The following is a 72,089-nucleotide window of genomic DNA, read 5'->3' as shown; positions in this document are numbered from 1 at the left end:
TAGCAAATAATCAACCAAACCATGTGTGGCACTTTCGTGCCTGCTCTAATTTCAACTTCATTATAATGCTATTTTGCCTAATAGGCAAAAGCAAGTATATTTCTAAATAAACGTCATTTACCGTAAGAGGCATTCTACCTAGATAGTTCACTTATCCTTCAGCACCAAAAAAATAATAAGATTTCAATAGTCCTTATTAAAAAAAAAAAAAAAACAAAGAAAGAGTACAATAGAAAAAAAATGCCTTGTTGCTTTGTTTCTTCTAAGAATTTTCCAGAAATTTCTTTAGCAACGATAAAAATGGTAGTGGCAAGCATATTTAAGGTCATAGTTTCCCTCTCTTCCTCTATGAAAAAAAATAATAAAAGTCATAATACTAAAGGCTGCTTTCTCCCCAAGGAGGAGATATTTGGCTACATTTAGATAGGCAAATATTTCAGAATGTCTTTAAAGTATAAAATAAACAAAACAATTTTCTTTCTCAGGAGAGGTTATTTGATACGGTTCTGTTTCCCCTCTATGCATATCCTCTTTAATGAAGTAATACTGTCTGTTCATTTCCTGTCTGGGGACCTTTTGCAGAGATAGATATATTCCAAGCATGTTTATTTACCAGCTACCATTACTTTCTTCAATTCCCAACAGGATTTTTTTTCTCCCCAAAGATTAGAATGAGGAGAGAAATTGTTAAAAATACAACTTGTCTCTTATAATCTTAAGTGAATTACTTGCTTATGTGCTTGGTTTTGGCTAACTCTTCATTTTTATCAATTGATTTTTTTTTATTTTGTCTTCTTTTAGCTATCAGTAAAGCCATTTCCATTTTCCTATCACCTCTTCCAACAATATAACATTTTACTACCAAAGTCCACAGGACACACACACAAAAAAAACCCTTTTCTTTGTAAGGAGGGTGGTTTTTGTACGTTCCCCTTCTCTGCCATGAATCCTTTGCATTTTTTTTTTCTTTACCCTTCCCCAACTTTCTCTGTTCTAGTTTCCACACAATCCCAGAAAGCCTTTTGTTCCCTCTCAGGTCAACAAGAAGCCAAATTAAAAACTAACAACTTTTGAATTTCAACAGCCAGACAAAGTGACTGTAGACTAAGAAGGAAAAAAAAAAAAAGCAAAGAGGGGGAAAGACCCTGAGGAAAGAAAAGCCCAGCTGAGGGATTTGGAGGGCGGCAGCCCTGGCCGGGTGAGGCTGCCTCGTTTGATGTGGGAGGTCTGAGCGCAACCTGCTGGGACGCTCTCGGGGACATCTCATTAACCGTGTCATCAAAGCCCCCTCAGGTCCAGCGAATCATAACATTATCTCTGACATTACCACACAGACACAAGCTTCCCGGGGCAGTCTATAAACATGCCTGTACTAACCAATTCATCGTGCCTTGACACCCCGGCAAGGGCTCGATGCCCTTTAGTGAGCGCCGTGAATCGCCCCAGTCATTCATCAAAGTTTCTCGGAGTGCATTTCACACAGCATTAAATTTAATTAAAGCAACATTGACTGCATTGTAATCCTCGGGAGGCTCTTTGTCGGAGGGATCGGGGACACTTTCAGCTTAAAATATCTATTGTTTTCTTGGAGTTTCTCTTGGTTGTTGGGTTTGGGGTTTGAACTTTTTTTTTTTTTTTTTTTTTTAAAGGTTGGATATCCGGATCAAATTGAAGTGGTGGCGACTTCCCTTCCATTATTCTTTTCTTTTCTTTCTTGTTTCTTCTTCTTTTCCTGCTGCTTCTCCCTTTTTTTTTTATTTTTTTTTAATTTCCATAATCAAAAGATCTATATGTTTGTGATGGAAGTAGTTTTTTCCAGAAAGTGGGTTGGCATAAGTTAAGTAGCTTTGATAAGTACAAATAAAAATAGTCCTGGTAAATTTGCAAAGATAGGATTTGCGAATCCTTTGTAAGGGAGAATCTCAAAGAAATGCCGTTTGAACATCTCTGATACTTGTCCAATGTCACCGTCTAATTCCGCTGGCCATGCCATCTGGAGCATTAGGGATATTTCATTCAAGACCAGTACGGCCAGTGACTGCTTCTGTCAAAGCCACAGAGACAGAGAGAGAGAGAGATTATGCAACTGCTCTAAATCTCTTACAGCCCTGGCATTTGGGTAATTCCTTCAAATCCCCTTATGTCCAATTTTCAGATCTTACAAATCCTCACTCTTCCCATATATTAATACTTCGCTCCTTTCCAGAGCTCGAACTGACCGCCCAGCTCTTACCAAACCAATTTCGTCTCAGCGTGACAGCTCTAGGCTTTCAGGAAACGCCAGCCAATAAAACCGAAATAAACACTTGCTTTTCCTTTCAGCTCGAGACGAACGCTAGCGTGTCAAAAGAAAGGCTGAACCTCAGATGAATCAATAGGCCTCATCTAGACGTCTGTACCCTTCATCCATTCCAGCCATCGGTTATTCCTCGAGACGAAGGTTCGCCTTCTCTTTCCCAGAGTACACGGGTGGCATCTGCTACCCAAAATATCACTGCCTGGCCGGGGGGACCACTGAGGAAAGAACGGGTGTGGGGCACGTTTGCTGCAGCAGGTGTGCTTGTTTCTGCCTCAGCTCAGCTTCCTTTTTCTAGCTCATTCTTCCTTCTTTAGCCAGATCAGCTTCATCTTTATAAATGGCAATGAGGCTTTGTTAAGAAGTTTTTTGGGAGGTGGGAGACAGATTTGATTGTGAAGTAAAGAATGGCCACACACGTTTGTCGTGTTGGGCTGGGCTGACCAGCTCTTGTCCCTTTGGACCCCCTGAAATGTCCACATGCCCCCCCGCCCAGGTCCACCCTGCCCTCACCCTATTCTCTTTCCTACCAGGTTGTGGTCTGGCGGGTCTTAGGCGAGGCCCTGAAATTAATATGTTCATGAGTTCCCCTAAGTCTAGAAAAGTCTGGAAGCCATTGATCTATATGTATGCCCCATTCCTTCAACCTGCTTTTGTTTCTTTGTATTACATGCTCTTAAAGAGATTTTTCGGAAACTTCTACCATCAGGGTTGTGGATTTCCATCACATCTTTATTGTCATATAGTCATTCTCCTGTCGCTTCTCTCAGATCAGTTTCTTTTGAAGAAAGTACATCGTTCCAATAACATGATATGCCATTACTTCAAAACTTGGAGAAAGATGCCGCTCAGGCCAGAGCTAGCTCATCTGCACATGGAAGGAGAAAAGAACATTCTTGGCTTTTGACCTACACATTACTGAGGACCCAGTAATCTGGGGTCTTGTGGGGATGGAAAACCCACCTGCACGTGTGTCGTAAATGGACTGGGGAGCCGTGGCTGTCTAAGTGCAGACAGGGCTCGCCCTAACAGTTTTCAAGCGTCTTCCAATAATTGTTCTCTGCAAGACAACGGGAACTAGCTCAGAGGCAAATTTCAGTGCAAAGAGGTTGTCTTCAGATGGCTGCGAGGGAGCCACTACTTCGGGGAGAGAAATGGCATCACAACACAAGGTAAAAGCCAAGAGCTTTTGTAATTAAAAACCGTATCAAGACCAGATATTTGGATAGGGTGAGCCGCACATGGAGCAGATTGGGCACAAACCGACCAGAAGCCTACCAAGTTTCTGGGGATAATATGGCCAAAGAAACCACAAGTCAGTCCGCAAAAGCCCGGCCAGCCCCTAAGGTAATCCCTGGGCTCCGAAACCCGTGCCAGCAGGAAACAGGATATAAAAACTGTGAAACCCCCCAAAACGGCACTGCTCCAGTACCCTCCTCAGATGTGGTCACGGAGGAAATGGAGAGAGGAGGAAGACCCAGAGCATGGAACTGGGGACGGCAGAGGACAAATGTCCAAGGAGACCTTCCTGCAGCCCGGTGGGAAGGCAGCCAGGGGGGACAACCGGAGCTTTTTCTTTACAGTCCTTGCCCAGAGGGACTTCACTGTTCTTTCAGACTAGCGACTGCTGTGTTTTCCAGTCTTTTTTTTCTAAGTGGACTTTTCTTTACTGCTGTGATTCTGTTTCTACTTCCTAATTACATATTGGGTATGAGGGCAGGGAGAGAAGAGAGATGAAAAAAACAAAAAAACAACTAGCAGAGGTATGAATATATTGAATTCTTGTTTTAAATTTTTGATATCTTTTCAAGAAATTTACCAGGTCAAACATGCCTACCGTTCTGCCATAGAATACCGGGACAATCTCTGGATTTTTTTTTCTCCTTCTAGGGATGGCAAGTTAATTGTGTACGATAGAGTGACCTTACTACTGTCAACGCAACACCAAAACAGCAAAGAAAGCAAAAAAGGTTCATGAAGTTAAAAGTTGCGCATCACATTATGCTTGAGATGCCGTCCTGCTGCTTGGGAAGGAAAACATCCAAGTTTCTACTCTCTTCTCCCTTGGTATTAGCTTCGATTTTCTTTTCAAGTTTCTCAGACACACAATAAGCTTTTGATGATCAAGATTTCAAGTGCTCCACTAGACGCCCATGTGTATTTATGAATGGAATTACTAAAAAAGCAACTTGACCCTATCCAGGGAATGGTGTCAGGGAAGCCTAAGTGATTCTCCGTCACTGCACCGGCAACTGGAAAGAAGAACTCTTTGGCCTTATTTTCACAATTGTTTCGCCCCCTCCAGGGAAATGCCCGCATGTGTTGCTGAGAAGCACATATCATCCATGTCTCGTTTGTTTATTTATGCCCCGCCTTAGTCCGGAAAGGACTGAAGAAGGTGCCTTATGAAGACGTATATGGTAACACAAATAAATTCACAAGGGCTGAGAAAGTTGAGGCAAAATAAAAAGTAAAATAAAGTAACATCTTATTTTCTTGGTAAGTTTAGTACATAAAAAGTACGGCATGAAATCCTATACATTTGCCATAATTAGACGTCTTAAAGAAGAAAGTACTATTAATTATCCTTTTTATAGTGTTTATAAGATAAAAAACAACCAGTAGCTCTAAAGAAGCGTGACTATTTGGGAGAAACTTGTTTCCCCTGGGTCCTTATAGAATGGATACTTTATAGCAAATACTTTTTTGATAAGGTTTCCTCTTAGAACATCCCCTGTTATATGATGAAGTCATTCAAAGGCACATGGAAGCTGACATAATTACAAGGGGGGTGGGGGTGAGGGGCAATGATTGGGGAGCACGAATACGTATCTCTTGTTAATTGACTTTCCACAGGGACAGATTCTGAAATCTGGAAGAATGGAAGAACTGCCTGTCTTCACGGCAATTATTTTCTCCTTTCACGTTTACTGAGTATCTATTATATGCAAAGCCCAATGCTAAGCTCAGGAAATAGCTTTTAAAGTACAGTCTTAGTACTAGGTGTGCCACACACAGAATGACAGCTAACACCCATGCGGCAGTGATATTTGGGGCACTGTTCTAAGAGTCTGATGTAGCTTCAAAACCAACTTATTTTACAGACAAGAAAACCGAGGCCCAGGGAAGCTGTGCAGTCCCCGAGAGAGGACTGAACCAGGCGCCGTTCCCCGGTATCTGTGCTCTTCAGCACTGTCCTGTGTCCCCCGGGCGGATGTGTTCAAGGAACTGTCACTCAGTTTACATGGCAGTGTGAACTAGCATCTCTTGTTTGGTTTTTTTCTCTCTCTTATTTTTTTCACCCTGGGAATATCAATGCTCCCATCTTTTCGGCAGAAGGAAATTCAGTGAGGCTCTGTGGGCTTCGCAGCTCTGAGCACACACAGAGCTTTCAGGCCGCAGCTCACTCCGAGTAGAGCCAAAAAGCCAAGGAAGGCAGGGGCTGGGACACGCCATGTTCTTTGCTCCGGCGTCTCTCCTGCCATGAAATTTGCTGAAATCTACTATGACAGCACGTTGGCAGGGAGCTCAGTGATGTTTCTCATCGATTTCCAAATTATTTTTATTTAAATACCAAAGCAAACCACTCAGACACTGTCCTGGGGAACTAACTGCTCTCACTTGCTTGTGTGTTAAGCAACTACAGACCTTCCACCAGGCTGTAAGGAAAGAGAGGGTCAACGTCTGTGCTCGATGGATTTCTTTTCAAAGACAGGAACGGGCATACTCAGGGCGGCTCCTTAAGGTGCCCCCAGAAAGGTCAGCTTGTGCTTAGAGGTCAGTTGTTGGGTGGCCTTGACCTACATCCTATTTCCCAGGGAAAAGGGGGACCGTGAGGCAGATACTGTCTCAGCTTCCTTTCTCCAGGGCGTGGATCCCCCTGCACCCTCTGCCCTTCCTGTCCCTCCTGTCTCAGGGAGGGCTCAGGGTGGGCCCCCAGAACACAGGCCGAGGGAGGAGGACCGCTCGTGTGGGAATAAACAGACCAAGAGGGCAAGAAAAGTGACCACAAGCACACCTTCAAGTATAAAAGAAATAGTTTGCCATAAAGGTGGGATTTCAAAAGAGTAGGACAAATATATATATATATATATATATATATTAAAATAAATGTTGTGACGTCTACTGGTTAACGATCTGTAATACTTGAGTAAATTAAATATACAGACGTATATATGGCTGTACAGCTAAATCAACACTATACCACTCTAGGCTCTTGGATGCTAGTACTGAAAACTGACTCTGGATAATTTAAGCTGAAAAGAAATGTATTGGAAAGATTCTAGGTGTGTCACATATTTGACGAGAAACCCACAGAGCTGTTTTGAGAAATAGAGCCATCCATTATGCTTAAGGAGTTTCTTCGCTACCCAAAGGTATTTGGTTAAGAGAGTATTGAGGGGTCAACATTAAGGGCCAGCCCACCTTCTGCTCACCAAGCCCCGTGTCCTGGTGTGGGCCAGGTCAACCCGGAGAAGAAGATGCCTGGTGTTGTCACACACAAGCTCTGTCTCTCTGCCAAGCTGTGCATGCAGGGCCTGCTGCCTTCTCTAACTTGCAAAGGGCTCTCTTGGCCAGTCATGGCCTCGTCACAGAGCTAACCTGGCTGGCCTGTGGCCCCTGACTGTAAATGCAAAATGCCACGGCTGACACCTCTGAACCCAAGACAGATCCACAACACTGCAGTGAATTTGAAACTGTTCCTGTTTTTTTTCTTTTTTTTTTTTTCCACTAACTTCACTGGACGGGAGGAGGTGATTGGCCAAGCTGAATTTAGAACCTAATAATCTGGGATAAGGGAAAGCCAGGGTCTGGCTTTTTGACTTCCCCAAACACACGGTAGCATATTCCACACAGATCCAAAATAATTCACACTAGAAAGCAGAAACGTAATAGCAGTTGGTTAACTGTCCTATGGTGGTTTTTTTTTTTTAAAGGAGAAAAGTTAGCTATGTTTAGATCTCAGGGTGATGAAGGACATTGGAACATGAACAGAAGAAGAAACTACAACAGGCAGAGATTGAATTTAATTCTGTGCAGCACAGAATTAAAAATTTTGCATCAAAGAACCCAAGTATAAGGTAAATAAGCCAACAGGGGGAGGGGTACACATAGGACAAATAAAGCTCCAAAGTGCTTATGGTCTAAAATTTTTTCAAAAATCAATATGAAAAAGACCCCGTGAAAGAAATGGGTGAAGGATGTAGGTGGACAATTCGCAAGAGAAGTAAAGAAGGAACGTGAGTGATGTCCGGCCTTCCAGAATTTGAACCTACTGGTGCTCACGGTTTGTCGCCGTTTCAGTTTTCAATTTGCCCGAAATCGTTATGATATTTACACTGCCGTGGGCCCAACAGAACTGTGACTTATGACTCGCGACCATCACAGCAGATTCCATGTACTGTCACGTCTCAGACAATTGTCACTTCATCTCCCCTCCTGGAACTTGCCAGAATGATGTCGTGGCGTGGGCGGGGCTCTCAGAACCCTGGGGTGGGTGCGTGGGTGGGTGGCAGGATTTACTGCACCTTGTTGGGTCCCCCGGCTTCTGCCCTGCCAACCTCACACTCGGCTCAACCCTTTTTTTCCTAAGGAACAACGGTGTAGACAAAAAAAACTCCTCCCTGGGCAGAAGCGCCTCCATAGAGACGCTAAGCCCATTCTCTGAGCCGTCCCCTCCCGCCAGCCCTGCCTTTCAGGCCACCCGCCCCTCTTCCTCACCCTCTGCAGCTGCAGAGTCACCGCGACATCTCTGCTCATTGTTGGGGACCAGACTGCGCAAATAGGAAGGCGAAGGGTTAGTCAGGGAAGTTTGGGCCGCCGGGGTGGGAAAGGTGCAGAGGAAGACATTACGGCCTGAGTCCCTTTGAAACAAGCTGACAGTTGACGGATGAGCACCCATAAAATGACAAAGGCCTCCCTGTGCAGAGCCCTCTGCCACCAGCGCTTCTCCCTGGGAAACCAACTGCCCTCAACTGTCAGTGAAAATAATATTATTATTTTTTTTTCCTGGTGCTTATTCTCGTCCCTGTTTCTGTAGCCACAGAACGGCCTGCATTTTGCATTTGGGGGTGTTCCCCGTCCTGGTGACCGCTGCACCCCCAAACCCCCCGCCCGCCTGTCCTCTGCATTGGAAGTGAGGAGTGATCCTGGCCATCCGATCATTGCAACCAGCGCGGTCAACTGGAGCGCGCAACTCTGGGAAACCGATTCGTGGTGACCAGGAACACACGCTGGGAGAATCCTAACATTTTTTTTTTAAGTGACCTTAGTGATTCGGGAAACAGATCTTCACCCACTCACACGCCTCGAGTCTGCAGCGAACAACGGGCAGGAGAAATGATACCGTCTGTGCTCTCAAAGAAGCCTTGATGATGTGACAGTGCACTTTCCTGTCCCTTTTGTTCTGCCTGTTGCGTTGCTTTCTGCAATAAAGACTATTAAAAAGGAAAGGGAGGAGGGAAGACAGAGGGAACCCAAGGGGTCGTAGGTTGTGACTCAATGTGGCGACTCTAGAGAGATCCTCTTTTCCGCTGGACTCTTTATCCTGGGCTCCTCCCAGGAAGCAGCAGGAGGCATTTTCCCACCCAGATGAAAACCTTGAATTCAGGTTTTCTCTCTTGACCGTTTCTCTCTAGAGCGGCACTACCCAATGGGATTTTCTACGATGACAGACATGTCCTATATACGTGCTGTCCAACGGGTGGTCTCACGTGGCCGTGGAACACTTGAAACGTGGCCAGAGTGACCAGACGTCTAACTTTAAGTCATTTCAGTTTGAATTTACATGGGTGCACGGGACCCCAGTGCTGCCACGGTGCCCAGCTCAGGGCGGCCTGTGGAGCTGTCAGCTGCTGCGGTCGTAGCCTCGGAGGGGAGACTAAAATTAGACACACATCTCAGATACGGACTCTTCTGGAACTCAGGCCATGGAACATAGGGTGAAGTAGACATGCAGCCCTTCCAGGAGTTGCCTAAAGTTACTCTTCCTCTTGGCCGCAGGTCTTTCCTACGTGCCTAATCTTGGCATTTTCTACTTGCTCCGAGTAGATTCTGGGCTGGATTCGGTTTCCTGCCTGTGCTGTGGAAAGAGCAGACCCTCTGCTCACCGGGACTGCAAGCCCCTCTCCATTGGCATCAAATGAGAATTTCCTCCCTCTGAGCCTCTGGGTCCACCGTCCTGGACAGTGTCTCTGGGCCCTGAGCCCAGAAAGGCCAGACCAGCCTTTCCCCAGCCTCCCATCTGGGCCTCCATCTTCACCATGACACCTGCTGGCTCTGGCCCCCTCCGCTCTGAGCTTTTGGTTATCCGTGCACAACTCTGCTTCCTCCGTACTGACTGGATCAGAGGTGGGGACCTGACCCGTGCTGGACAAATGTCACTCTCCCTCCTGGGAGTGTGGTTCGGGATTGAGGACAGGTGGTCAGTGTGAGCTCATGCACTGGAGGAAATGTATCAATCAATGTAGGAGCTTTATTGGGAAAATCTTCTACCTTCCAAGTGGACTGAAAATGCAAAAAAGTAACCAAAGAGCTCAAACTAAAACAAGCACAATGCTGAGACACGGAACATCCTGGGCACAATCTAGCTGGCTCCGTGCTGTCCTTGGTCTGCTCAGCCATTGTCGGAAACCATGCTTGTCACCACAAGGATACAGTGTGTCGGAGGATCAATCCAAATCAATCGTGGCCCCCGGAAACACATCACACGGTGTGTCAGCTGATGGTTCAAGGGTTGTAACCAGCAAGAAGAACACAAGTTCCCAGTAGCCATGGCCTTGTGAGGCACTTGTGCAGTCGCCTGTTTTGTAATGTCAGGGCCCAGGGAACCCTGCGGGGCACCCCATGGAACCCAGTGATGGATCTCCTTCTGTTAGCCACTGTTACTGTCACACATGACAAACCGCTACACGAACTCCAATCAAGCCACAGTCAGCAAACGTTTGTTTGGGACGTAAGTCTGTAGCTCCTACATCATCTACCTCCATTTTTTATCACGCCAGTAGGCAGCCCTCACCCAACGCACACAACGTGCGTGCCTGGGAGTGAGTGTGCAAGGTGTACACAGAGTGAGGGGGGCAGGGATGAATCCCAGAGGCTTAGAAGCCAGAGTGCTGGTGATGACACAGTTCTAGCTTCCTCAGCCAGTGTGACCACGCCTTTGATGTTTCTGGCTCGAAGTGACAGCTCACAATATTCGCAATAATAAGAATGATCTCCAGGCTGGGCGCGGTGGCTCACGCCTGTAATCCTAGCACTCTGGGAGGCCGAGGCGGGTGGATCGCTCAAGGTCAGGAGTTCGAGACCAGCCTGAGCAAGAGTGAGACCCCGTCTCTACTAAAAATAGAAAGAAATGATTTGGACAGCTAAAGATATATATAGAAAAAATTAGCCAGGCGTGGTGGCGCATGCCTGTAGTCCCAGCTACTCGGGAGGCTGAGGCAGGAGGATCACTTGAGCCCAGGAGTTTGAGGTTGCTGTGAGCTAGGCTGATGCCACGGCACTCTAGCCTGGGCAACAGAGCGAGACTCTGTATCAAAAAAAAAAAAAGAATGATCTCCTGATTATTGTTGTCATATTTAAGCCAGAAAATATTATGTTCTCTAATATATATTTTCACGTGGTCTATTAAGACCAAGGTTTCTGCTTCTTTGTCTAATTCAGGCTATGCCATGTATACCAAGGTGGTTTTTCCAACGTCACTATTCATGAAAAAGACTTATTTCCTCTTCGAGGGCCTAAGGAGGAGAAAGGAAAGGACAGGAATAGACATTGGTCCTTTTCTAATGCAAATCATGCTGCGAAGCCCAGTTCGCCTCATGTAAGGGACATCGCTGGTGCTTTAGAGAAGGGGCCAGAGAGGGCTGCCTGTCTTTGAAAGGACAACTGTCACTCAGACACATTGGATGCCATGGACAGAGCTGCAGAGAGGCACCATAGAACCTGGGTCCAGTCCAGATTCAACTACCCACCCGTCCTTCTAATCATAGCGCATGAAGCCTCTTTGCTCATTTATTAAGAAATGGAAACAATAATACCCATCTTACATTTCTCACCGGGTTGGCGTGTAGAGCAAATAAGATAAGGTATGAAAGTACTTAGAAATAATAAAGCATGACAACAATGTAAGACAAGCATGGTTTTGTACGGTGGTAAATCAGACCAAATTTATTTATGTGTGTTAAGTTTTCTTTGAGTCCATTCAATGGGTTTTTTGACCTCACTTTTCAATATTGCCCTCACATCTCCTTTTATAAAATCCATTTTCAGTCATTTTATCTTTCCTCAAAGAGAATATTTCATCACAAATTCAAGACAAAAAGGAAATTTGCAGCTAAAGGTCTATAGGGGGAGAAATCTAAATGAGTCCATTAACGATAACTAAAAAGTCAGTCCATCACAAATGAAAAAGGCAAGTAAACAGTCACATTTAATGAAATCCAGTTAACGAAATAAATTGCTCTCTATTTCTCTTTTCCCCAGTGCCCATGTTTCATGACTACCTTTTTGAAACCCAGTGTTTGGAGATAAAGTTAATTCTAAATGTAGTTTCTCAACTATTTAAATAGCAAGTCTTGCTCACGTGTTTACTTAAATGCACACCCAGAGCTGCACGAAGTCCAAACACCGAACACTTGATATACTGAGACTGGGTAGTTATCAGTGCAAATGAGAATCTACGTGATAAGAAACATCATGCTCAGATCCCAGCCTTTCTGTTCCAAATGGAATTTCTAGAGATGGAATCCTCGAAGTGAATAATTCACAAAGTTAAATTTTTATCAACTTCATGAAAAGCACAGTTGTCAAATACCCTCATACACAACATTCCTTTTTAGGGCATCAAGTAGTCACTTCTTTAAAAAAAAAAAAAGTTCCACAAACATTTATGGAAGGCTTATTATATACCTGACATTCTAGGCACCTAGACTACATCTATAAACGAAAGAAAATATATTAAAAATTAGAAGGTAACCTTAGAAGATAATCTTAGAATGTAATAGGTTAGTTTTTCAATGAAATACAGATTGAATATAGTTTTTGGCTTATCTGTTAATAAGTAGTTAAAATGGATAATAATTTCTCTGCTCCTTAATCCATAAAAGTAGTAGTTAACATTCATAAACCAGTAGTTATCATTCATAAACCAATATCCTCTTTCAACATATCAGCAGGAAGAATCTTTCCTTCTAAATTCCTTTGACCTTGCAAAGCACATGCAGTAACACTGCTACAATTAACAAAAGGCTTTTCATTCAATTGCATCTACTCCTTTCATCCTTCCTTGCACATGGTAAGCTGTAGTGTTAGTAGTTGGAGGTGAAAAATTAATATGAGTAATTTTATTTTTGTACTGTATTTTGTTTTCTCTTTCAAGAAAATTGAGAATGTAAATCAAATTGGAGACCACAGTAGTCATGGCACAAATTACCATTCTTGTGAGCACTTCTCCAGGTGTAGAGTAGAAAGAGCACTGGATTAGGAGATGGAGTCATGGGTTCTACCTCTTGCCTTGATGAAAATTTATATTAAACATACATCTCTGAGTGTATTCAATTCCCAACATTTAAGTTTCTGCCTCTGCAAAATGCAAGTTACATCAGAGGACTTAAAAGATCACTACGATATATAAAATCTCTAATTCTCACTGGTAGATATAATACAAGACATGGGTCCATATGCAGTTCTGGACGTGAAGAAAAAGTGTTTGAACAAATGTGTTATTAAATACTAACTGGATAAACTAACAAAGCAAAAGGCAATTTTTAAACTATAAATAGATGAAAATTGTAAAAACAATGAGTTACATTTAATTCCTAAGACCACGGTAGCCTATGGATGGAAATAATGTGTGAACACTAATACAAAGTTAAGCAAATGGCAGTCTTTGCATTCCTACCTACAAGAACTACTGAGATGTCTTCATGCTCCAATTGTCCTCTCCAGTCCTGCCAGAGCCCTTGTCTAATCACGCTTGCCAAATGCTTATTCCAGGCCCAACACCAACACCAATTTCACCACCTTGGTGGTCTCCAGTGATGTCCTCACGGAGGTGGGAGAGGCCTCTTCAAAGGCTTTTATTCTCTGACTTGCTTCTTTCATTTCCTTATAGTTTTTTCTTTCAATTAAGTAATCCCTTCATTCAATAAAATTTTAATTAATTATATATTATATGGAAAACACTGTCTAGAAACCAGGAACACAAAGGTATTCATGGTAGACAATGTGGTAGGAAAGACAGGCGTAGAGCACAGAATTAGAGGCGTTGTCTCTTAAAACAGAGTCTCTAGGACTCTTCACGAGGGATGGCACATTTCACCCAGGCTAGTTTGGAAGCCATGTTTAAGTGGCACCATCTAATTATGGAATCGCAAGTATCTTCCCAGGAGCAACCAACCCGTGTCTCAAGATGGCGCGCATATATGCCAACCCTGTTCCAAATTCCATAAAACCTTCTTTCCAGTCCAGGAACTATTTTTGTATGCTTTGTTCAAAAGTCTTAATATTAAAGAATTCCGTGGCCAGACTGTCCGTCACAAAGTTGTCTTTATCATGCCAAGGTCCTTCTATACCAGGGTTCATGACACAGGCATGCTATAGAGTGGTGAGGACATGGGCTGCTGGGTTCATGTCTCAGTCCCAACACTCTCTGGCTGTGTGATCTCAGGTAAGTTATTCAAGCTCCCTGAGCCTCAGTTTCTTCATCTGTACAAGGAACTGATAAGACTCTTATAAGACTTAAATTGTGATACCCATGCTTCATACACACCTTGTTCATGATAGGTCTTCAAAAGTGTTAGCTCTTGGAACACTGTGTTAATACGTATGCATCTTGACAAGGATTGAAAGGAAATGGGAAAAAACTGAATAGTGGACCATGGTGATAGAGCTGTGAGTGATCTTTAATGACATCTCAATATCTACTGTTATACTTTTATATATTGAAGCTTTTTCTCTTTATACAGGTAGCACCTGTTTATGGTAGAAAATCAGGTAAATAAAAACAAGAAAAAATTGTCACATAACCTCACTACTTATAGATATCTACTGCCAAGTAAATGCATTAAATGCTGCGTTAAAAAAAATCAGAATCTATAAAGAACACAAGCAAATCAGCAAGGAAAAATAAAAAACAAACAAGCCCATCAAAAATTGGGCAAAAGACATAAACAGAAGTTTTTCAAAACATGATAGACAAATGGCGATAAACATGAAAAAATGCTCAATGTCACTAATCATCAGAAAATGCAGATTAAAACCATAATGAGATATCACCTGACCCCTGTTAGAATGGCTTTTATTACAAAGTCCAAAAACAATAGGTTCTGGCATGGATGCAGAGAGAAAGGAATGCTTATACACTGTTGGTGGGACTACAAATTAGTACAATCTCTATGGAAAACAGTATGGAGATTCCTCAAAGAACTAAAAGTAGACATAACATTAGATCCAGCAATCCCACTACTGGGTATCTACTCAAAGGAAAAGAAGTCTTTCTATCAAAAAGACACCTGCATTCGAATGTTTATTGTAGCACAATTCATAACTGCAAAGATGTGGAATCAACCCAAGTGCCCATCAATTCATGAGTGGATTAATAAAATGTGGTATATGTGTACTATGGAATACTACCCAGCTATAAAAAAGGATGGATTAATGCCTTTTCCAACAATTTGGATGGAACTGGAGACCATTCTCCTAAGTGAAATATCTCAAGATTGGAAAAATAAATACCACATATACTCATTGTTAAACTGGAACTAACCGATGAGCACACATGTGCACAGAGGGATGCAAAACTCAGTGGAAATCAAGCAGGGATGAGGGGGGAGGAGAGGAGGGGCACATACCTACCTAATGGGTACAATGAACACTATTCGGGTGATGGGCACACCTATAGCCATGACTCAAGCATTACAAAAGGGATCTATGAAATCATAAATATTTGTGCCCCATTAATATTTCGGAAAAAAGTGGTAAACCTGTCAGAAAACATCAATTGCATATTTAGAAAATAAAGGACAGAAATTGACAAAGGGCTGACTTAAAAGAAGGTGTGAAGAAACTCACATGCTCAGGTAGGTTTTGGGCTGGAAGGTCTTGAAGACTCTACCTCTATCCATGTAGCTAACGAGGCTGAGGGAGCCCAGGTCCAGAAAATCAGCAGAACCAAGAAACTCCAGTTGATTCAGTGCCAACAATGGGGCACTATGAGCCTTGGTAGCCCTGGCCTCTAGCCCACCTCCCCAGGAATACGGGGATCCTCTTGGAAGACTCTACTCCCCTCTACCATGTTATCCTATAAAACCCTTGATCAGACTCATCTTCAGGGCCAGCTTTGTAATGGACCTACAAAATAAAAAGTATGAGTAAGGCCAGGGTATTGGCCTGCTAGGGCTGCCGTAATAAAATAATACATACCAGGTGGCTTAAACAGCAGAAATTTATTCTCTCTCACATGGCCTGGAAACTGGAAGTCCAAGATCAAGGTGTTGGCAGGTTGGGGATCCTCTGAGACATCTCTGCAAGAGGCTCCCAGTGGTGTCCTCCTGCTTCCTGTTCACATCGCCTTTTCTATGTGCATGCTCCTCCCTGGTCTCTTTCTGTATTTTCTAATCTCCTCTTTTTATGGGAACATCAGTCAAATTAGATTAAAGGCTGACCCGAAAAACCAACCCTTATTTTAACTTAACTTTTTTAAAGGCTCTGACTTTTAAAGGAAGATAAAGCCACATTCTGAGGTATTGGGGTTTTGGGCTTTAACATATAAATTTTGGTCCATAACATACAGTTGTCCGATTTTTTGCAAAAGCACTGTGCCTCACACAAATATAAAGTTATTGCAGTGAGCTTTTTCAACCTCAGAGAGAGTTGTATAATTTTGTTCCCAGAAGTCTCTTTCACAGAGGAATAAAATTGTTGGGTGTTCACTGATTTGTGGTGAGACATGATGTTACTAAATAAGACATAAGTCAAGGAGTGTAAATTTCTCCCAATTTCTTACAAAGCCAATTCAGAACATTCTGGTAAAGATGCAATGGTATCTAAGATGTTACAAACCCTTGGTTACTACAGGAATATAAGACTATTCGGTCATGTATAGCTAGATTGTCCTGAAAGTTTTTGGGACATAGTCATATAAAAAGATTTCATATGAAGATGAATAGAGGTATCTCTACTAGATCCAATTCCATTTCTTCAAAAATAGAAATTAGAAATAAAGTAAGAGTATTTAATACAAATAAATGACAGTGTAAAACTCTCAAAGATAAGATAACAGTTACACGGGTTTTGCAACCAAGGAAGACAAGTAGAATAATGTTACATGTGCAGGCTAGAAGGAAATTAAACATTATTTAGTCATTTATTTTGTGTATGGGGAAATTAATGCCTCAAAAGTCAAATTGTCTTCTTCATGTGACAGAATATAAATAGTATCCAAACCTACCCATCCTCCTCATCCAGTGCTCTGGCTCCCACTGTATACTCACCTGGGAAGTGTGTATGAAACTGAAGGTGAATGTCTTGGCCTACCTTAAGTCCTGCCTAACCTTGGTAAAAGGAAGTTTACAAGGTATTGCAAGGAATAAGTTCCACCAACAAAATCCAGATAGGAAATAAGGGAGCCTAATGGGAAAAATAAAATCCAGATTCAAAAGACACAGGAAAACCACTTACCGTCTGTGTGACCTTAGGCAAGACACTCTACTTCATTAAACCTAATTGTGTCATCTGCCACACTGGGAAGAACAATAATTCTTGCCCTATAAGCTTCTCTGGGCTATTGATGAACAACAAAGATAAAGAACTTGCAAACTCTTAGTAAATATTAAAGTAGTATTCAAACACGATGTGATCATCATTGTTACATGCCAAGAATTAGTGTGCCAACGAGATCACTTTTTAGGCAGGGAGTTAATTTGGAAATGTAATCTGGGCTAGATATACTAAGAATGAAAATGTCAGTTTTATTTACTTTCCTTTAAAAAAATAGTGTCAGCTGCATAAACCACCTCAGAGTTCAAGTTTAAAGAACGCCATCTCCATTTTAATTAAAGCGTATAAATGGTGGCCTATAATGACAGCTTCAGCTAAGAGGCGATGATATTAAAACCAGTGATTTCCTGGCATCATTCCAATGGAACTAGTCAGTTTAATAAAGGATGGGTACAGAGGTTTAGGATGGAGCACTCTTCTTAAAAAGGAACTCCCTACTGGCAGGTCTCTGAAAATCCAATTAGCAACAACCATCAGTAATTAGTTATTGAAGATCACATCTATGTCAAACCCGAATGCTCCTGTTCCCACCAGTCTTCGCATGCCCTATAAGTGCATACTTACTTTCCCCTGGAGTCTCTACTTGCCCCATCCCCAGAAAGTACCCCCATTCAACATAGCCCCTTGCTATTTCTACATTTCCCAGAAGGCTGTTCTCGGGAACCAGCCTCATATACTCTTCCCTTCCTGTCTTCCACACCATGCATGGCTGCTCTGCTGTTGGTGGGTACCATGACAGCACCACTCTCTTGGTGCACTGGCCTCTGTTGGTGATAGTCATTGACATCCATGGGATAATCTTCTTCCTGGCCCTTGGTCTTCCCCCATATGGAGAACCCAACTCACTTGCAGGGCAGAGCATGCACCAAGCTTCCTCCAGCCTCAGAGTCCACCCTCTTCAAAGTCCCCATCTTCTCAAGCCCAGAGAGAGGAAAAAGCCCTTCCACAGTCCTTCTCCCAACAAGCTCAAGCCACAGCCTATGCCCAATATGGCTGACAATTTTCAAATACATTCCTTTTAGAAAAAACCTCTAGTCACAGGCTAGGGACTGGACTTAGAGCCACATAATTAAAATAGAATAATGTTTCCAAAGCCCAGCTTGTGGGTCTGAACAATTTGACACTGGCAATATGCAAAGTCTAGTATAATTTGCATCGCTTTTTAGCTCTGTTTCTTTTTGCATGATTTCTTCTATCATGAAGTAAAGAACTCAGAACTGTGCAATTTCCTTGCTGGTTTGGTCTTTGCTTCCAGGCTTTGTAAAGAAAGAAATAAACACATAAGAAAACACCTCAGAGAGGGAGTTGATTGACTCGTGTAACTTGGAAGTCCTGGATGGAGCTCCCTCCGGATACCACACGCTCACACCTTGTCATATCGTATTCCCTCTTCCTCTAGCTCTAAGTTCTGCTGCTCTCTTACTTTAGAAAGCAATCGTCCAAGTAGTGGGTAGAGGGTTCAATGTTTAATGGCTACAGACAACTCTAGGCCAGCTGTCACCTCATCCTAGTTTAGCAATCCAACTGGGGGGAGAGTGGAAAGAACTCCGATCCGCTGTGGGTCACTTGCCCATCCACGGCCGGTCACCATGGTGCAGGGGACACAAGCAGTTCCACCAGATGGAGTGAAAGAGGAGGCCACAGGGAGGGAGTTGCTATTCCAAGAAGAAGGAAGTAGGCACAGCGGCAAATGGAAACAAGGGAGTGGGGCTGTCTAAGTACAAATGTAGGGACATGAAAATAAATTTTCCACTTCCTCAAAAATGGTTTACTAAAACCTCCAGTTTACAATACTAAACAGAACTCTTCATACCTTAGTCTGATGAACTGCATTTAGGTAACTTCACTGAATTAAAGACCATCCTGGTAGGTATTTGCCTCCTATTTTAAGTTCTGAAGGCCCCACCAGAGTGTTGCCTCTTAAAGAAAGAGTTTGCTCCAAGCTAAATGCTAGTCTCCTTATAAGGCAGAAATTACTTGCAACTCTCTAAATTGGAGGCTTTCTGGGTTTGAAATCATCGGTCCCACTGGAAACCCTGTTACATATGGTGTTACTTAGTCATTAAAGCATGGATTTTAAACTGAGACAGATCTGAATCCCCTCTCTACCACCTTCTACACGCGTGACTTTGAGCACATTCTCACACTCTCAGTTTCCTTGTGAATAAAACAGATACCAATTCCTTCTCCAATAGATTGTTATTAAATTAGATAATGCTTTTGAGATGATGTTCCTAGGTTTAGCATGGCATAAGTGCTCTCTGTACAGTAGCTATTAATAGCAGTAGTAGCACAGTAGTTTTGGAATCAATTCATTCAACTTCTACTTTCATTAAAACTGATTCTATATACTTTAGCAGGAAGTGAAAGCTCTAAGTAAGTGGATCGTCTATACTAATCATTCGACTGGCTTAAAAAAAGAAAACTGATAGTGACATCAGTTTTTAGACACATTCCATCATTTATGAAGACAGGGTGTTCACGATGGGATTTTGGAATACGTAAATAAGGAGCCACAGAAGAAAAGAGAGTGCAAAGACTGAGAAGGAGTGCATAGACTCAGGGACGAGAAAGTACCTGCTGTGGACTCCTAATTCTAAAGGCAGGGCGTTCTCAGACTAATTCCTAATTTATAAACTCAGACTACAGACCTCACAGTATGTGGAAATATCAGTTCCGCAGTCTAGAAGATTTGGAACTCAGATAACATTCATTATGCAGTTGACCCTAAACATAGGCGTGGATTTGGGTCAAACCCAGGATAAGCAGAAACCTACCCCGGGAAAACTCCACAGAGATGGATTCCTCCTAACTAAAACAAAGCCACTGAAAATGCAAGACTTTTTAGGAAGTTTAATATCCCTGAAAAGGAACGACTTAAATTGAGCATATAAGAAATAGCTCCATGGGTCTCAGTCCTAGAAAACTTTCAGGTTTCAAACAATTAGTTTGGAGAATCAAGAGTCTACTGCACTAGGAATATTGAGAGGATATATTAAAATCCAAGAGTTGGAAGAAAATTCGAAGAAACTTCAATAATAAAATCACTGAGGTCCAGTAGATTCTTTCCATGAAAGAATGACGTTCCACACTGAGGTATGAGTAGGGCAGTTAAGAGAAGGGGCAGATGGGGAGAGGAGGGAGGAAGAGGAGAGGGAGAATGGAGAGAAAGAGAGGAAGAAGAGAATGAACAGATGAGAACTGAGAACATTCTATCTTAGAAAGGACAAAGAAGAGAGAGGCTGCAGAAATTATTCTAAACCACTAGCAAATTAAAGTATTTTTTAGTATTTCAGAGGAAAGACTAAAGTATTTTTTTATTTTTTTGTATAAAATATTACAAGGGTTGCCAGATAAAATGGAGCATGCCTGGTTAAATTGGAATTTCAGATAAACAGCCAATAAATTCTTTAATTAAATTGTATTAAATATTAAGTTATAATTTTATAGATTGATAGGGTACAAAGTGATGCTATGATATATATACACAAAGTGGAATGATTGAATCAAGCTAATTAACATATCCATCATCTCAAATACTTATCATTTATTCCTCCTGTCTAACTGAAACATTGTACCCTTTGACCAACACTCTGGCCTCTGGTCACCACTATTCTGCTCTCTGCTTCTATGTGTTCAATATTTTTTGCATTCACATATGAGAGTATATATGGTATCACAACTTTTTAGTGTAGTATTCCCAAACATTGCCTGGGACATACTTATACTAAAAAATTATTCATCGTTGATCTGAAATTCAAATTTAACTGAACATTTTTTTTTTTTTGCTAAACTTTGCAATTCTATACGTTCCAAAATCATTAGTGTATGAAAAGATGATCAACGATTATGTAGCCAGAAAAATGCAGGAAAGAAAGCATTAGAGAGGTTTGTTTTGGCAATTAATGAACAAAAAAAAAACCCTTATTATTTTTCTGGGGTTTGTGATATTTATATTATTATAATAGTATTTGTCAGTTTTGTCCTATAATAAATACTCATACTGATACTTAACTTATAACTTTTTCTTTAAGGAGGCTGACAAAACAGGATCCGTTCCTACCCCTCCCTCTGCCTCCAAAGGATACAATAATGTAGCAGGACTCCCAGGAATGGAATGGGAAGGACAGCCAAAAAGCAGTAATGAGCTAATGCTGGCCAAATACATTAAGGGGAGTGAGAAGGTGTTTTACAACTGTACCAGGGAAAAGAAATATTTGAGCATATGTAGAGCCATTAACAAATAAGGAAAGGAGTGAAATTAATAATGACTCTAAAACAGCTGAGATAATGAACTCCTTTTTCAACTCTGTCTTTGGCAAGATAAATAAGGAAATGGAATTTGCAGAATTAGGAAGTAATGAAGACCTTGTGAAAATAGCTATTAATATACGCTCGGTGAAACATGCTTAGAAAATCTGAATAAATCAGGGTGACTGGGAAATATTCCTCCTGGGGTCCAGAGGTGAGCACATAATGAAGTTGCTAAACTACAGACCATTGTTTTCAAGAATTGGTAAAGATAAAAGAGGAAATTGAGGAACAGAGGGAAATGGGAGAAAGTAAATATAAATGGATTCAAGAAAAGAATGTGAAAAGCATAAAAAAATCATTTTAGCAATGATCGTGGACATTTGAATTATTTAGTGACTCAAAAGAACAGAACACTTATTAAGGAAATGCTATAAAAATATTTATTAAATGTCGCATAATTCCAAGATTGGACAAGATCCAATTACTTGTGTGTACAATAAGGAGGCTGTCAGATAAAGGACATATAACTATAAAATAGACATGCATAATATTCTAAATCGTGAACATTTTTACTCTAAATTATTTTTAATTGTCTAGATAAGGAGTATAGTTATTTAATTAAAATGGCCTGAAGTCATACATAACAATACTCAATTATAATGCCGAACAAAAAATAATATAATACCATAGAAGCCAATTGTGTAGGAGCTACTGTAATTGCTAGACACAGTCTTCAACTTTCTTACAGACATTCTCAAAAGGAGGATAAAAATGATCTAAAATTGATTACTGCTTCTCACTAGGAAGATACTTAAACACAGACCTCATGAAAACAAGGGGTCACAGAACTGGAAGGTACCTCATGTAAGACAGACAAAATAATTGTTCATAAGGCAGCTAATAAAAATTGCAAAATGACCAATCAATGAAGACCAGGTATATAGTCCAGTTCATTCATTTCATAGAAGGGAGAGTTGAGGCCCAGAGAGACAAAACAACTTGCTCAGGGTAGTGAGAGGCAAAGTCAGGGCTGGAAACTAGATCCCTTTGGTTTTGTTTTTAATGATCATTCCTTTATGTTTTGTCACAAGCTTCATGAGGACAGAAACTGAGCTTGTTTTAAACCACTCTTCCCTCGGTGCCAGGTAATCATGCCTCCACACAGACACCAAATTCAACAGCTATTCATGCAAGAAAACACCTTCAGAAGAACTAAAATTCGGATGAGCAACCACAGCACCTGGTTTTAATATTAATCGAGGAAAGAAGCGCTACAGATGGCAGAAAAGACCATCTTGCATGGCCTACGCCAGCCCTGCCCATCTCCTGGCAGGGCTGCCCCAGAGCTCTCAGGGGAGAGAGAATCTGCGTGTCCCAGGGAGGGAGAGGGTGAAGTGATTGTGGGACTTTGCACTGGAACTCAAGGCAGCCCTGTCACGGGGGAACACAGCACAGGACAGAATTCTGCCAGCACCCACAGACGGAGGGGACATTGAGACCAGCCCGGCCAGAAGAAAGTCCATCCCCCCTACGCCCACAAAACCTGAGTTCTGACTGGCCCCAGCACCAGCTGACAAAAAGTGGTCTGGAGCCTGGAATAAATGTTTAAGTCCACCGGGTCACAAACGCTGCAGGCCCTGGGCAATTCCAGAGGCTGCGGTGGCTTGGAGCAAGTGGATTTGGGGTGCACATCACCCAGTGAGACATTAGTGGCATCAGCCAAGCCAGGGCCTGTGTCACTCTTCTCCCAAGTCCAGGCAGGGCGGCTCGAGGAGAATCTTCTTCCACTTGGGGAAAGGAAAGGGAAGAGTTCAAAGGACTGTAAGGCTGTTCCTCAAAAAGCCAAAAATAGAGCTACCATATGACCCAGCAATCCCACTGCTAGGCATGTATCAAAAGAAAGGGGGGGGTTCAATGTATCAAAAAGATATCTACACTCCCATGTGTATCGCAGCACTATTCACAGTAGCTAAGATTTAGAATCAACCAAAGTGTCCATCCACAGATGAATGGATAAAGAAATGGTGGTGCACATACACAATGAAATATTATAATACATGGCCATAATATATGGCCATAAAAGAATGAAATCCTGCCATTTGCAACAACATGTACAGAACTGGAGAATATTATGTTAAGTGAAATAAGCCAAGCACAGAAAGACAAATCTTGCATGTTCTCACTCATATGTGTGAGATAAATATTAAAACAAACTGATCTCATGGAGACTGAGAGTAGAATGACGGTTACCAGAGGCTGGGACGGGTATCAGGGAGCAGGGCATAAAGTGAGGATGGTTAATGGGTGCAAAAATATAGTTAGATAGTTAGATAGAATGAAAAGTATTTGACAGCACAACACAGTGACTATAATCAAAAACACATTAGGGTATACAGTAAAATAGCTAAAAGAGTGGAATTGAAATGTTCCTAACACCAAGAAATGATGAATGCCTGAGGTGACAGATACCCCAGTTACCCTGATTCGATTAATACACATTGTATACTGGTATCAAAACATCACATGTACCCTATAAATATATACAACTGTTATGTGCCCATAATAATTAAAAATTAAAAAAATAATAAAGGGGTTAATCTTGGGCACCTTGATGTGATGTACGGAGGCCCTAATTATACGAGCCTGCAAAAGATTTCTCTTCACTGTGAATAACAGATCACTGGTTTCTGGGAAAGGCTACACATAAAGAACGACAGCAGAAGAAACGGGAATGACTCACTACTGCACCACCAGGCTGGGATGGAGGCTCAAAGATGATCTTAAATCTAGAATGGTGAAGCAGGAATCGCAACTCCAGAAGTAGGAGAGACCAAAAACTACACTTGCCTGATGCAGTTCTAATTGCTACCAGTTCTCGAGATTCTGTGCTTCTTGACTGTAGATAGATACAAGGCCATATTCCTCCTCTGTCGTTTGGATGCATGCAAATAGCAAAATTCATGTTTCGATACTCATAACTAACTCAGATATGTGTCTTTACTTGGCTGTTTTTCCCCAAAATCATTATGGCATGTGTGTCCCTCTTCAATACGCAATCTCTTCACTCTTGGAAAACCAGAACCAGGTCACTTCGCATTAATTCTCAGTATTGTATTAAGAAAGAGTCTTGCTTGCTGACTTAGAAACTAATGATAGGAAAATGCAGAGACAGGGTTCTTAGAGACCCAAAGAGATCAAAGGTGTGTTCAGACGTGTTTCTGAAAAAAGCAGATGCATAAATTTCATTTTGTCATGGAGGAAATTCAGTCTTCTTTTCTTCCAGTGTTTTTAACTCAAATTTAAGGTTCATCTTTCTTTAGTAGAACTGTTTCAATAAATCCTTTTTTGATAATAACTCAAGCAGGCAAAAAGGTTTCATTACTCAATAAAAGAGACAAAAGTGTATAATTGTTTTGGCTGTGACTTTTTAAGGAAACACAGTGTAGAAAATCACCCCAAGCAGTGTCAATTAGAAGGTTCAGCATTTATTAAGCTCTGACTACATGCGAGTGTTATGCTGAGCAAAGTAATTACAGAGATATATAATACATGCTTTTAGATAAATTTTGAGACTTAGAAGAAGGCAGGGGCACATTCACAAATACCACAGTCCAAATGAACTAAATTCAATATAAGTCCATAAATAAGGATCATGAGAATACCTATAAAATTTTAGGCCTAAAGTTGTGAAAATATTCAGGGCAATGAAGGGTGTTGTTCTGCTCTGATGTGTAATCGTATCTGTATTACTGAGTTGAGCTCTGATATCACATTTTAAGAGGGCTGTAGACAAGCTAGAGTACCTTGAAATGAAAGTAAAAGGACGGTGAGAAACCAACAAATCATGTCCTGAAATGCAGCTATAGGAACTGAGGACGGTCAGCCAGGGGAAGGGGGGATGAAGAGGTCCAAGACAGCTGTCTGGGAGGGACTGGAGGGCTGTCATGTACAGAGGGGGTGTGAGAAGTGCGAACTGTTTGCTTGCAGAATGGTTAAAGGACAGGCTGCAAGATCACGCGTGGATATTGTTGAAGAGGCGCTTCATGCAACAGTGAGGCTTGGGCTAAATGGCTCTTCGAGGGCTCTGAGACTCTAAGTGCTGTGCTAGGGGGGTAAAAATGTGCAGTGGAAGCACGGGGGCAGGATGGCTGGGGGCAAGAGGGTTAGGGGCTGGAGGGTTGGGGGCAGGAGGGATGGGGGCAGGGGGGATAGGGGCAGGGTGGATGGGGGTAGGGGGGACGGGGGCAGGATGGGAGGCTCTGACGCAGCGATGAAGAGAAAGTGCATCACAAGTGGAAGAAACAGCACGCACGGCTGTAAACAGACGCTATCCTTGTGAGATGGCAATGTGGGTCGTAGAAAGAGTGTGAGCTTTGGAGTTAGATCAACCTGCATAACCGTCTTCAGTAACTACATCTTCATCCATGACTGCAGCTAAGAAATTCGACTCTCCCTGGTGCCATGTCCTTCTCCCAGCTCCAAACCAGTTCAGCAAAGTGCTTAGCACAATACTCGGTGGACCCCATGTGCACACTCATGCACACACACACAGAGATCTAGTCAGAATTTTCCAAAAACATCTTTTCTACACATGCTGTTTCTGCTTAACTTTATAAGATCAACATGTAGGTGTATCTGTTTTCAGCCACACAGGAAGATTGAAAACTCACCACAGAACTCTATGAACTTTCCCCGGAATGATGAGCAAGCTTTTCCTGAAATTCCCACATTTTTCCATGCTGAGTTCATGCAGCCATTATCACGATAGCCTAAGAGAACATGAAAACCAACCCCCCCCACCAAAAAGTGAAATGCAAAGAGAGACCAAGTTTGATGATAACCCCATGAGGTTCACTGCCTTGAAACCCTCACGCGGAGCCCTGGCGGGCCAGGGCGTGTTTTCCTACCAATGGTGGCAAAGTCAGTCCCCGGGCTGGGGGGAGTATTTCAGGAGGACGTGTGATTCTAACCTCTGAATGCCAGGCTGACTCTCACAAGGCACAGGCTAGCTCTGGACAGAACAGCCTTTGATCATCTCGGCTGGGGGGACGTTATTAGGACTGTGCACACGCTGTCATTCTTGCCCACCCACGGTCCGCCCAAGATGAGGCAGGGGCACATGGTCTCCTCGGACTCACGGGAATCGTGCCTGAGGTTTATTTCTTTTTAAAGCCCTGCACCCTCCATAATGACCTGTCAGGGGGCCAGTCTCCATCACTTAATTATCAAAGGAGCACCACACCAAGATCAAAGCAGCTGAGAAGATAGAAGGAAAATATTAGGATAACAAGAAAGAAAAAAAAAAGAAGAAGAAGAGAAAAGAAAGAAGAAAAAGAAAAGAAGGAACAAAGGAGGGAAGAGTGTGGAGTGGGGCGGGATTATAGCACGACTCCTGGACATCCCATGCTGCTGGTTAATGTCTATTAAACCTTCCCAGCCAAGCACCATGTCTACCCAAGATGCACGGGCAACGTGGGCGTTCTGGGCAGACTACCCCATTTGTCCCCAAAGAGAGGCCAGTGAAGTTTGCAGGGGCCCAGCCAGGGCTGCTGTGTCTGGACTCTGAATACACATTTCCCACTGGGCTCTGCTGGCCTCGCAGCTGTGCCGATTGCCCGGTGGGGAACGCCACGTCTGTTCTCCAAAGGAATTCGACAAATTAACTAGGAACAAAGTCGCCTGGACAGGACATAGCCTCGCACACGCTGTGTCGTGCCAAGGCGACGCTTGTCAGCTTGCTGCTTTCGCAGATATGAAAAGAAAATTCCCAGGACCCACCAACGAGATGGAAGGACGGCGATGTTTAGAAAAGCAGGCAGGAGACAAGGTGAGGGGCGAGGGCAGCCCCGCAGGCCACCATGAAAACCCCTGCATGTACCCACGTGAATAGGTGACAAAAGTAGTTTATTAGTGACGGGAAGGAAAGCTTATGTTGAGTAAATCCTACAGATTAGCATAACATCTATACACCTACAACGGTATGTGCACTGATTTAAACCCAAACAGTGAGAGAGGAGCTATTTGACAGACTGCACTACTCCAGGGTTTGTGTTTAGTATTTTCTGCACATGATCTCGTCGTAATTCATACGATGGTCCAATAAAGTATTATACACGTTAAGGTGGGAAGACAGTGGGGGAAACTGACACTCCAAAAGAAGTTGGAGAAGTTAAATAGGCATAAAAGATCACATATTGTATGATTCCATTTACACGAAATATCCAGAATAGCTGAATGCACACAAATGGAGAGCAGACTCATGGTTTGCAGGGGTGGGGGGGGGAGGCAGTGGGGAGCAACTGCTTAATTGGCACAGGTTTCCTTTGGGGATGATGAAAATGTTTTGGAACCACATGAAGACAGCGATTGCACAACACTGTCAATGTACCAAATGTCACCGAACTACACACTTTCAAATGGTTACTTTTATGTTGTATGAACTTTATCCGAGCTTTTTAAAAAAATAATTTCAATACATCTGTCTAAAAGTATCCAGCTACTGAGTGGTCGAGCCTACGTTGGAACCCAGATTTTTTGCACGTCAGGGACAGCCGGCGGCAGCATTGTGTCCTCCGTATCGCTGATGGGGAAACCAAGGTCAGGGGGCCTGAATGATCGTTGCCAAGTTTAGCTCTCACTCCTTCAGAAGTGCTGATTTCCCAATCACAAATTTACAACGTAGCCAATGTGGGGAAGGGGTGTTTATTTTCCAGCAGAACTGAAGCATCTCCCACACACACATATATGAGAAGCCGAGTCCCCTGCAACTGTTAATGATCTGCCACTTTCCAGGCATCATGTTACAGTGGGCAGAGTCAACTTCACGGATGCTGCACAACACTCCTCTCCTGCAGGCCAGGAGTGGTTTTCCACGTAGCGACTCCAGCAGCAAGTACAGATACACCGGCTAGAGATCACAGAAGGCATCGGATTGTTCTCGGAGCAACTGCACAGTCACACTTAATACTCTGCATAAATTCCTGGATTCGGCACAGATAAAATTTTGATTTATGACATTAAACTCTTAAATGAAAAAGCAGTATGTTTTTGTTTGACTTAATCTGAGGCCTACTAAAATGGTACTCTATTTCTACAAGGAGTGGCTATCAAGAATGTTCCAGGGGACTCAGCCTATTTTTTAAGCTGTCATTAGAAATGATTAATATTTAAGAGGAATCAATAAAAATTGAATTTGAAAAAAAATCAATATTTAAGCAAAAGCATTACAAATCACATGACTAACATTGACACCCTTCATATATTAAAAAGGTTTGTTTTTCTGGGGCCTGTGGGTAAAGCTACGGCGGTATGAAGCAAAATTTTAAAGTGGTGATGTATTAGTATGAGCCACAGGGATAAATCATTCTGGAAATCAACCTCAGTCTCTTAAGAGAAAGAAAAACATTGAAATAAATGCCAGCAAATATTAAATCTCACTGTCGAATATATATTAAACGTAAGTACCTATGGGATTTGTATATATATCTATTTCTAGCCATCTTTCTTTCACCCTTTCCTGCTCACAGAGTAGCTGTGTCCAAAAGCAGACATGGTTATTTACAATGGTAAATATAGTTGTATTTCATTTTAGTTGTGAGAGACAAAAAGAAAGACAGTATTACTAAATTCAGAAATCATGCTATACTCACAACCTCAAAGGATTCTCCAAACAAATATATGCTCTTTATAATTTTATCCTCAATTCACTACAGGATTTTCGATGCTGGTGGTTTAGACCAGATCACGCATGCAGGTGACAGTCTCATCTGGTCCCTTCTAGCATTAGTGTCCCCCACACTGGGCCCCTCTCTGGTTCTCTCCCACCTGGCTTTTCAAGAGCAGCCGGGTCCCATCCGAGGAGGGACGCTACCTGAGAAATGTCTTACTGTCCTCGCTACATGTGACCCAAGAGAAACAATGGAAAAGAACAGTTGGAGAAGTCTTCTATTTGTAATTCTTCTACTATCCCCCCACGTAAAGATCACTTCTCTCCTGTCACCCAGGTACCTTTTCACTCTCACGTCATTCCACACTCCTCCACGTTCACTCTGTTGTAGCCAAACTGGCCTTGACAGACCAAGTTACAGCAGCTTTCTTAAGAGTTGATCCGCCTGCCTCCTCTGTGACACACAGTTCCAGCATGAGGTCTGCTAAGAGCATTCAAAACTCAGATTCCTCAAGCGTCAGTGATACAGGTTTCACTGTCTCCGTACACGGGTATTTCTGCTGACTATGTGTTATCTCTATTAATAAACGGGCTAGGTCTTGACCAAGAACAGTGCTGAAATATACACACAATTTAAAGAAAATAAAATGATGCTTCTAATATGATAGAGATTTTACCATTACTGAATAGCTTGTACAGAAAGAATAAAAAGGGATTGGAGCAAATTACAGTATTATGAATAGAAAATTATAAAAATGTTTAAAATTTTCTTTAAGGTGCTTTCTAGAAGGGGGCATTATATTTGTATGCTTTTTTTTATTTTATTTATTTATTTTGAAGCTAGTTAACTTCCTGCCAACTTTTACACACAGCTGAGTCAATCCAATTTCCCCTTAGTCAGAAATTTATCTTTGGGCCATTCAAATGGCTCATTCAGACGGACTAGTTTCCTAAGAATTTGTACAACTTGTGTAACATATAATGTAAAAAAACATAAAATCACAATTTGTTTATTCAATTGATTAATGTACATTTAAGTTTTTTCCAGTACTTTACTATTATGGCTAAGGATGCTATAAACACTATGCAAGTATAAACAGACATAAATTTTTTATTTTCCATGGTAAATATTTAGGATAGATTTGCTGGATTATAGAGGAAGCATATGTTTAACTTTATAAGAAACTGTCACATGGTTTCTAAAGTATTTGTACCGTTTTACACTCTTACCAGCAATGTATGAGAATTTTGTGTCTTTTTTTATTCAATTGCTTTTAAGATTTTCTCTTTATTTTTGGTTTTTAATAATTTGATTATAATATGGTCTTAATATGGTTTTCTTGATAATTGTCCTGCATAAGTTTTGTTGAGTTATTGGATTTATTTCCTTTCATCAGAGTTGGGAAATTTTCAGCCATTATTTCTTTAAGTAATGTTTTTCCCATTCTCTCTTTCTTTTCTGGGACTCACAGCTTATAACATCCCTGAAGATTGATTGGCCTATGTTTATTTTCAATTTTTTCTCTCCATTGCAGTTAAATACTTTTTATTGATATATCCTGAAGTTCACTGATTTTTTTTCCCTCTCCTATTTAATTCAGTGTTAATTCCATCCAATGAAGTATTGATTTAGGATATTTTATTTTTTGTTTTCAGTTTTTCCATTTATTCATTTTTGAAAAGTTTCCATTTCTTTCCTGAAATATCTCATATCTTTGCCATTACATTTCTCTTTTTCTATAAACACTGTAACATTTTTATAATTGTTGTTTTAAGGTCTTGTCTGCTAATTCAAATAACTGAGACATCTGTAGGTCTTCTTCTATTGACCATATTTGCTTTTGATTATGTATCACTTTTTTTTTTTGCTTCTCACATATAGAGAATCTCATGTAGTTTTTAGAGCACAGAACAATGGAAATTGAGATATAATTATATTTTATTTTGCTTATTTTACAGCGATTATAAGCCACTTTGTCTATAGCTAGAATGTGGTTGATCTGGGACTGGACTTCAGGTTTCATTAAACAAATTCATCTGTCATTGGGCCACCTTCTAAACTCCCATGGCAAAATTAACTACTTGTTCTTGTCAATATTTGAGCTGGGATACAGTTGGACTATCATTTCAGATACTTTTGATTCTCCTTTGATTCAACTTAAGCAGAGCCCTAGAATTCAAACCTTGAGAATATGCAGAAGTCTGAAATTTCTCTTTGATTTTCAGATCTTCTTCCACTGCCACTTTTTGGGCAACATTTGTGGTAGGGAAAAAATGTTCAGGCCAAGCAATTTGATTTTTGGATCTCTGACTTTTTTGGATTCCAACCTGTTCCCCTGGCCCACATTTTTGTCTGAGATTCAGCTGATTTCTTTTCCCCGCTAAAAAGTCTCTCTATACATGCCAAGCTGGTTCTTCCGTTCACCCCACCAAACCAGAAAACCGCCACAGGGTTTAGAAGCTGCCATGGTTTTCTGCTCACCTGTGAAAGTCTCATTTCCTTCTGGAATTCAGTTTCTCAGGGCTTCCTTTGTCCACTGCTCTTTGCTAGCCCCATAGAAAAGATTGATTTTTATTTCTCTCTGTGGATTTCTCATTGTTACCATAAGGATGAAGGTTCCTTGGATCTTTCTATATCTTACCTGGTAGTGGAACCCCAAAGTCATGTCTTTCATGCTCACCATTAAATCTCTAGTGATGAAAACACAGAAATCTCTTCTAAATATGTGTAGACCATAAATAAAAATGGAATGAAAATGATTCAGATATGTGGAGCAAATAAAATATGATATTCATAGTACATGGGATAAAATAACAGATGGTAGCTCAGGATCAAAATATTTTTAAGGATGTTTTAAACAAGGGTGTCATTGTCCCTGAAAAGTAGTATTTGGTGATAATATCTATGATCTGACACTATTCCTAGATCAGAACAAGTGGGTGGTTGGGGGAATTCTCTCAGGTGACAATACTAGATACAAAACATCCTAAGCGATGAACATCACAAGGGAAACACTCCTTATGGAGAATTTACCTGCCCAAGCTCTCCACTAACGTGACCTTTGATGACAGAACAAGGTCACAGACATTATCTAAAGCTGGGTTTATGCTCTTTGTTTCTTGTTTTGCTTAAGTCCCAGCTCCTGTCTATCCCATTCCCTTGGAAATCTGCAAACTTTCAGGATACGACCCAGCTTTGAGACCAGGCTAAGCTTGCAGGTGAGGATCAAGTGTCCCCTTGCTGTGCAGAAAGAAAATCCGTGAAGGCTGGGAATCAAGCCATGGCTGGGATCTTGCTATACACGTGGGAAAAAAGTTAACCTCCTGTTAGCAATGCAGGGAACTATACTCCTTATTCCAAAACTTCTCAGGTCTCCTAATCTAGAAAGCACACGTGGACTGAAAAAAAAAAACAAACAAATGCAGTCTTTCCATGACATAGTATGCCAGATTATTTTTCTTAAATTAAAAATAAGTAAAATTTAAAATACCTGCTAGCAACAAATGGTATATAATACAGATACCATCAAATATGGGTTAAGTGTCAATTTATCTCCCACTTACAGATTGGGTCCGACCTCTAGAAGGTGAATTTTGAGTGACTCTGAGCCAGCAAGGAGGGAAATCGCCTAGATCAGAGTCCATTGTCCAGTGTTGCCAACGATGTTACTCTGTTACTGAAACGCGATATCAATAGCATTGTATTGGAGTTGATGCTGCTCTGCTGACATTGGCATCACTTTGTTGGCACCAAGCCTGTTGGCCCAGCTCCTCTATAGGCTATCGTTATTGCATCTAAAGGATTTATTCAATGCGTGTTTCAGTGTCATTTCTCTGCCGGACCTGCTTTGGAACATCTGACAGTATGTTACAAACAGTGGCAGCCAAAGACCCAGGTAGTGAAATAAACTTTCAATAAGTACGTGGGGATGAAAATATGTTTATTCCAAAGAAGTGATTGAATAAAAAATTGTGGAAGGAATGAGGTCAAAGAAAATTTTCTACTCTTTCGGTAAGCCCAGAAAGTCTTCCCTGAAGTAGAAAGACATCAGAAGCCCGAAAGAAAAAACAGTTAGCGTACAAAGCATATGATTCCTAAGCAGCTCCTCACAGGTAACCTACATATGATGGGATAACAGGACATGGGACTTTGCCACGGTGGTCTTCCTCTCCAAAACCAACAACCCCAGTCTAATCATAAAAATAATCATCAGACAAATACCAACAGAGGGTCATCCTGCAATATACTAGACCAGTGCTCCTCAAAACTGTCAAGGGCATCAAAGACAAGAAAAGTCTGAGAAGCTGTCAGCCAAGAAAAGCCTAAGGAGACATGATAAGGAACTGTCACGTGGAGTCCTGAATGGACCCTGGAAGAGAAAAAAGAACACTAGGTAAAAACTAAGGAAATCTGAATAAACTGTAGTTTTTCAGTTAATGTATCAATATTTGTTCATTAATCATAACAGTTGTACCGTACATAAGACGTTAATAATAGGGAGCGCTGTTGGCGCAGGGATAGTGTTGTATATGGGATCTCCCACACTATCTGCTCCATTTTTCTGTAAGTCTGAAACTATTCTAAAAAATAAGGTCTATCAATAAAAAATCAAATCAGTTACATGCCTATATATTAACAATGAACAACTGGAAATTAGAGCAAAAATGCAATATCATTTTAATAGCAACAAAACATTAAGTACTTAATGATACAGTTAACAAAATATATGAATGATGTGTACACTGAAAACTGTAAAATATTACTGAGAGAAATTAAAATATTACTGAGATAAATGGAGATGTACTTTGTTCATAGGCAGAAGTCCAAATTTTATGAGCATGTCAATTCTTCCCAAACTGATCTATTGATTCAATAGAATCTAAGTCAAAATCTCAGCAGGTTTTTTTAGTAGAAACTGACAAGCTGACTCTAATACCTATATGCAGATGGAAAGTACCTAGAATAGTCAAACAACTTTGAAAAAGAAGGATAAAGTTGAAGGACTGATTCCAAGATTTTTGTATAAAACTACAGTATCAGGTAGGTAAGAATAGATGGAAAGATTAATGGTATGAAATAGGAAGTCCAGAAATCAACTTGCAAGTGGATACGGTCAATTTGATTTTTAATAAAAATGCCAACATCACTCAATTAGAAAAGGATGTTCTTTTCAACAAATGGTGCTGGAACAATCAGATAGCCAAATATAAAAAACATGGCCCTCAAATGTACATCTCATGCCATATACAAAAATTAATTCAAAATAGATCATAAGCCTAAATGTTAAATATAAAACTATAAAGTTTCTGAGAAAATATGATATATTTACGATATTATGTTAAATAAAGTTTTCTTAAGACACAAAAAGCATGAACTATAAGAAATTATTTTATCAAAAATAAATTTTGCTTTCTAAAAGACATTATTTAAAAATAAAAATGAAAGCCATAGCTTGTGAAACAGTATAAGCAAAACATATATTTGATATAGGATATCTTTGATTGTATCCAAAATACACAAAAAACTATTAAAACTCAACAATAAGACAAGTAACCTGACTTTTAAAATTAGACAAAAAAATTTGAACAGACATTTCACCAGGGAAGATATACCAATTGCAAATAAGAACGTGAAAGTATGTTCAACATCACTATTCATTAGGGAAATTCAAATTAAAACCACAATTAGACACTAGTACACAGCTTCTAGAATGGCTAACATCAAACAGACTGAATATTAAATGTTAGCACATGGAGCAACTAGCATGCTCATACACTGCAGACAGGAATGTAAAACTGCACCACCACTTTGGAAAATAATCAGGCAGGTTCTTAAAAGTCATCATACCTTTACCACACGACCCAGCAATTCTACTGTTTGGTTTTTACCCAAGTGAAATGAAAACATGAGTCTAAGCAATGGCTTTTACAAAATGTCCATAGGAGCTATATTCAAAATAGTCCCAAACTGGAAACCATCCAAATATACACGAACAGGTGGATATATAAACAAATTACTATATCCCCATAAAATGAATACTATTCAGTAATTATGAGGAAGGGACTCCTAATACAAACATCTCAAAATCTTTATGATGAACAAGAAGAAAAAGAAAAACAGACACAAGTGTACATAATGTATCGTTAATACATAACATATACTAATGTTTCATTTTTATGAGATGCTAGACAATATGAATTTAATCTGCGGTGACAAACAGCAGACCAGTGGGTGCCTGGGGCTGGGTTTCCCAGTTAGGGGCAGCTCGGATGAGGCTCAAGAGTGATGGAAATACTCTGTATCACGATTGTGGTAGTGGCTACACGGCGTGGTCATTTGTCAAAACGTATCAAATGCGTATTTACAATGGATGCATTGTATTGTATACAAACTATACCTTTTATAACTTTATAGCTTTAAATTTTTATTTTTTTAAAACCCCAGGAAAGTCCTTTCTATGTGTTTCTTTTGTACTTAAAACAAAAAGGGAAGGAGGAAAACATTAGGGAAGATTGAGGGATGAACCAAAACTCCCCACGCCATATGCCTTTGCCACTAAGCACTAAGCAGGACATTTTTTAAGAATCAGAGAAAACTATTTTTAAGTGGTTATATTTGTCCCATATGGGCTCACAGGAAAAATGTGCACTTAGAGTGAGAAACTTTGTAAACGTAACCCAGGCCCAGGAAAGAAGCAAACGGTTAGTATGATGAGGCCAAAACTTTTCTTTTGCAAAAGAATAACATTATAAACTTCAGTATGCTTGAGACTAAGTGGTCTCGAGAAGAAAATCAATTTTTTGTGGCAGGAAAATATATTTGCTCTTAGACTATGAAGCATCAAAACGAGTGACAGCCATTGCTGATGGCGAACTAGATTTGAAGTACCTGCTTCTCCTCTGGTCCTAAGGGACCAGAGCTCCTTCCTCTTCCCTGCAGAGCCCACTGGAACGCGGGCGGCTGACCACACTTTGCTGCCCAAGTGCAACCGGAAGGTGCAAAGGGAGGCGACTGGGGTTGAGACTTTATTTTAGAATGACTCAGAAATGACCATGTGTCAACAGATCACGCGGCCACGCCCGGCCCGAAGGAGCCCTGCACACAGAGAGAAGACGGTATGAAATTTCATACTAACAAGGTGTGGCTCCAGGAGGAGGAAGAATTGGGGCCAGCCATGAAATAAATGTACTGAAAATAGCCCTCGTAGGTGAGGTGTTCGTCTCTCTCCCACATGCCAAACCTGCTCACCTTCTTCTCAAGACCAACAAGTGTCGTTTCCAGTCATGGCCTTGAGCTCAAAGTCCAGATACAAATCATGACAGTTCCCTGGACAGAGAACTTCTGGCTCCCTGATGCATTTAGAAGGGTGTATGACACCCTTCACCATTTAACCTTGACCTCCCTTCCCAATATCAATCACTCCCTGCACGTACTCAGCCTCCTCGCCGAGGCAGCCGGTGTCTAGCCTTCCTTTATGTCTCACCATCCTACGACACATCTTGCTTTACTGGGTGTTCATGCCTCCCACGGGCTCTTCCCCCTGGGGAAGCAACATTCCATTTCTACCACTAGGCTGTAAGAACGACAGGGGAAGAAACAGACTGATTCACATCGGTATCCTCAGCACCCAGCACAGGGCCTGGCACTGAGTAAGTACCCAATGAACAACTGTTGAGTGAACTAAAGCATTCAGTTATAAAAAATGGAATCCTTTGTCTATAGACAATTTGGCTGGCGCGAGCTTCATAGCTTTTCCTCTCTACGTCCAGCCAGCTCCATGTGGAGGTGGAACTCTAACCTAGGTGTTGCCTAGCGAGCGATGGGATTCCATTCATAATTTATGCAACTAGATCTAGGCCTTTCTTTTGCTGCAATATGATACATATATGCACATTGTCTCTATTCATGGTCTGTTTGTCCAAGAGGACTGAGAATTCAGTTTATTAGAAGCCCCACGCTTTTTGGTTCATGCTTCAGTGTACAAGATTGGGGGAAGAAATGAGAAGGCTTAAAACACAGTTATAACATGACAGAGGGAGAAAGGGAACAAAAGGATGTGTAGGGGATGATTAAGTGCTTCTGAATTTACACAGTGAAATATGGACAGTTTAAATGTCTTTGCTGTTTGCTTCTTTTCAGACTGCGAGCAATTTCAAACACCCCATGCTGCTCTAAGATTAATTGAGTTCTGCATGCTTTTAGCTCGCTTCGGGTACCAGGGAGAAAGGATTTCCATAGAACCTCTATTTGCCAGAGCAAAGAGAATATCTCATTAATGTATGATTAATAGCCATTTGTGGAGTGATTAATTAGTCATTTTGACAGTACACTGAGCCTGCGTGCATGTCTTTGCTGGACTTCAAGTTTCACATGTACAATAAAATGAGAAAAAGTCTTGCATATCACTTGCTTCCTCCCTGCCCCAAGACTATGGAAAAATCCAAAGGCCTTTGCATATTCTGGTCTTGTCTGATTTCATCTGGTTTGTCTTTAAGAACAATGGCCCTGAAATGGAAGCTCTCCAGCATGATTGATGGCTTCTCTTTCTATCTGCAAGTTGGAAATTCAGAAAAGGATTTTTTTTTCCCTATAGGTCTTACTGCTTATTGGTACGAGAGTTATTTCCACTTTGCCGCAGAATTGATTTGCAACATTGGTGTATGAGTTTGTATATTTTTCTCACTGGCCCGTCACAAAGCATAAGTCAGCAAGTTTTCTGCAGTATGATGGATTATGTAGCCAGGAGCCTCCCAGTAATGTTTCCATTAAAAGGATGAGCATATTGTCATTCACTTTTTAGAACTGGAATCATCCAAATTCTGTACCTTGACATTTCACAAACTATATTATTTAGTAGCAGTGATTTCCCCCACATCCAATATGATCCATCGGACCTCAGGAAGATTCCTACATCCCTGATTGCTCATTCTATAAAATAGAGACCTTCGGAAAGCACTAAAGAATCAAGAGCAATCGTCCTAAGCTTGCATTCTGCTTCTTTCCAAATAAAACCATTTATTTAATTCAAAGGAAGAAAAGAACACACACAGAGAGGAAGAATACTTGCTTTTCTATAAACTGATACAAAGAACTACTCACAGTAGCATATACCAAAGCATCTTAAGAAGTTAATTAATCAAAATGAAAATCGGATAAGAAAGATCAAATGCAAAACTCCTGATGTCTAGTGTGTGGTTAAAACTGCTCATACAAAGTAACACAGAAACCCTCATCTCCCCTTTTCCTTCTTTCTTTCCTTTCTTTTCTCTCTCCATAATTTGGTGTAGGGGGTGTGTGTGGAGGGTTGTACTAACTGAAGGCTGTTTTGAACAAGTTAGAGTCAAACTAAATAAATAAAAACAGTCTAATAATGTAAATATATAAACAAACTGTAATGTGTTTGGAAGAGGCATCATGGTTACAAAATACACAACTGGCTTTGGAATACGACAAAGCTGGGTTTGAAACTTGGCTTCACCAGTTGCTAATTGCACTGTATGAACAAGTAACAATCTCATTAAGCCTCAGTTTTATTTGCAAAATAGACACACTAGTAACCACCTCACAGGCTATTGTGCATACTATAAGATTAAGATTAAATGTCTATAAAATGTATAAACAGTGCATGACATAACTAAGTCTCCCTAAACAGATGTTAGGTATTGAACTCCTTACGTGTTCATGTGCATGTACACACACACGTGTGTGTGTATGTAACATTTTGAGTACCATTCTTTGCAGCATTTAGAGATCCAACATGCCTATACAGAACAGCTTCTTGTACAACCATGTTGATACAGTTAAATGCAAGAGTCCAGAGGCCCAGGGGGTATACAGGAACTCCTAAAAGACATCTACATCTCTGAGCAACCAAGCCCTAAACTGATGAAAGAGGAAGAAAATGTCTATTATTCAGAACATCCTGTTATATAGACCTAACTTTAGTTAGCATATTTCTGGAGTATACTCAGAGTGGGAAACATACCTTTCAGTAACTAATGGGTCATATGAGCTTTTTTTCATGTTAACAGTTAACACACACACACACACACACAAACACAAGCACACTTTGCATCACCAATTGTCCTCAAGAGACATGGCTACACGACCAATTTCCAAAACTATGTCTCAGGAGGGAAAGTGAGAAGCCTCTGGAGTGGAGAGTTTGAAGACTGTAACAAATAGCTTTCTCATCATTTTAGGACATACTTTCTTTTCACATTTAACATCCCTAAAATCAGAGATGTCTCATAATCCATGGTGTGTCTTAGCTTAATTGGCAGCACTTTTTATTTCTTAATGGGAACATAAAAATATTAGTGTGACTTATAACTCATGAAGTTTTAAGTTTGATGAAATACATTAAGTAGCTCTTGGGAGTCAAGAGCAGACACTGCCACAGGCATTGCCACCAGGCGGGTGGCCCTGGAGGGCACCATCTCAGGGTACACTCCCACCACAGGACAGTGAAGCCCATGTCTGGCCACTGCAAACCACCTGCCATTTTTTTAGTCAATATTTAAAGGTAAAAGAGCTGTTATGGAGTTTAGTGGTAGTATATGCCTCAACAATTTCGTTGGGAAGAGTGTTTGATAGGGGAACAACTTTTTTGAAGATACTATAATAATTTCTACATCAATCCCCAAGGAATAGGTATTAGTAGGCATCTAATAATAGCCCCATCTTCTGAGACCAGCATAGTAAACTTAATTGGAATTAATAGACCGCATCAATGTAACTTGACAACTTCCATTACCAAATTCACCATAAAACTAAATTATATATCTCCAAGAGAACTCGATCAGTATCATATCCAAGTCACACTGTTATTTGATGTAACTTCAATCCAGCTTTTGCTTTGCTCTAAAGTGTTTGAATTCCAGTGAAATATTGCAAGTTAAGTAACTAATTGACAATCTTCAATTTTATTCTTAAGATTCTTAAGCCTCTAAATTCAGTCTTCCTGGGATATTTTTTAAACTTATGAAAATTTTAACTAAACTCTTACCTTTTTTTCAACTAATACAAATGACATAATGACAGGATCACATGGATTATTTATAAATGGATAAGAAAATTAGCTTTATCTTTGACACAAATGATTTTTCCTTTAATATAAGAAAACATTTTGTAGTAGTAAAGATTTTACGATAATAAAACAAGTTACTTAAGGAGATATTGATTTATTCTTCCTTTTAAAAAGAATTTGCCTTTTATGTATTACTTAGCATTTGTCTACCTATAGACAGGGAGAAAAAATGGGTTCTAAATCTCTAGCTAAATCATTACTGTGTTTTAATTCAATGATAGACATTTATTTACTAACATCTCTGATAAGTAGGACTTTCACAAAGAAGAGAATTTATCCTTCTTGAATCATGTAACTTAAATCAAAATTGGGAAATCAAATGTATTCCAAATTAGTAATGTATTATACCCCTCGTTGAATACGTTCAGAGTGTGTAATACATTCACTAAAATACTAGTATATCAGTATACTAGTAATACATACTATGTAATACATTACATAGGGAGAAAATGGGGTTCTTCTGTTAAGTTATAAGCAATGATAAAGCAAAATCAGCCAATTTTAGCCACATATTGAAAAGACTTTCCTTAGTAATAATGAAAGTATAAGGATGAATGGAATGAAATTGCACTCGATTAATAGCAAGATTTTGCAACTGTCTGGAACCAAGACCAAATTTTACAGAAATGCGAATTCCAGGTTAATTTATAATTTGGTTAAATATCTATAATAGACTTGAGTCTGGCAATTATTCTATGGATTACAACTAAAGTATTCACTTCGAAGCTTCTGTATTAAAAAAATCACTGGAGTGATGTTTCCATAATTTGCTATGCTATTTCTCTTCAGCGGGTTGTACTTTCAAGGCATGTGTACGTATGTATTTGAGTATGTGTTTTAGCTCCATTAACCACGTGGAGATAACAAAACTTTATCTATCACTCCAAACCCATTTGACTTCCCACCCAGTCATTGAAAGTCAGTGACAAATGATGGAACCTAGCTCAATTATAACTTGCTGACATCTATTCTATGTTAGTACTCTTCTCTAGGTGCAACTGCAGTACAAATTAGTTAGTTTTAACCTTTGTTAGATTATGTCCCTCTTTAAAATTATAATGAAAACTATAGATGCTTTCCTTTCAAAAATGTTCATAAGCTCACATGGGCTGAACCCCCACCAAATCGCATTTGTTTGTGGCATTTGAGATCATAGAACCGGCAGGTGAGATGAGATTGATGGGTCTGTAGCACGTGGACAGTGTATGTTCGTCTGATTTTGGCCATGTAAGAATACAAGCCCACTTTAGTTCTTCTGCTTTAAGAGAAACTAGAAATTAAGATCTCTATGTGAAATCTTCAGATTTTTGAATATTGATAACTTTTTTTGAAACACAGACTAGGACAAACATATTTAGGAGCTCAGTGTAGCAAATGAGCCTTCAGTTGGATGTAACCGCTGCCCGGAGACCCCAGCTTAAGACCCCTCATATCAAAGCAATAGAATCACTGCGATCATTCCTAGAAGAGCCACTGCCCTGCCTTGAGGAGAGGAGGAAACTGACAGCAATAGATTTTAATGCAGTGACTCAGTGGTGATATTTAAGAATGCCTCTCATCAGGAATGAATTCTCTCATGATCTCAAATACACGATCCAATATTCCTGACATGGCCTGTTCTCACGGGTTATCCCATGTTATCTTAAATATCTTCCAGGTTCCCAGGATATCCATGCAAGGCACATTTATTTAGGGTCCATTATCTCCAGGCATTGCGCTGGGCATCGGAGACACAACGACAATAACCACATTTCCTCTCTGGAAGGCAACCACTGTCTAGCAGGGTTAGCGACGTATAAAGAATTTATTGTATGACTTAAGTGGTAATAAAATAGATTATATATCAAGGTACAATAGAAACGGGAAAGAAAGCGAGGGCAAGTCTACGTGGAGATTTACGAGAGATTTCACAGAAACGCAAACCCTTGGGAAGAAGTCAGCAGGCAGGTACAGGGAGGAAGTCCATTTGGACGGAGGGAGGAAAAAGGAAAATGGCAAAGAAGAGGGAAACTGCAGGCCAATGTAGTGCTCTGGAAAGCAGCAAGGAGCTTTTTCTAGCTAGAATGAAGATGCGAGACTGTGGCTAAAGAGATGGGCGGGAGGCTTCAATACTCTGCACGCCATGCTAAGGAGTTGAGCTCTTGTTCAAGATGGATATGAGTAGGGTAGTGAAATGATGACTTCAAGATACTCGCAGAGGACTCTGTGTTGCCGGCAGGTGGGCACACTGAGTCTCATCACAGGACTGCACATTTATGTACCTAGAAATGTGCACCAGCAGCATGACTCCACACGCCATGAGCTCTGATCTCTCTAAGCCTGCTTTCTAGCTGGTGGAACCCAAAAAAGCAGCAAACTGCATTTTCAGATTTAACACAACTAGTTAGGAAACTAGAGAGGAAAAAGAAATACAAGTAAAAACAGGTATATTTGCAGTCTGATATATTCCAGGGTGGTAGGGCTCGTTGACACTGGAGCCGTTAGTGAGAGAAGAAAGAAATGAGTTAACCTTGTCCATACTGAAAGACATTTGAAACAAAATCCGAGAACTGGTCTGATATGTAGAGAGACGCGGGAACCTGAACTCCTTCACTCTGTCTGATTACTTCTGCAATAACTTGCTGGTTTTATTTAGGAAACTCTCTAGCTGGGAATGAAGTCCCTTCTATCCGTCAAGCGCCAGCACTCTATAAATGAAATAGCATTATAAAACAACAGACAGATATCTGCACCTATGCATATTAATGACGTACTAACACTTCACTGTGTTTCAGAATCTGTAACGAGCTGTCTCTCTCTGCCAAGTGCACAGTGGCCCTGTATGGGTAACGCATGTGCAATCGCACCTTTAAAAATAAATGCAGCCCATTCATCAAATATGACCCTGAGTTGCAGAGGAAAGAAATCCTGAAAATGTGATTTTTATTTTATTGCTTGCCCCCCCATGCGAGTTTTGGCTCCCTGCCGGCCGCTGATGGAGAGCTACTCCCTGGGACAAGGAGCCTAAAGCTCATTGCAAGGGAACCGGCTGTGTTCCTTCAGTTTCTTTAAAAAAAAAAAAAAAACCTAACACATTTTTTTTTCCTAGGTGGAAATGCGCTGGTGTTTCTAGCCTTACTTTTTAGCAAATTTGTATTGATGCATAATAATCGTACATATTTAACAGGGTACATGAGATATTTTAAAACTCAACTGATTTTAGACTCTTTCTTCTGTGCACCTGAGCTGTGTAGTTGGTAATAGAGCCCGAGCCCTTGTCAGACAGAAGCTGTGTGAAGCTGTTACAGGACAGAGGGGAAGAGAGATCACTGGAAGCGTCAAGACCACTCTTTCAGCCCCATTCTCATCTGTCCCCCACCCATCCCCACCCCCAGCCCTCCCTCTCCCTGTTGGGTCACGCTTTCCCGCTGTCTTGCCAATAGCTTGCATCTTCTCCACGATTTTTACCTCTATGGAAGAGACGTAGCCATTTCATAACCCCAAAGCTTTCTGAGTAATGACTGTGAAATTCTATCTAGTTGCCATCTAGACTGGAGTTGACAATAACCCTTGTGCAATTAGGGAGGAAAACTGTATGTAGCGTCACTAAAAATTTGTTTTAAATTTGCATTTTAAGGAAGAGCACACAGTTCTAAGAGGAAAAATGCATAATGACCTAAACCTAATCTTCTTACAGTTACATAACATAGTTACACAATTCGATAGAATGAACAATATTTGATAGCACACAACAAAGTAACTATAATCAACAATAAGTTAGGGTATACTTTCAAATAAGTAATAGTGGAATTGGGATGCTCCTAATACAAATAAATGATAAATCCCTGAGGTGATGGATACCCGAACTACCCTGATTGGATTAATTCACATTGCATGCCTGTATCAAAAACATCACATGTGCCCTATAAAGATATACAACTATTATGTACCCATAATAGCTAAAAATAAAACATTAATTAATTAATTAAAGGAAGTGAAAAAAATTAGCTGGACTAAACAGCATGTGTAGTGACATAGTTGATTTATATTTCTTATCACATCACCCTCCAGTTGCAATGCTGCTATGAGCATGGACCAGCTTCTGGTCCAACGACCACACTTTTAGTAGTACTTGTACAAACAGCATTAGATTTGCTGATCTTTAAAGATTTGAAAGCCTAGCCTTCTCCTGCGAAAACATCAGAATCTAATATTATTTTGGAGAAGCTCTTTGACAATTTTCTCTGTTAATGTTTCTTGAACAGAATTTAGTTTGTTTAGATTTTCTCTTTATTCGGTTTTCATTTTGTTGTATTGTGCTTTTTTTCTCTTGAAGTATAATTTGCATACAGCAAACTGCACAGATCTAGTTTTGACTAATATATATATATATCTATAATCAATGCCCCAATCAAAATACAAAACATTTTTATCACTGCCAAAAGTTACCTCATACTCCTTGACAAATCCAAACTGTCCCCTGCCACCACTGATTTTCATCACTATAGATTATTTTTGTGTATTCTTTCATTCATATAAATGGAATCATACATTTTTGTGTCTGCCTTATTTTATTTGACATGCTTTGGAGTCAATTCTGGTTTTCCATTTTTCTAGAAAATTTTACATATTGTTGACAGGTGTTGAAAGTTACCTGCACAAGGTTATGTAATGTTATTTCTTATGATTCTTTTCATGTGCCATTTTTTTTCTATGTTTTTTTTCCCTGTTATTTTTTATATTATCCCTTTCCACTCTGTCTCCATGGTTTTTTTACTCAGATTCCACTTACAGACCATTAATAGTTTAAAACCTTCAGGAAATCAGCTGTGATCATGTTACTCTCCAGTCAGACTCCTTCACATTTTCCAATTGCCTATAAAATGAATTCCAAACTTCTTACCCTGTCATCCAAATCTCTCCACTATATGGCCCAACTTACATTTCCTGCTTTTATTCTCAAGGCTCCACCAAGAATTTTATATAGTTTGATTTTCCCTTAGTTGAAAAAAGTGCTGGAACCAATGATGAATTCATTATATAGAATTTGACGAGACATCATCCTTTGCCTCTTCCATTGTTCCCCATATAAGTATTCACATAAATAAATACTCTTGAATAACTGGCCTGTTTTCTTCACATGTGCAATGAGATCTATATAATTAACCTGGTTTCCTTTTCATTTTCATCACAGAATTTGAAAGTCATATTCAAATCTAGTGACCGTGTAGGATTTTAGAAACTTGCTATTTTCCTTTCTATTCAATCTTCTGTGTTGACATTTTATTATAATTTGCATATTTTAATCTCCCACGTATCTAGTTGTTTTCCTTTTTTAGGACTACCTTTAACAATATCTCTCCACAAATGGTCTACATGTCTTACAGAATGAAGTGAACATGCATAAAAATATCAAATTCCCATCTGGACGATCATGCTTTAAACTTTCAAATCTCTGTGCCTTTCTGATTTTTTCTTAGCCCAAAATTATCTCCCCATCACTGCCACCCACCCCATCACCTAAAATAGTTTACTCTCTGCCCTCCAATTATCAAAATTATACTCTTCCTTCAATATTCACCTTGAATGTTAACTTTTTCATAAAATTTTTCTTACCATCTCCCCTGCCCCGGGTGAACGCAACTTGTATAAAATTCACCTTCAAGTAACAGAGAAGGTGTTGAAGTTCTCTAACTCTGAGCTCCTCCAACGTGTCGCGTTTTCTCCCAGGCTGTTGTCAAGACAACTGCAGTGGTACCAGACATCACATCTAACAGTGCTAACATGCTAAGGAAAAAAGAATCCATTTTCTCTCCTGTGAGGGGGTAAGAAAATCTTTTCTAGGAGCCTTTCCTCCCAATTATTGGCTGGTGTTGACTGCATATCGTTCCTAGATTATGCACAGGAGGGAATAATGAGATTCAAAGATTGGCTTAGACCAATCAACTTAAATTCCCTGAAGCTGGGCATGACATCAGCTCCCCTGGAGCCCGTGCTTGTGTGGAGAAGGGCGTATACAAGCTAAAATCAAACGCTTGTTAGGAAGAAAACTAGAGGGGAATACACATTGGGTAGCTCAATGATGTGTTCTGCAATCGGGATTTCTCCCTCCCAGAGTCTTTATAGCATTTAGGTTGTACTTTTCATAATACACCTTATGCTTTCTTGTGTTGTAGTTATCTGTGTACTTATTTCATTTCTACTTCCTGCCAACATTAAGTTCTCTGATAACAGAAAATCATTGCGTGCACACTCAGCATCCTAAAGAGTGGACAGCTGCATTAGGCACTCAGTAACAACTAAATTCCTTGTTTTCCTCCTGGACACCTTTCATTGGGTACAAAAACTATGCCTCTGTGGATGTGTGTTCATAGAAGATACTTTTGTGTGTTCATGTTTGCACGTGGGTGCCTGCCTCCTGTGAATCGCCACCCACTGGCCCACACCTATAAAGATGTTGCTGTGAACTTGGGTTCGTGAAGTCCTGTGCTTTGATTTCCCTCCAGCAAATGAATCCCTCATTCATGAGTATACTGTCACCTAGTTCCCCGTCTGACCCATTTTTAGAATGGCTGGCAGGGGCAAGGCACAAACTGAGGCCAAAGGACAAAGCTTTTCTCTGTGCAGAGGTGACCGGCTCACACCTGGACCAAGCTTGTGGCCCAGGCCTCATTAGCACCATGTTCTAATCCTGCAGAGCAGGCCCAGCCCGACAGATTTCCAAGAGCAGCAAGAACAGCAGGCACTCTGTGCCCCACGGTGGGCAGGCCCAGCCAGGAGGAGCCAGGGAACATCTGGTAGGATTCTGCACCATAGGGTGGCTGCAAAATATTCCGTGTTTGAAGAAAGAAATCCCCCCGACCTCACCAGGCCCCAGAGATACAGCATTTGTAGAAAGATGTCTCGTTGCTCAAAGCTGCTCTCCCAACCCCAGCGACAACAGTAAAACTTCAAACAATCTCCGTGGCTCTTTTCCTCCCGCAGGGCGAGCACGGTCTGAGTATAAGCAGACTGCTGTTTCCAGGAGCCAATGAAATATTTTATTTATTTCAATTAGAAATCATCCTAACCGGCTCTTTTGAAAAGGTACACCCTGGAATACACAAACATGACTTTCTTCTCCGTCGTGGAAGAAAAGATACACTGTCATTTGGAAGGGAAGTGAAACAAATTTAAAAATTCCTAAATTCCTGAGGAGCAGGCTCGACCAAATTTCTCGCAACTGCTCTAACTAAAAATACCATTGATTCTGCGTTAAAGACAGTGAAGTACTTCTAAAGCATTAATGTCCGACCGGTTGGTAAAGGGAGAATGATCATTATGCATTCCCCCAAAGTGTTTGGGGACCCACAAAAAGCAGGAAAATCCTCTAGGATGCCCAACCCAAAGGATCACTTCTGAGAATGCTAGACTAGGGTCAGGATCATAAAACTTGTTCAGGAGTTTGGAGTTTAAATCTTAACCACTCTCTAGCTTTACTTCTGGACAAATAAGCTTCAGATAAAGGACTCATACAAAAAAAGGTGATTTGGGGTAAGGGGAGTTGAATCCCTTTAAGTGATTACTATTCACACCATTTTCAAGAAACTATGTGTAATTTCTGCTAGAAGTGAAACTAGGGAATCTAAGTAACGGTATTATAATGACAGAATGAATGAATGAACAAATACAGTTGAGGCTCTTATTGGCACTATGACGTAGACAAGTTACCTAACCTCTCTGAGTCTCAGTTTCTTCACTCATAATTTGAGGAAAGCAATAGTTTCCCCTTTGAAATATAGTGAGGATTAGGTGTGATAACCTCTACTATGCTTAGCACAATGCCAATACATTGCAATAACCCAGGAAATGCTAGTCACTCTGATTATTATATTGACCGGGCTTCCTCTTTGCACGATAATAGGGGTCTCTGCCTGGAAGAAACAGAACACAGCAACTTGAAACCTACTGAGCACAAAGACATGACTTGAAGACTGAACAATTTTCAGGAAAACATTATTCTGCACCAAGTAGAAAATACTAACTGGGTCACGGCACAAAAAAGAATGGCTCTAGCCATGAGGAAACCCAGATGGCTACTGCGGGCAGAAAGCAGCCAGTCAGATGCCCCTGACCTTGGTAGCAAAACTTAACTAAAAGCTGGATCTGCCGGATCAGAACTGGCTCTTGATGGAACAGCGAGTGACAGCAGCCGGGCTTAGGGGGAAGAATATCCAGACTCAGACACCAGCTGACTGTCATGGCGCTTGGCTCTGGGGAGGATGAGGAAGGGGCGCGCTCAGCTGACTGGGACGCTCTGTTCCAGAGAGCTGGACTGACAAGGGTTAAAGAGATTTTATTGGCCGGGCTCAGTGGCTCACGCCTGTAATCCCAGCACTCTGGGAGGCCGAGGTGGGAGGATCGCTCGAGGTCAGGAGTTCGAGACCAGCCTGAGCAAGAGTGAGACCCTGACTCTACTAAAAATAGAAAGAAATTATCTGGCCAACTAAAATATATATAGAGAAAAAAAATTAGCCGGGCATGGTGGCGCATGCCTATAGTCCCAGCTACTCGGGAGGCTGAGGCAGGAGGATCGCTTGAGCCCAGGAGTCTGAGGTTGCTGTGAGCTAGGCTGATGCCACGGCACTCACTCTAGCCCGGGCAACAAAGTGAGACTCTGTCTCAAAAAAATAAAAGAGAGATTTTACAATGACCCCACAGGGCCTCCAGGCGGGTCCCCAGGCTGTCCAGGCGGGGGTCTGTGGTGGCGGAGGGAGCCCTGTCACCACGCAGCCGCAGCACGGCGGGGTGACCAGAGCACCTCAGCGCTCCCTCCTCCTCGTCTTCCCCTCCCATACTTTTATCTTCTCAAATATATCACCCAGTCGCCTTTTTTTCCCTACACGTCCCGCATTACCTGCCTAGGTTTTCACAAAGTTCCTTCCAAGAAGAGCAACCCTGACATAGCAGCTTCCCGCCATTTCTGCATCTTTCCTTGAGAGCGGAAGTGCACGCAGGCAGCTTCCGGTCCACCATTTTCCCCCTCACACATTTTCATGGTGAATGAAAGCCCTGGCCTGTCCGTCAGAAAAACTAGTTATTTCCTGAAAACCTGTAGGAAAAAAAATATTCTCAATACTCATAAGTGAAAATGTTGTTACTACTAGTGTCTCTGCAAATGATATTATTCTTGGTGATAAATATTCATTTGGACTGTAGTGTGTCTATGCCAAGGATGAGAGGCAGAGAGCTGATTATGTCGCTATGTGATCTTGAACAGGTTTGCTGTTTGTAACCTCAATAAACTTCTATTTACCAATCTGTAGAATCAAGTGTTGGGCTGAAGGATTTCTCAGACTCCTTCCAGCTTCTACCTGTTTCTTCACAGGCAAAGGAATTAAACCTAGGAAACGACGCCATATTGGAAGTAATGACCCCCGCGGGGTCTGTCGTTGGGTCCACCTGCTTTTGCTCATTTTATAGACTTATTTCTTCTGCTTCCTTATCTTATGCTCTAAAATGGCAGCTTCAGCTCCCTAAGTCTATAGCTGAAGCAATAAGCTTTAAAAAGGTTAAAACCTTTAGCTTGGTTTCTCAAATTTGAGAAAAAATATATCACTGCTTCCCAACTAAATATGGCCCCTGCTCCACTGGGCATCAATTCCTGCTGTGTTCGTCTCTGGTGGGGTTTTTCTTGGGGGGTGGGTGACAGAGGGAGTGTAATATTTAGGATTGCCCCTTTCCGTACAGGGCAGGCAATGGAACCATCTAGTACACCAGCAGTCTCACCATTTGTTTTCTACTTTGCAGAGTTCATAATGGGTCCTGCTATCTTTGGAGGTTCTCCACTGTCATTGTTTGAATAGAACTTCTCAAGATCTTTGTGTTTGTGAATGTGTGTGTATGCATGTGTGTGTGCTTCAGGCAACATTCTGCTGCTGTTTATTGCATTTTCTTTGAAAACAATTATCAAATGATTAAATATTTTAGGAGTGTCAGATTTTCCAAAACAAAAAATAGATTTGTTTAAAAATGGCATTTTTTTAAAAAAGGTATTATTCTTATATCTAATGAGAAAGGAAATATTTTTGGCACCTGGCTGTCTGGCTGTATCAGTAACTCTTTTTGATTTGGACAGCAAAATCCCAACAAAGCAGTAATTACATGATCTTAAACACAGTTGATAACACTGGAGGTGACATCTGATAGTATGATACTGAAAATAGCCACAGCCTGAGAATTCTGAGAAATGGAAACAAACATTTCTAGGCAATGATATGCCAAGATGGGGATTTCTTCTTTTTCAACCAAAAGCCAAAGCATCATTGATAGAACAAACAACAAACCAACAAAGAAAACCCTCCTATTGCTGCAACAGAGATGTTCTATAAAATCTAACCCAACAGATATTTTTTGTAAGTCATGCATTAGATTAGAATTTCAACTCAGGAAGGTCTTATAAATACACAGATTGATACAGTAGCAAATAGAAATGGAAAAGTCTAACACTATGGAAAATGAAGTTGTCTAAGACTATAAAGTTTATTGTGCACAGAGAGACTGAGGATTTTCTGCAATTAGTTTCTGACACATAGATATGAACAAAGGTCTAAGAAACAAGGAGATACAGACAAGACAAAGAACAGAGACAGCCCTCCCATAACTTTCATTTACACTACAGTGAATAAGGATTCATAGCTAAAAAATAAAAACCACACCTTAATTCTACTACTCTGTAACATGTATGGTATTGTGTGTGCACATAGGCATATACACATAGGTATCTATGTATGCTTAAGGTGACCACCTAATAGTCCATGTAGATCCCTGAGAGTACATGTTTGGTTTCTGTTAGCTAACCCTGTTATAGTTGTCTTTATACAGGTAAAAAACTCCTTTTGGTACCAGGAAAAGGAATGAGTGTGCTACCTGCTGTGTGTATCTGTCACTCTGCGTCTGCTTCTCTGTATTTGTCTCTTTCTCTCCTTCTCTTTCTGTTTCAGGAGGAAATCAAAAATTATCCCTGGCATTTCCATGCTAAACTCATTTGCCACAGCAGCATTTAAGCTTCCTGGAGGGTAGAAGATGCCCCCATGTGAAACTCATATCAAATCTTTTGGGTCGTTAACCCTTCCTTCAGGCTGTGATATAGTACTGCCAGGATGAAATATAAAATTACTTATTAAAAACCAACAAGAAAAAAGTCCCCAATAGACAGAAGTAAAAGCCTGGCATCTCTAGATTGCATGCATCATCACAGCATCAGCAGCTGCTTCCTTAGTCAGTGGCAGAACAGTAAATCTGGGAGCGTGGCTATTCATCTACAGTATGGTTAGGAGGCGGCCAGAAAAGAACGGAATGACATTGGGTGAAAAATGAGTTGCTGATCAGCTAAGGTTACTGTCCAACTCCAAAGGTTATGGCAATATAATCATCCTCTCTCCTGCTCTACAAGGGAAACTCAATATTGCCTTAATTACTTTGCTCTTGTTATCCATTGTATTCCCAATGCAGCATCACATCCAGCAAATGAATGGGCAGACAATTCACTTATTATATACATACATTTATATTATCTAAGATGGCACATATACTTTGATCCTATAAAGAGGATTATGCTAGTTGAAAGAAGTTTCTCATTTAGGTCTCCAAAGGCCCGGCCCAGGACACAGGGGTAAACCATTACTCTTACAATCAACTCGACTAATCTTCTGGAGACAAAAGATATGAATTATAAAAACTATTCCCCCAAATCTTCAGCCAGTGGGATATTGGTCCATCAGAAAGACAGTTGACTGACTTAACATTGTGGTGATACTTCTTCATCTAGGAAGGATTCTTCAGAAATTTCCAAAGCTTATCCCCTAGAATTTCCCAGTGGGCACACTTCTTACCTTATAAATTTATACCCTTTACCATATGGTCCCAAATGTTGTTTGCTCATTTAGGTTTATAACAGTTGTCAGACTCAAATATTCTGCACTAGTCTACTTAGGAAGTATGTTGTTTGAGCTGACAAGAATAATTATGTTGCAGTTTATTTTCACTTGGCAATAATGAGAGGAAAAGGAAGAGAAGTAGCAGTCAATTCTTTGACCTTGACGAAACCGGAAGGAATCCACTGGGCTCAGTTAAGGACTGATGGATTAGAAAACAGAACTCTTGTGAAGATTCTCATTTCCAGAAAAACAGTTCTCTCAGTATTTCTTTTCTGAAAAACACCATTGTTATCTTATTCATTGATGAACACTTAGATAAGGAAAATAAAACGAAACTCTTCTATAATTCCAGTAAACAGAGATAACCATTATTAATCTATTGGGGTATCTATGTATATGTACATAGAGATACTTCTATTTATATATGTGATTATTAGTTCTTAGTAGCTGATTAGAGGGTATTAATATATAGTCACTGAGTTCCTATAAATCGGTGAGGAAGCAGCACCTCTCTCTTGCTAATAACACCCCATCAGGCCAGGCCACAACGCGGATGTGACCTGCCTTCTTCACCATGGCTCTCTCTGCTCTAAAAGTGCCAACTCTTGCCTTTCAAGCGTGGATCCTCAATGCCTTATTCATTAAAAGTCATCACTGTACAAAGAGTATAAAAGCAAAGAACAAATCCGAAACAGAACACAAAGGCAAGCATAGGCTTAGGGGCTACTGTTCTCCATAAAAAACCATCCATCGTGATGTTAAGCACTCGTAACACATTTCTATCAAACACGTGGAACCTGGCACTTCTGAGCCTGCTCCTCTGACAGTCGTATGTCCGCGCCAGGCAGTCTTCAGCTTCGGGGGAGCGACATCTGTACCTCCAGATGTTTGTGTTTTACCAGGCCCTTCTCAGCCATTTTGATCAGGGTGCATGTATACAAATTATATCATAAATCTTCTCCCACTTCCTATACTATAGCAAATGAAAAAAACCACCAAGTTTACACAGAGCTCTAGGAAGCCTAAGAGATGTAACTTGAGATTTAACACACTATTCGTAAGGATGTGCTATTATTCTTAATGCCTTGATTAATACGAGCCAGCACTACGGTGCAGATTTATTACGCTCCGTATGCTCTTTAATTATCATTGCCTCCCAAAGTTACCACGCTGCACATCTGCAGCCAATGTGGGCTGCTGTTCCCCCGTCCCTGCCTCAGCAGGATCTGATAACCATTTTTCAGCCGGATACCTTGATGAAGACTCAGTCCCAACAATGTCTCAGAAGAGTGATTAAAATAAAATAAAATGAAAGGGAAGGGAAACAAACAATGTTTTGGGGAGAGCGTGTGGAGTAGGGGGGATCCGCCGTCAATGATGTATCTCACCTGTTTGGGTTCCTATGAGCTGAAATGCTTTTTAATTGTAGATTGTAGTTTGTTGATGTTTGCCTTCCCAAATCCAGCTGTTGCAAATGGAATGAAAGAGAAATTCCTCTCTTGAAGCAAATGAGAATGCAGAGAGGGTGGGCAAACACTAACATTGTTCTCCGAGCGAGACGTGCCTTGCTGATTTAAAATCGTTTGGACTGCACCATCAAGAGAGACATAATTCACAGGGACTTGGATTAATTTTTTAAAGATTTACACTACAATTTTAAATGAAGTTCTAGTTAATTAAGCACCCCTCTATATCACAGAGGAATACTTCTTATACACTGTTTTCCCCTTTATTGAAGTTTAACATTCTTAGGGTCACACATTCCTTCCCTCCAATAGATACAAGAGACATGTGTATCAAGACAAATGCTTCCTGAAATATTGTATGCATGATTAAAAGATGGCAAGCTCTGGCAGAAAGAAACAATTTATGGCTCAGGAGGCAAACATCGGGAAATCTTACAGTTTTTAGTTTGTGTTATGAAGGACTTAAACCAGGTGATCCCCAAGGTAACTGTTCTCTCCAAGTAAATGACACCAATTCATTAGTACTGAATTCAAGAGATTTATGATCATTTGTGCTTCAGCCAGATAACAATCCAAGGAGGCTGATGAATATTGTTCAGTCCTATCCCTGTAGAAATGAAGATCTTAAAAATTGATTAATTCACCAAATATCTTAGAACCAGTTAGTCAGTTTCTGAATTATTCTTATTAATTCCCAAAAAGTTCTTTAAAAATATTTCAAAAATAAAGCTTTCAAATATCTCTTTATTGAACTATACAGAACCTAGAATGGCCAGGAAAATCTAGAAGGTGAAGAACAATAAAGCTGCAGGACTTGCTAGCAGATTTCAAGATTTATTGTTAAACAAAAGTAGCCAAGACAGCGAAGTTTCAGCTCAAGGAGGGACAAGTAAACCAAAGAGACATGATTGAGAGACAAGAAACAGATCTGCACAGATACAGAGTCACTGGACGTGTAACAAAAGTGCCACTACAATCCAATGGGGACAGGACAGTTTTTTCAATAAATGGAGAAAAAAGAAGCTTGACCTCTACCTCACACCATGCACAAAAATTAATTTGAGATGGATCTGAGACGTAGATATGAAAGGTATACAGTAAACTTTCTAGAAGAAAACACAGAGATATCTTCAAGACTTTGAGATAGGCAAATATTTCTTAAACTGGAAAAAGGAAAGAAAGTTAACTGTAAGAGAAAAGATAAATAAATTGCTTTGCATGATATTTAAAAACTTCTACTCTTTGAAAGATAGCATTTAAAGAATGATAAGGCAAGCAACAGATGGGGAAAAAATGGAATACAAATATCCCACAAATGACTCATCTTTAGAGTACATAAAAAATAAAAATCAGTAAGAAAAAAACAAACTAGATTTTTTAATGGGAAAAAGACTTGATCAGACACTTCACGAAAGTGAATTACGTGGCCAGTAAACAGATAAAAAGATCAGCATGGTTAGTTGGCTGAGAAATGCAAAGTAAAATCACAAGCATAAAAGAAGCCCAACACACAAGAGTATGTATTGCATAATCACACTTGCGTGAAGTTCAAAAACAGGCAAAACTTATATATGGTGGTAAAAGACAGATAGTGGTTACCTCTGCAGTGGGGGTGGGGATAGGGGAGACAGGCTGGAAATCTTTGCCTTCATCTGGGGTGACTAGATAGGTATATGTATATGTCACCAAGTTGTCCTCTTGGAATTCGTGCACTTTATGGTTTGTGACTTATACCTCTATAGGATATTCCAACTCCCCTTATTTGATCAATTCACATTGTATGCCTGTATCAAAACCTCACGTGTACCCTATAAAGATATACAACTATTATGTATCCATAATAATTAAAAATTAAAAAAATTATTGTGGTGACACATCTTAGGCAGTATAAATTCCCAGGCATTGGAAATTACTTTAAAGGACTTCTGGCTCAGAATGGTGATAGTGAAGATTTCTAGAAGCAAAACTACCTACAAATCTGTGAAAAATAAGAATTTTAAGTTTGTTTTACAATGTTATGTAAGACACATGAAATGAACACATAATCACTCTGATACTGCCTATGCCATTTCTTCATGTTCTCTATTTTTAGTGTTTTCTTGTTGGAACATAGGCATTCCTTCCTAGGAAACTTTGCTTTGCGTCAGTCAACAGATAGAAAATTATAATCAAATGTTGAAATATGACAATTAATTCCTTGACTAAACAAAAATAACACTGTTTCTGAATAGGAACAATTATTTAAAATCAGTAAGAAATACCATTTAGTATATTTGTTTATGCAACGTAAGCTAGTTGACTTGGCCAAAGCTATGTGTCCTTGGAACAAAGATAACTGCTCACATAAAGCAGCCTTCGATCTGAATTTTACTGATTTCCCTCAAAATCTATTATTATCATTATTAAATCTAGAACTTCATGAGCCTAATAACTCAGAGAAATATAAACTCAGAGAACTTAAGAGTTGAAATAGACCGAGGAGATCACTTCATCCAATTCCGTCATTCCGCAAACAGAAAACCTGAGGTCTGAAAAGTGATACACAGTCAAGTGCACGGAGCCCCCAGTCCAAAATTCTGCTACTGTGAATAGAACCTAACTAACCCAAAACAATCCCTGTTTGACTTTAAACTCCCCTGACTAACCCTGATAACCACCAGTTTTAGGAAATATTCTCTGTAAACGTGAATGTCCAAATATAAACAACAGAATATCTGTCCTACTCATATTGTTTTCTTTTCAAACCAAGGTCTGAGCTCCTTGAATTGTTCCTAGTATAAGAAAATTGCTATTGACAATGTGGAGGAAACTGGGAAACCAAAATGGAAATGTCCTCACAATCCTGACACCTTAGAATGCCCGCCAGGTACGGTCAGGGAGCTATGCCAGCTGCATTCTCAGTTGACAGCAAGGCCTGTATTTGTGTACTTTCTGGTAGCTAAAAAATCCTGGGCTCTGGAACTACGCCCTGATTACTCTCACTACCTGTGTGATCCTGGGCCATTTATATAACGTATCTGTCCCTCAGTTTCCCCATCTGCTCAATGGAGATAATAGGGTTATCGTATAGACATAAATACATGTAAACGCATAGGACAGTAGACGGTGACTACTGTCATCATGTTGATGATCAGATAATGGCGATGATGATGATGATGATGATGGTGATGCTTTATTACACATAAAAAGGAGACATCTATTTATTCATCCTTAATAAGTCACAAATAAATTATTTTCAGCTCAAATTTTATTCAGAATTATTTTAAAAATTGAACTTGTCTTAAATTCACCCAGGTATGTCATCCCCCTTATAATTTCTGAACTCCTCAGGTACCATGCCTTAGATACCTTTGTTTATAAATTATGGTGCCTGGCAGCTGGCCTTGCACGTATCACAGCTCAGTAGGCATTTGTTGAATTAATCAATGAAGGTTTAAATAAGCAAAGCTCGGAGGTAAAAGATTGCTGCCCACCTTCCTCTCCCACCGCACCCCTGCCCACACACGTCAACCCTGCCCAATGTATTGGAAGGCGCCCAAATCACTGATGAAACATTTGGCTCGAGTCTTCAAAATAGTACACAAATAGATAGATGGCCTTTTTTTTTTTCCTTATAGCTTTTAATATCCTGTTCTTTATAAATGACTTTCAGGCTCATTTTATATTATGGTTATCTTCTGAAAATGTATTATAGCCTAATAGCCAGGCTTTTTTTCCCTACCTCCAACCCCAGCTTTTTGGTTTGGTGCTGATTTTTTTTACTTTGAGACATTAATTTAAGTATTCTGCTTGTCAGTGGATGAGTGAATGAATTATTCATTTTATTATGAAACATAAATTTTAAAGAACAGCATTATAACTTTTTATATGCCACAAATAATAGATCATTCCCGCAGCCATTGTGGTACCCTTTATCGAACAGAGGGTACACACTTTTGAAAGCTGTACCAAACTAATATGTTTTAGTACAACTACAGCTATGAAACATTAGGAGAACCCAGCTCAGTTTGGTATCTAAATGACAAATATATAAGCTACACCTAAATTAGGTAATGCTAGAATTCTTTGATTGTCATTAACATTAACCAGAATAAACACTCAAGCAAAATCAGCACGTTAAACACCACTTTCTATCCATAAATATAACCCAAATTCTCACTTCTCTTATCAAAATGTTGTCTACATGAGTACGTGATAGATATGAACGAAGAAACATGATTGACATAAACTTAACCTTAACATTAATTACAATCGATTCTAAAGACCCTACTACCATAATCCACACGTGTATAAAATGCATAACTGTACTGAATTGCACTCAATATCTATTAATGCAAAGCATGCCATCTAAAATTCCTGACTTTTCAGATCACTGTTATACATTATTTTAAAAGCTGTGTCTGCATAGCCAAGTGTTATAACATACCTTGTAGTAATTATTGTTTTTTCCTATAGGCTATGGCTTTTGCTCAACATGATGACAAAAACAAATTTTTAATATGGTATTACAAATTCCAGTCCACATCCTCTTTTTCCCAAACTTATCTCTTTACTTATAAAAGCAATGAGGCTTAGCTGACTGGCAACCTGTTAGACTCAACAGATAAAACGCATATTACTTTCTGGCCCATCTTTATTTTAAAATATTAATAAAAAGGAACGTGAAAGATACTCATTACAGACTAAGAAACTGTCATTACTATGGTGGAGATAGATTTACTCAATGACAGAGAGCGAATGAACCTAGGCAGTTAAGACTACTCAGGAGCATGAAAAGCCATACTGATTATTTTAATTTCCTAAACTCTTTAGTGCTCTGAAAGGCTCTTTAAAACTTCATATTCTCTCACATTTGTCTGTGGCTATTATCTTGTCCAAAGCCCTCACTCACCTTCATGCTACCCGGAAAGACTGTTAGCATCAAACTGGCAAGATTTAATCAGAGTTTATTGCTCCAGATAAAAACACTGCCACATTTTTTATCTTTTTATTAAATTTACAAACTTGGGCATCCACATTAGGGATCAAAAGGTGACTGGCTGTTTCCTCTGCTGGAATGCAATGTTCTACTTCTCATAGAGTAAAAAGCCCCTTCCTTTGATTTGGTGAAGACAAACAAGACTTTCTTATTGGAGTGGGGCCCAGGAACTTTCCTTGAGATTATATTCAGGGATGATAATCTCTTTAACAACAACAAAAAAAAAGGTGAATTTGGACCTCTGGCTCTTGCTCATGGATATATCACAAAAGCAAAGTACTCACGCTGTGTTCCTGGAGCACAGCAATAATATGCCAATCTGGAAGTCAGACATCAAGAAAATTTTAGAGTGCCCAGATATGGATACATAATAACACATGACAACAAAACTTAGAACTGTCCTTAACAAGGTTACATGATAGCCCCATTTCAGATTTCAGAGAAAAGCGTTAGATGTACCTTTCCAGGAAAAATATTTTTTCCTTTATCATGACTGTCAACTGTCACTCCTGAGAGTAGATAGTCATATGTTGCAATTCAAAAACTCATGAATTCCAAAACTACCAGGTATATCCATGTATCCATTGTTGTTGGGTTTTTGGTTTTGTTTTTTAAAGAGATAGTCTCTCTATGTTGCACAGGCTGGAGTGCAGCAGCTACGATCACAAGCATGATCGTAGTGTGCTACAGCCTCAAACTTCTGGCCTCAGGTGGTAGTTGGGACTACAGGCGTGTGTCTGGCTTGGGTGTACCCACTGACTGTTCATCAGCACCAGGGTAGGTACTGATGAAAAGAAAGTTATGAATGTCATTTAAAATCACAAGTATGTAAAAGGTAATTGCTATTTTTCTATATCATCTCTTAATAACCACTATTTGTTGAACCCATTAGCTGCCAGGCATGTGACATACATTAGCCAAATAGGATGATCATTATCTTATGTATACTGTGTGTGTGTGTGTGTGTGTGTGTGTGTGTGTATACGGAAAACAAGAACGGATTTTTCTGAGGTCACAGACAATTAGTTAGCTTGTGGTAAAGTAGGATTCAAAATTAGGTTCCTCTAACTCCAAGGACCATGCCATTTTGTTTTATCATTCGCTTCTGATGAATCGAAATTAGTTCAGCCTAAGATAACAGCCCACAATGTGTAATTCACTAGTGTCCTGCCTTACTTCCAAAATTTTGTACAAAACCTTGATTTTTTTTTATAAGTCATTCTATACATAAAGTTTCAAAAAGGTTAGCCATAAATACCTAAAGAAAATATCATATATTTTAGAACTGAACCATAGCACATTCTTAATCTGGAAGCAACATATCTAGATAAACTATTTTTACATTGTAAACATAAAAATGTGCAAAGAAATATAGTTCATCCATTTTACAAGCTGCTGCATATGCATAATACCATATTGTGCTGCCAAAGTAACTATTAGATTATGCATATTTTTAGAGTTTTAATTATTTTTGTTATCATTATAATTTCCTCTAGTAAGACATAATTCAATAAATAGGCAAAAACATATATTCAAATGACTCATATCTGGTTAACCACAGATCCATCCTCTTGACTTTAGAGCCATAACTGTTTGGGACAGCAACAACCTCATTTCCCCTAAATAGCATGTATTCCTGTCTTATTCAACAGGCCTGAATTTTAAATACTTTTGGTTTATTTCAAGAAGTACATCTACCCTCCACAAATAAAAATGTTTCACCATTCAGAATATTCGAGAGAATTTCCTTGGAAAGGAAATCCAAAATTGTATTCATCAGAATCATAGATCTTTCTCTACTTCCAAGGAGCAATATTTAGGGGTAGATAGAACATTTTTTAAAAAATAATTCATTTTACTTTATTTGTCACATCTCATGATACCCTAAAAGGTTTTGGCTAATGAAATGTATGCAGTTCAAATTTGTCTTCCTAAAGAGACAAGACTAAGGCGGAAAAACCATTCCAAAGTCATTCTCAAATTAGATATGAAATGAATTATCATTAATTTCTGGATATTTTGCCATCATAATTCATACTTCATCATAGCTTCAATAAACAAAAAGTAAATGTGCATTGACCTCGCACATTTTGTGTAATTACTTATTTAAGATCCTCAAATTCCATAAGTGCAAATACCAGTTCTGCCCGGCTTTCCATTAATCCTCAGCACTTAGCAAGGTGCCTGGCAAAGAGCAGATCTGGGAGGAATAAAGGAATGAAGGAATGAAGGAAAAAATAGGAGTCAGTGATTTCAATTCTACATAGAGTGGACCTTGACAAGTAGTGCAACTGACTGCTAAGCTGACAATATAATTTATCAATGAGGATATTTACATAAATTTTAAGTATTTTTCTGACTTATTAAATACGCATTTCACAACTTTCTTTTCTCTTAATCAGTCCTATCTCATCCCCTTTAAATAATAAAATAGTCTTAATCATAGTCCCTTTCATTGAAGAGGAACACATACACTGAACACGTCTTTGTTTTAATCTGTCAGAAAATCTTATAAGCTCTGGGGAAAGAATACATTTCAACAAATCTTTCCACTTGATGAAGGATGATTAGAAAGGGATAGTTTGCTTCGTAAATAGATTTTAACACTAACGAACCTGCAAGAGGACCTAGGAAGGCATTGTACTTGAAAAAGATCCAGAGGAACATTGTCACATAAGGAAACCAGGCTAAGAGCTTGTTAAATGCTATACGAAGCCAAAGAAAAGAGTATTTATAGTGCATCTTTCTGTTTCTGTATCTGCCTAGATATCAGATAACACCCTGAAGATTTCTCCTGCAGAGGAGCAGAGAAATGCCGTATTTCCTTCCTATGAACAGGGCAGCCGTCACCTGGCACCAGATACAGGTGCCAGGAAGTTTAGGCCCACTCCTACCAGACCTTCTCATTTTCCAAGAGGAGCCAGAAATAAGATGTTTATGTAAATCTCTTAACATTTCTATTGTTGGCAACTATTTAAATGTTTTAGACCCTGCTATGGTCCCCAGCACCCCATACCAGTCTGAGGCATGTTAGGGACCTGGCTACAGGGCTCCACCACCCCTCCCTGCGGTCCTAGAAACTTCTGGAAGGGGGTGGGTTGCACACAGCAGGAAGTAGTTGCCGTTGAGCCAGGAAGTTTCCTCTGTATTTACAGCCGCTCCCCTCCCCCATCCTCCCATCATCACACCGGACAGCCTCAGCCCCTCCCCCACCCCCGGAAAAATTGTCTTCCATGGAACATGTCCCTGGTGCCAAAACGATTGGGGACCAACGTTAGAGGACTTCTGCTTCTGATTACGATATGAGAAACTCACAAGACATCCTACTGTGCGCAGAAGTTCCAAACAAATGTCTACTGACCAGAAGAATGAAACATTTTTATAACCATTGTGGAATCAAATAAATTAACAAACATATTAAATAAGCCACTTTTATTAAATTAACTGTTTTTATTAACTAGCTCAGTTGCTTTTCCCTCATTTATGTTTCTGTACTTTTAATAATCTCTATCATACACAAAGGAAAACACATACTAGGACACATTTACATTGGTTACAATGTCAGTGGGACATTGTTTCATTTCTTATTGATTTAGACATTATCATAGAGACCAAGGGGAGGCATAAACTGCTCACGTTTTACGGCTTTAGTAAGTTTAGGCAAAACTTTCCTACATTTAGTCTCTAGGTTTGTAAGGATAATGTCTATTTGCAAAATTGGAGCCTGAAGAATTTAAAATACCACCCATTTTTAGCTGAAAAGGATCCAGAGTTTACAACAACCATAAAACCAAACTCCTAAAGACAAGACATTGGAAAGGCAAACACACTTCACTGAAGGTCTCTTTCAAACAGCTGCCATCTGTCATCCCATAATATATTTCAGACAAGTAGAGGACAGCCCGGGTGCATTGTGGGTTGAGGAAACTCACCTTGGAGAAGCATTCCGGTTAACTGGCAGCACAAATATGGCCGTAAATACACAAGTGAGATAAAAGCTCAGTAATTCCTGAATATCAGAGCCCACATACCAGAGCGAGTTTTAATTAATAGAGTTTTATAAAGGTTTCTCAGAGACAACTATAAGATATAAATAAATTTTGGTTTGTGAAAAACTTGAGGATGATTTTTTGCCTATATTTAAAATCTAGCTGGATATTTATACTGTGGATGGGAATCACATCTCCTTTAATTTAGCGTGAATTATAATAAAAGCTCTAGCAACATGCTGTCCCAGAGATACTGTTCTAAGTAAGACAAGCCTTAAACATTTTCACACTAACTTTAAAAAACCATAGGAATTAAATGAAGCAAAGAAAATATAAACCTACAGTGTCCTTGTTAATTCTGTTTATAAAATGAATCTTCCAAATATACTGCGATAAAAATCAATGTCAAAACTTGTCACTACAGAATTTCTAAGATTCTAAAAGTCCTTCTAGGATTAAAAAAGGGGGGGCATATATTTTTATTACATAGAGTATTTAATAGAAAACAGATCAAAATAAATAAAACTGAACACTCTTGATGGATGATGGAGGGAGGAGAGAGAATGGCTGTGAAGTAAAAGTTAGAATTACAGAACATATCACAGAGTTATGCCTCTTGGAATTACTACAGTCTGTAAAATGAGGGCTCTATTTGATTCCTTGAATAAGGTTTCAGAAGGAAAATTACGTATGGCACAACAGGTGACATTGGAAAATTACTTCTTAGCATGTTTCTATCTGAAGCCACAGAACTGACTTCACTGAGAATATGTACTGGGAGCCCAGCCACTCTTAGGGTGTTGCCCGGGACCCTATTCCACAGTGGGAGACGGGCTGGTTTTGTGCATCCATTGGGAGGGTAGCTGTAAGGGGCATTCAAGTAGGCTGTCCCCAAGTTCTGCTTCTCCATAGAGGGGGTGTCTGCTTTGAGAACAAATCCAAGATGCCCCATTCAAAGAATCTTGCTCAGTGGTTACGTTAGGACTTTTTCCAAATATGATCCTAAGGTTATATTAAAATGCAGCAATCCAGGAATTTTTACAAGGATTTTTGTTTTCCACGTACTTTTATCTTTCGTTTGTTTATTTTTAACTGAAACTAGGGACAAATGCCACTTCTGACATTTGCTTGCTCTGACTTTGAGCAAGTATAATTCCTCTGTGCCTCAGTTTCCTCAACTACAAAATGATAATAATGGTATATAGCATGGGGTTGCTGTGAGAATTAACAGTGTCTGGCATGTACTATACACAATATAAGCATTTGCTGTTTTACTGGAAATTCCCAAAACAGAAAAATAAGTAGCTGCTAGAGATTTTTATCGAATGAGAGGTATAAGAACAATTTTCAGGTAAAGATCTCTATGTAAGGAAATTGTTATGAGGGTAACCAATAATTGATAGGTGAATACATTTGAGCAAAACCGTCTTTATAAGTTCACTTGATATAAGCAAATACCTATTTAATGGGACCTGAAAAGACATGACAAGGTTGGAGTGCAGGGTAGAGAAAGCCATATTGCTACCGTATTCCTCAGAATAAACAAGCATCAGATCTTTCCTAAGAACTTATTTTGATAAAAGAAAGCATGCACAGAATACTTCAAAGAACACAGAAGAGCACAAAGAGTAGATTAAAGCATCCAAAGACAAACTTCATCTTCTTCACAAGAATATTCTTGTATTTTTGCCTCCCTCCATAGGTAAGGCTTGATCAGTCACTAAAACTGGTCAAATGTAGCAATATTTTCTATCTGTACGTTACCTACAGTTAACACACAATCAGCTCTCACGAAATGTTTGGGGAAATAATGTCCTAATTTTAGATTCTAAGGTGATTGATAAAGTATCAGTGGAGTGGTGCGTGCTGAGTACTCCAGAAATGAACACAGTACCGAGGAAAACAGTGGAAAAAAAGCCCTGGCTCTATGACCCTGAGCAAGTCATTTATCTTCTTCGGTTCCTCATCTGTGAAACGAGGAGGTCAAACTGGACTATCTTAAAGATTTTTTTCTTAATCTGATTCTTCTTCAGCACTAAGTTGGACTCTGTTTTCAATTATCCTTTTCACTTTTGTTTGACACACAACATTGAGACGTCTTTTTTTTTTTTTAACATTAGAACTGCATAATTACTTCCTTTCCACGCCGGGTTTTATGCTCTGCTCCAGTCTTCACTGTCTGCATTCCAAAGCATTTCTCTTGCTCTCTGAAGTGAGTGTTGACAAGCAACGATGCAGATGCCACCTGTCAGACCTTACTTGTCACAGCTGCTCACTGCCTCTGCCATGAACAGGTGACCAGCTCACCTCCTGGGAAAGCTGCCGGCTCTTTCCTCAAGGTCAGGACAGACACAACACTCTCCCCAGAGCCCAAGGCACCAAGGGAAAAGGGATGGAAGCTCTTCAAACTTTGCACTTTGCTGGTGAAAATCTCCAAGACCTGCTCTGGATCCTGACTTCAGTAAATTTAGTAGAGCTACATGGAGCAAAGGCAGCTGCAGACGCTGAATTCAGAGGAACAGTCTCTGTTGACACAGTGTGATGTATGCATTTGTTTTCTAGCTTTCAGTAAACACTGGCGTGAATTTTAAAAACTCTCTAACCATGGCCCTCTTTTTTAATTGAAAGGGAAACTGAAAATGTCTACCATTAAAAGTACGATCCCATTGCCCAACACTTGTTACGGTAGGTCTCAGAAACAACATTAATGATCACCTCTGTAGTTTTGCCATATTGCTCATTTGTTTATCCATTCTACAAGCACTTTTTTGAATACTTAGCAGATGTCAGGCCCTGGAGATACAGGGGTAAAAGATAATCTCAGCCTTCAGAGGTTCACCATCCAGCGGGAAGCCAAGCAGGTGAAGAGATAGTAGATGAACAGAGGACATATTCAAATAAATCTTGTCTATTAACTTGAATCTTGTCACCAGGTTTATGAGCTAACTAGTAAAAGGCCTCTGAACTGAAATGAACCAAGCAACAGTGAAAGATCATTACTCAATACACTGCTATGCTATTGATTAGCTCCTATTTGTCATACACGTTAATGATGAAAAGCAACATGTAAGTGCTAAGTCTGAGTATTTTCGCCATCCAGTTAATAACTTAATTGTGACATTTGGGTTATATGTCAAGCTTCAAGCAACATTCCGAAGTATCACTAAAATGCAACCGTATGGTGTCATCAATACAGTGATCCAAAGATGATAAAATTTTATGTGTGTTTTTATGCGTCGCCTATGTACAAGTCAGCAAATCTTTAACAGTAATTTGTAACAGGCATAAATTGATATTAATATAATAACTGCATATTTAAGGTAACCGTCCATTTTGTCTCATAGTCCACAAAATGTGCACTAATCCTAAGAGGCATACGGTCTCCCTGTGGGAGCCATGGACTTGAGTCAAGAGAGGCAGCTAACCCCTGGGAATTCAGGCTGGGAAGGTGTTAGGAACATAAAATCCCTGACTTCATTCTGCTTTTTTTCCTCTTATCTCCAGCCAGTGCTCCATTGGCTGAACCCTACTAGATGCCAGACGGGTATGGAGCCCACTGATACATCCCACTCAGGGCAGCCTCCCAGGGGACATAGGGTGGGGAAGGGTATGGGTAGGGGAACAAGTGGAAGATTTCCAGCACCATCATAGCAGCAGCAGCAGTAGCAGTAGCAGTGCAGAGCAATGTGGGCTAAATGCCAGCGCGAGTCGGTGTTTTACGTTTATTCAACCCCATGCTCAAAGCTGTGGATTTAAGATGGAAATCAGGATGGGTGTTAGTGCCATCGTATACCACGTTCTATCAGTGATGGAAGAACACTGAGTCAGGAAGACAATTGTTTGTGTGTGTGATACAATACACACCCAAAACAATGCTAATAACTTGGGATGAGAGGCTGAATTAATATTTATTTTGGGAAAATGTTACATTTTACATGTTAACGAATAATCACAACAGAACAATAGAAATAGATATGATCAAAGCTTGAAGGTTTTAATTGACCTAAAATGCAATGGAAGAATGTCTGAATTCAATCAATAGAAACATGATAGCAAAACCAAAGAAGGGATTAGATCTTTTGCCAGAACGTAAGTTTCTGCATTCGGAAAATGGGGACTGATCAATGGAAGATCCGAACCCACGGCAAACCCCAATCATGGCAAACCCCAAGACAATCCTGCTGAGCCTGTAGCCTTTGAGCCCGGCTGCAGGTCCCTGCCTCCACCAGAGAGGCTCTGAGCTAGCTCTGTGAGTGCTCACTCATGCTGCTTCTAGATACAGTTTGAATCATTTCTTGATGCAACTTCAATTTTTCCCAGGTGAGAAATTTCAGATATTTCAGAGGACTGGCAATATCCCAGTAATTTTCCATTTAAATCATATGCATAAAAATATCGGATACAACTCATTTGTCCTGAGACTTATTTCTCATTTCAATTTAAGATTTTTAAGTGGGTCATTTTAAAGCAGAGATTGACATGAAAAATGTCATCACAGGTTCTGTGAACATGTGGGGGGGAAAAAAAGAGGAGAAAGCTAATAAGCTTTGAGCATTTATTGTGCACTAATACTTCACATATATTACTGTATGTACCTAAAACTATCCTACAATGTTGATACTACTATTAATATTTCCATTTTGTTTTTATGTTTTTTAAAAGCTTTGGCTTAAAGAGGCAAGTAAGTTAACCTATCTGCAAATAGCTGGGTTCAAACCCAGGACAAACAATCTTTTCTTTGTTTTGAGCTGAGATATTTCACACCTCATTTCTTCTTGTAAATCCCCGTTACAATTTTGCCCTCATTCAGTTGCATGAGCTATAATTAGGAGACAAAACACACACACAAGATACTCAGAAATTGTTCCATTGAGCAATGATCAATAGTGGAGAAGAGCAATGAGGTTCCTAAGACTTTAGGCTGACCAAGTCTCTTCCCAAGCTACTAATGGCATTTGTCAACGCCAAGCTATTCCACTCCTATACATTTGTATTTTCAATCTAGGTACTTATTTAATACATAGCTAGCTAGCAGATCATGTTGTATCATCTCTAAGCCAAATGTCTTCATCCATGCACACAAAATATTCTGAATGGCTAAGTAATTACTAAGAGGAACATGGAATAATACTTAGTGTAGGCCAGATTAATGAGTTATCATTTATGATCATATATATAAGGCCAATTGAGTATTTCGGAGATCACCAATTAAAAACTACTGTGCTACATTATAATAGCTTAGACATACTTGAAAAATACACTTCTTTTTAAGTATGTGGGCAACATCAAAACCATTGATAACTCCATTACAAATCTCGCATCTGAAAACAAATACTAAATTATGTAAGAAACTCTACCAGGCAACGCTCAGCCAACCAAATTCAAATACATGAGGAAGTAATACAGCTGTATTTTAAAGGATGTGGTCCCCCTGCGTGCGTGATTTCGAAGTCCTGTGTTTTCTGCTAGTTTGAATGTCGAGCCTGTCGCAGCCACATGCTGACTGACTGAGGCCCACTCAGGTTTCTCCGAGGCCCTGGGCCGGGGCAGGACAAGAGCCCTGCTTTGCAGGAGACCAAATTTGCCCCTTGAGGGCACCAAGCACTCTCCCCACGGGCAGCATCAGTAGCTACAGTGCTTGCTTGCAAGATGCAACATTTAGTTACTCTATTGTCACGAACCTCTGGTGCCTTTGGGAGACAATTATAGTCTGCCTTCCAGCCATGTGACCCAGAGCTTCAGTCACAAAGCGGCTCCTGTTGATCACACGACAAGTAACTGAACCGCCCCGTTAAAAGCCTTAGAGGGGTCCATTCAGAAGTCAGAGCCAAAAAGGAGAGAGACGAGCAGGGGGAGCTCCCACCTCCATCCTCCCCTGCCACTCTGCTCCCCGCACACGGCGGAGGCGGCAGCCCTCAGTCACTTAAGACTGTCGAGATGGGCGAGATACTCATGGTGTTTGACTTTATTACGGACGAGCCAAATCAAATGCACAGGCACTGCTTCCTCAGATGTCTATATTTCACTTAAACTGGGATAAAGCAAAGAAACTGGAATATTGTCTCATCATGCATTCTAAATCAGCCAGGCTAGAAAATAATGGGGAGTTAATCAGATCACTGAAACTCTAATTCACTTGGTATTGATCGGGCAGATTCCTAATGGGATGGTAGACCAATTTCAAATTACAGTAAGCTGACTTGTCCTGGAATACCAATGACCGGGCTGCAGGATGAGCCAAGAGGACGGTGAGCTCCGCTCCCCTGCCGCTGCCGCCTGGCTGGCAGGCACGAATGCATAATCCAGTGCGGCATTTAGCTAATTAATAGGGGATTGATGAAAGGTTCGGTTTTGAAAGCAGCCATCTCACTTGAATAAACGTGGGACCAGCGCCCCGGGGGATGGCCAGGCAGGGCTTGGAAGCTGGGTATACAATGAAAGCTAATGGAAAGTAATGCAATTAACTCAGGCTTTTAATTATATTAATCAGTGACTTCATAGGAGCCCACTGCATACAGAATTCACTCCTCAACTCTCCGCCGGCACCGTGCTATGTTTCTGATGCACGTCTGAACCAAACTTGAACAGCAACTTGGAGAAATAAGTGCAGGTACATTCATATCAGTTAATTTTCCCCATGGCTAGCAGATTTTTCTGGTAGAAAAGAATAAAGAGAAGAAAAAGGACAAGAAAGGGGAGCAGAGAAGGAGACAGTGGGCGATCATGAGCATTTTCAGAGAAGTGAGCTAAGAACTGGTTTTGTAAACATTGGTTGTTACTTTACACTCTCTTCCACTTTAGATCACTTGGCCTGATGTGTGAACAAATGACCAGTGTGTTTACGTGGAGAGAGAGCAGCCCAGAGACATAATCGATTCATTTTTACATTTTAGAAATAGCCTGTTAGAGTATCAGGTAAAACACTCAAATGGATGAATTTCTTCTCACCGACAATAACTTCTTGGTTTAGGTCCCTTCTTTAAGCGTCTTTCTCTCCTATGTGTGTTTGTGTATGTCTGTCTGTGTTGTGTGTGTGTCTTTGTATGTGCTTTATGCATGCTGTGTGTAACACGTGTTTGCGTGTATATGGGCGGGGTGTGAGTATATGCATGTGCAGTGTGTATGTTTGTGTGTGTGTTTGCATGTGTGCTGTTCCTGTGTGTTGTGTGTATATGTATCTGTGTGTATGTGCCTGTGTGCACAGCACATGTATGTGATGTGTCTGTATGCATGGGGACATTTGGGGACTGGTGCATGTGCAGTGTGCATGTGTGTACAGTGTGAGTCTGTGTGTGCCTCTCACATAGGAGAATCCCCCAGGGGACAAGGAGACATTGCCAAGGGCTACAGAATGGCCAACAGTGTGAGAGGCCAACCCTACAAGAGCCTTTTTACCGGGCAGAGAGGTGAATTAACTGGGTAGGACACCAGAATCCAGATGCTAAAAAGCACCGAGACTCTCACCGGGCTCTGGGAACGGTGCCAACCACACCCATCCAGGGCTCCCATCTGAGCAGCCAACCTCACGTTCAGTCTCGACGCGCAGGTTTTTAGGGACATCAACACACTTCTGGCACCAGACACTCCCCGACTGCATCAAAGCAATCGAGTGCAGAATTACAGCCCCGAACAAGCACGATGAACACTTTATAAGATTTAATAACGCTAGGCTCTGTCCATGGTTGTTGTTTTTGTACCTCTATTTCTTCATAGTGATTCAAACTGAAAGCCTAAGATGAAAAAGGGCAGTATAGTTACCGTGGAGAATGACGAGGAGAGGGAAGTGAACACCCCGTGTTGTGGTCAACCTGCAATACAGGTGGTAAAAGGGCAAAAGGGCAAAAGAGAGTAGATCAGAAACTAGTCCTAGGAAGGAGCAGATAGTGTGTTGGAAGCTGCCTAAGACTTAACTGACCAACAACAGAGAGTTAAGCGGTTCCCACCTGGTTTTCTGACTCAAACCAACATTCTTCATCCTTTTCCCTCATTAGATGAAGAATAAGTTACTATTTTCTAGGCTGGTTAAGATGACGAATGAAGAGGCATAATAATGCTTTTGTAATAATGAAGAAGCGAATAAGACTTTTAGACATCCTGAAACTCAACTAATGATTCAGCAAGAAATTAAACAGGTGAGGAAAAGGCAGCAAGCCTCACAGCAAAACTTCAAAAGAAAAGAAAGCAATCATTTCTCAGGTGCCTCCAAAGTCCCAGGAGTTCTATGGACATTATCCCATTTAATTACCATAAGAATCTGCAATACACATATCATTGGAGCCACCTGACTAAATAAAACATGGGGGTGAAGGGGGGTCATGTACCCCAGGGCACAGGAGCTAACAAATGACCAATTTGATATTTGAACTTTTAAATCTAACTTCACATCAATGCCCATCCTTTTCCCTCAGAACCAGCGCTTCCCAAACTCTAGTCATCCACTAACCATCTTCATAGATTTTGTCTGTATATGATATACTACCTGCACTACTATTATGTCACCTTTACTGACTATCAATAACTTGACTTTACACCAACTCATTTTCATATTCGTCTCACACTAAACAATGGTATCTCTCAAATCACAGATTTGAAGTCCAAGTGGTATTGTCCTAATTAATATATAAAATACAATAGTGTATTTAAATTTTTTAAAAAGTGTTTACCCGTGTACCACCTATGATCACATGACTTGCCACAAACATGACTTGTACCTACAGAAGTGGTACGTCTACCATGCTATGGGAAACCTATCCTTATGGAAAAGAAAACAGGTCTTAGTGAAAATTCGTATTTTACTGCTACTCGTTTAAAAGGAATCAGGGCAATGAGAGCATAAAATGAGAAATAAATGTTGGTGAGCAGGGCAGACGGCCGGGAGAGGAGTGAGAGGAGAGGGGAGGGGTGGATGGTAACAAACACTCAAGGAGGGATTTGATAGAACTTGCAACTTTCTAAAGTTGCAGTGGAAGAAAAAGCAAAAGAACACAATTCGATAGCCAAGGTATTTACAAGGATAGAGAACATATACAGTATTTTCACTTTATAGATTTAGGAGTAATGAGAGTGTTCCTCCCCCAATTTAAGTAAGAGTTAGGAGAAGCCCTTGTTGGAAGAATTCAACTGACCAAATTAAGACCTTCTTAGAAAAACCTGACCGGGGAACTGAGGTTATAACTAAACATAGAAACCCCTTTATTGTTAGTGTATGTAACAAAAATGATAAAGATAGTAAAATTTAAAGGACATCATTTGCTTTTTTTTTTAAAGCTTAGATGATGAATTAGGTATATTTACCCCTGATTTCATCAAAACCACAGGCAACAAAAGCAAAAACGGACAAATGGGATTACATCAATCTAAAAAAGCTTCTGCATAGCAAAGGAAACAATGAACGAAGTGAAGAGACAACCTACAGAAAGGGAGAAAATATTTGCAAACGTCTGACAAGAGAATAGTAACCAGAATATATAAAGAATGCAAATAACAGAAAAAAGAACAAATAATCCAAATAAAAAATGGGCAAAAGATCTGAATAGACATTCCTCAAAAGAAAACATACAAATGGCTAAGAAATATCAGAAAAAATGCTCAAGATGGCAAATTATCAAGGAAATGCAAATCAAAACTGCAATGAGATGTCATCTCACCTTGGTTAGAATGGCTATTATCAAACAG

This window comes from Lemur catta, chromosome 24, assembly GCF_020740605.2.
Source record: "Lemur catta isolate mLemCat1 chromosome 24, mLemCat1.pri, whole genome shotgun sequence".
In the NCBI taxonomy this organism is placed as follows: Eukaryota; Metazoa; Chordata; class Mammalia; order Primates; family Lemuridae; genus Lemur; species Lemur catta.
Note: the sequence above shows the minus strand (reverse complement) of the source record.